General features: G+C 29.2%; 3 protein-coding genes across 3 annotated transcripts; 2 read left to right on the top strand and 1 right to left on the bottom strand.

The window, feature by feature from the left end:
• Positions 1–1,880: 1,880 nt before the first annotated feature.
• On the top strand, positions 1,881–24,025 carry LOC136089012 (prostatic acid phosphatase-like). The gene is made up of 13 exons (XM_065814447.1): positions 1,881–2,155; positions 2,226–2,318; positions 10,466–10,561; positions 11,783–11,869; positions 12,808–12,873; positions 17,146–17,244; positions 17,321–17,407; positions 18,466–18,592; positions 18,669–18,760; positions 20,309–20,412; positions 20,549–20,653; positions 23,511–23,581; positions 23,718–24,025. The coding sequence occupies exons 1-13, from the start codon at positions 2,072–2,074 to the stop codon at positions 23,864–23,866; spliced, it is 1,260 nt and encodes a 419-aa protein (XP_065670519.1). The 5' UTR covers positions 1,881–2,071; the 3' UTR covers positions 23,867–24,025.
• A 27,642-nt stretch (positions 24,026–51,667) lies between these two features.
• On the top strand, positions 51,668–52,792 carry LOC136088352 (uncharacterized). The gene has a single exon (XM_065812050.1). The coding sequence runs from the start codon at positions 51,668–51,670 to the stop codon at positions 52,790–52,792; it is 1,125 nt and encodes a 374-aa protein (XP_065668122.1).
• Positions 52,793–58,966: 6,174 nt separating this feature from the next.
• Positions 58,967–62,006, bottom strand: LOC136089011 (ARL14 effector protein-like). Its single transcript, XM_065814446.1, has 3 exons — positions 61,948–62,006; positions 61,574–61,832; positions 58,967–61,391 (listed from the first exon to the last, which is right to left on the bottom strand). The coding sequence occupies exons 1-3, from the start codon at positions 61,969–61,971 to the stop codon at positions 61,108–61,110; spliced, it is 567 nt and encodes a 188-aa protein (XP_065670518.1). The 5' UTR covers positions 61,972–62,006; the 3' UTR covers positions 58,967–61,107.
• Between the last annotated feature and the right edge of the window lie 461 nt (positions 62,007–62,467).

Raw genomic sequence — 62,467 nt, 5'->3', positions numbered from 1 at the left:
CGCTTAAAACAGTAAAGATTAAAACATTGAAAAATTTTCTTAAACTAATTTTAAAATATATTTACTGCTGACCATTTAATGGTCCGTATTTGTAAACCCCGGAAAAACTTTCATATATACAAATAATTCCTATTTACGATTTAATTTCTAATAAAGTTTTATTAAAAATTTGTTAATGCAACGTTTTACGCAAGAAAATTAAATGTTTTTTTTTTTTAATTTTCGGTGTCAAAAATTTAATGTTACTTTAACAAAATATTTCATAAAAAGTCCATGTATTGAAAATATTAAAACACGTATATCTTTGGAACTAAATAAGCTACAGAAGTGATTGAAACCATTTTAAAAAAGGAATATCTTAAGGAAACTTATGCATTTTAAATTTAAAAAAATTCCATTCGCTATAAAAATTGACTAAACTCCCTAACTTAACATTTGAAGTTTTAATTAGCATCCAAAATATTAAAAATATTAAAAATAAGCTTACTTATAAACATCTTTTTTAAAGCAAGACTTTTTTTATAGCTTTTTATTCACTCACTGACGAGTCCGCATTTTTTGATTTTTTTTTTGTGGAGGCCAAAACTTCACAGCGCTTTTTGAAGCAATTCTTTTGATCGTACAGCCCTGAAATTTTACAAATAATCTTTTGCCGACTAACAATAGCTATATTTGTTACATTTGACTTAATAAGTCTTTTAGATTTACGATGCCCCACCTCCCCGTTGGTGAGATCTGGAACTCCGAAAAAAATATCGGAAACCGAGAGGGCATCAAAAAGTGTTAAGTATCAATAAAAATTTAATTAAAAATTTTACAAATATTCCACTTGTTAATTTCAGACAAATAAAAATGCGTCCAAAAAAAAACAAATACATCAACCGAGAAGCAGACCCAACCAACATTTAAATTAATAAAAAAAAATATGCTCCAAATATTTTTGTTAATTATTATATACAGAATTCAAAATAAATTTTTATTGAATATTAATCATAATCAATAAGTGTAATAATTCAATTTTATCAAGACTAAAAAGTAGAAAATAAAATAAATAAAAAAAACCTTTTAAAAATAGCTTTCTATTTAATCGACTAAAAAGTAGAAAATAACTTTTTTCTGTTTCTGGTACTCGTGGAAATCATGTACTTAGTAATAATCACTTTTGTAAAGCCAATACTGGAAGACATTGAAGGCAATTCATGTACGTATGTAAACAAACAAACTCATCGAAGTAAAGGAATAGAAAGTTTGGTGCCTTTTAAGTCAGATGCTTTCAAAATCAAATTCGTTTTAAATGTACATAAAGCTAAAGGCGCCAAACTTTCTATTCCTTTACTTCGATGAGTTTGTTTGTTTACATACGTACATGAATTGCCGTCAATGTCTTCCAGTATTGGCTTTACAAAAGTGATTATTGCTAAGAACATGATTTCCACGAGTACCAGAAACAGAAAAAAGTTATTTTCTACTTTTTAGTCGATTGAATAGAAAGCTATTTTTAAAAAGTTTTTTTTATTTCTGTTTTAATTTGCCAGAGAAAATACATTATGTTTTGGTTGAAGTTATTAGGGAATAAACATTTAATACTATTTTATGAAGAATAGAATTCAACCTGTCATTTCGAAAAGGGCACAAGTCTATTTATTAAAACTTTTCAAAATCAACAAAAATATGATTTTTATTAAAATAATGTCTAGGTTGCTAAAGAAATTAAACATAGAAGTAGATAAATAAAGAACGTATATATCTTCTGTATTTTTTATTTTTTATAAAAAAAAACATAAACCATCGGAAATTTTTAATTCAAACTTATAAACAAACTCTTAAAAGTTTTGGACTTATGTCCTTTTCGAAATGACAGGTTCAATTTCAATTCCTGTGGATTGCGTACCGAATCCATTACAACAATTACCGGCTTTTACAACGGATTTTTATTTTTATTTTTAAGCGATATTAGCCTTAATTGTTATTGCTAAATGTTATGAGTATTTGTTGTCATAAAAGTTAGTTACAATACTGAAAGAAGTAGATTTTCATATATGCTACAATATCTTTTTCTGAACTTTAAAAGATGGACTTGCTAATATTTGTGGTACTTTTGCTTATGTTACAAGGCTCTGTTAATGCTAACAAAAGTCTTGTAATGGCTCATTTGGTAAATCTAATTTACAATTTAGTAATTGTTTAAAGTCGTTCTTGTACTATTAAACTATAATCTTTGAAAGGTCCATCGTCATGGTGCACGTTCTCCAATTTATTTTTTTCCTAATAATCAGTATGTTAATCAATGGCCTGTTGATCGTGGAATGCTTACAAAGGTAGTTATTTAGTTATTTATTAATCATTATAATTAACAATAATAATAGTAATAATAATAATAATAATAATAATAATAATAATAATAATAATAATAATAATAATAATAATAATAATAATAATAATAATAATAATAACAATAAAAATAATGGTAATAATAAAAATAACAATAGTGTTAATATTAAGACTATTTTTAATATCATTGTTAATATTATTATTATTGTTATAACTTTATTATTACTTTATTAGTAGAAGAAAAAAAAGAAAAAAAAACCAATTATAAAAAATTTAGAAGCCTGCCTAGGGCAACCAATTCATAATTGAGCACAAAGTTAGTTTGAAATTAGTGAACTTCAATATCCATGATAATGTTGCAATATTTTAGAGATTTCCACAATTCTATTGGTGACACATTTTTTTATAACAGATTTACTATACAAATAGATTTTATTGAATAGAGCAGATTTGGCTTTCAACTTGAATATTTTGGTTCCAAGCTCTTAAACTCTTATTCTCTAAAGGTCATTTCAGCTTTATTTTCATTTTCAGAAAGATTAGACTCAAAATATCTAGGATCTTGCGTGTTTGCATGGAAATAAGCATCACTGATAGTCTGAAGAGTTTTTTATCAAGTTTCCAATATTTTTTTTTATGAGTTGATAAAAATGGTAACATGTTTATTCTATGTTAATTTGGTTTGGGTAAAACTAACTCAAGAAACAAAATGTGACCAGCCGTAGATACCAGGTGTAGTAGGAAAGCAAAATACCTTGTTATTCGACGTGGAAACTGCAAATCAGGTATATCCATTTTAAATCCATGGTTTAAACCATTGGTTTAAACCAATCAACCCTGGTGATTTCTAACATGTATAATTAGAATTCACCAACCTTAAAATAGAACATGCCCTCTTGGTGAATTAATGTGGTAGTGGTGTTGTGGTAAAGCGCTCGCTTTATAAGCAAGAGGTTCCGAGTTCGATCCCCACCACGTCCCTGGTAGTACCGCTCTCAACTTGTTTCTCTGCGCAGCGGCCTTGTTCCTCGAGGTTCGTGTTTCGGAGTTATAGAGTTGAGAGAGGGTGATAACCACTATTAAGTAGCCTCCTTATCTGTAGTGGCCTTCTTGGCCTTGAGGAGGTGAATAACAAAAAAAAACAAAAAAAAAACTCATAAATCTACTCTTTGTGAGACCTTACTGTTCGTACGTAAGGTTCTAGAGAATCATTTTGAACTTGAGCGATATCAATGTTATATCTTCCTTTAGCGTTATCAGTTTGATCTTTTAGTCTACCAAAAGCATTATTGACTGATTCATTTGATCTCTGTAAGTCTGGAGTACGGTGACACAGGTCTGAAATGTGACATGGATATACCTGATTTGCAGTTTCCACGTCGAATAACAAGGTATTTTGCTTTCGTACTACACCTTTCTTGTCTGCTTTCCTCCGTGTATTGACACCTGGTATGAAATAAATTGGTTTTTTCTTGAATTACTAAGATGGACTTTCAGTACAATTGGATGATATTGTCTCATTTTACAGCAAGACTGCCAGAGCAATTGAACAATGTGAGTGAGCGACTGTTCTTTTTATTGTTTTGTGTATGCGTTCAACTATACCAGTACCTTGAGCTCGATGTGGTGCTCGATATTCCAAATTAACATAGAAGACAAACTGGCTGTCCAAAGAGAATATTTCTTCAAGCTTTCCGACAACTTCAGTAGCTGTTATTTAGCTGGTGTCAAGTAGTTACTAGTTTATGCTCTTTTGTATATCGTGATGTGTAATTCCGGAAAGTTCTAGAACATTTAATGACGTTAGGAATTTAATAGCTTTAATAGTTTTCACCAATAATAATTGTATATATGTTTTTGCGGTGATTTATGACGGTGTTTGGAAGGATATTTTAGGAAAAGCATAGAGTATATATATTGAGGAAAAAATTTGTAAAAACAGAGTTTTAGTTAGGAGAAAAGATTATTGCTGTTTATTAATTTGTTGATTACGAGAAAAAACTACAAGCTAACCGGGCATGGAACCAAGTATGAGATTATTTGATATGTTTGAAATGTATGATGGCACTTCGGATGCCGCTGTTTGGATTCAACAAACGAAAGTGATTGCTAAAATTCAGAACTTAAAGCTTGAACTAATTTTTCCGATTCTTCTCAGAGAAGCTGCTTATGCAGTATACGATGCTTTAACCGCGGAAGATAAAAAAGATGTAGTGGAAGTCGAGCGTGTGTTATTAGTGGCGTTTTCTGTAGATGCCTATACTGCATATGAACTGTTTACAAAACAAAAATTATGTGACAGAGAAAAAGCTGATGTGTTTTTGGCTGATTTAAGACGGTTAGCCTATCTTGCTAAATTACCAGAGGAGTCTGTGCATTTGGTGTTTGTTGTTGTTTGCCAGAAGTCTTATCATCAAGATTTCGAGCCGTAATGGACCCGATTGATATAATGTTACCCAGAGTGAGAGCTGCTTTGAACTGTGCAAATGTGATTGACAGTGATGCTGTTGGCGCTGTATCTAGACGCCATGCTACAAAAACCGCGTTAGTGTGTTACAACTGCAAAGGTCTGAATCACATTGCAAAGAATTGTTTGCTTGCGAAGAACTTGTCACCGAAGACTGTTAGATGTTTTAAATGTGGTGAGAAAGGACACATTGCATCGAAATGCTGGAAGCTGCAGGGAAACGATTGCAGGAGCGAGGAATCTCTGCTACCTCGCTCCTGAACAACAGTGGAATGAGCGCATTATCTGTTATTCGTTTGAAAGTTAACGGTATGGTTGCGACAGCTTTAGTAGACATAGGGTGTTCGAAGACAATTTTGAATAAAAAATTCCTGCCCAAAAGTCAATGTAGGTACTCAAACTCTCAAAAGGTAGTAACGTTTGAAGGAAAGGTTCATCAGTGCACTGGGTCAGCGGTCGTAATTCTTGAGGTTGATGGCATTAAAGCATGTGATGAAGTTATTTTAGTGGACTTCCAACCGTTTGGAGTTGATATGATGCTCGGAATGAGTTCCATTAAATTACTAGGAGTATCCATTTCTCCTTTGGGAAAAGCGAAGTTCGGATTAAGTTACTAAAGCATCGGCTTTGAACAGGGACAAAGTCAAGAAAATTGAAATAAAAAAGAAAGATCATGAAGCAGTTTTTGATGGTGTTGAATGGAGAATCAAATGGAAATGGAAAGATGGAGAAAGCCCCAACCAATTGCATAATAAAGTGGCACAGTACAGAATTCCATAACACGCTAGAGCAGACTATGAAAACGAACTACAGGATTGGATTGATCGGAAGTGGCTGTTAGAGTATGATGAAAATGAATTGGGGTCGCCCAAAGGGCAGATTCCTTTAATGGCTGTCATTCAGAGAAACAAAGACAACAAAATCCGACCTGTTCTGGACTGGAGAGAAGCTAACAATTTCATTGGCACATTCACTAGAGATGCAGATGTGTGTGTCGAAAAGCTTAGAGAATGGAGAAGAATGGGTAACAAACCAGCAATTATTGATTTACGCAAGGCTTATCTTCAACTAAAAACTGATAAATCTCTTTGGCCCTTCCAAACAGTGTTTCAAAATAAAAGGTATTGTTTGACACGACTTGGTTTCGGATTGAATGTTGCGCCAATGATCATGAAATCCGTTGTGAGTGCCGTCATTGATCAAGACGAATTAGTGAAGAGTGGAACGTCCGCTTATGTATACGACATTTTCGTAGACGAAAGTGTGATGAGTCTTGATTATGTCAAGAGGCACTTTTTAAAATATGGTTTAGAAAGTAAAGAAGGTGAGCAGATTGGTGATAATAGAGTTGGTGTGTTAGGATTGTGTGTGCGTAAGGTTGGTAACAAACTGATGTGGTCCAGAGGGAATCGAGTTGATGCTATCTTGCAAAAGTTAACCAGGAGAGTTGTGTTTTCAATCTGTGGACAGTTAGTAGGACATTTACCTGTGTGTGGTTGGCTGCTAGTGATTTGTAGTCTCTTGAATAGGAAAGCGGTCAGTCTGACGAAGGGTTGGGACGATGAAATTTGTGATGAGAACGTTAAGTGGGTGCTTTAAGAAGTATTTGCTGAGGTGGAACGTTGCGAGCCTGCTTGTCGTGATTGGGCTGTGTGTGGTGATGAGGGAAAAGTGTGGGTTGATGCCAGTTATTTAGCAATTGGTGCTCTTATTCAAGTTGGGGAAACTACTGTGGAGGATGCAACATGGCTGCGAAAAGAAACATCTGATATTCATATAAACATGGCAGAATTAGACGCTGTGATATGTGGAATGAATATGGCTCTGATGTGAAAGCTGAAGAAAGTGACTGTTTTTACCGATTCTGTGACAGTATTTCACTGGGTTTCTGACGCCCTTACAGGAAAATCAAGGTTGAGATCAAAAGCAACAGGTGAAATGCTGATTCGAAGAAGACTGAGTGTGTTACAACAGCTAATTGAAGAATACAATGTTAGCGTTGAGGTGAAACTCATTTCTTCTAAAGATAATTTGGCTGACACACTAACAAGAGTTCGCAGCAGATGGCTCAACAAACTGACTGTGCCAGAGTGTCGGAATAGTTGTATGGGAATCGCAGCTACGAATGCTGAATCTATTTCCGATATACACCAAAGAACTGGGCATTTTGGAGTGAATCGAATGTTAAACTTTGTTCGTAAAACAATTCCAACTGCTACTGAAAACAATGTTCGAAATGTGATAAAAAGTTGCGAACCATGTCAGACAATAGATCCAGCGCCAATACGGTGGGGAAAAGGGAAATTGGATGTTGGAGGAAACTGGGAGAGATTGGCCATCATGGACATCACGCATTATGGCACTGACAAGTTTTTGAGTCTAATTGATTGCAGATCTTCAAAATACGCGTTGTGGCGACAATTATCAAGCTCATATGGAAGTCTTGCCATAGTCCGAATACTCCGTCTTATTTTTTGTGATTGTGGAGCACCGTCTGAAATATTGACTGACAATGAGCCGACATTTAAAACTAAAGAGATAAGGAGTTTTCTTAATAGTTGGGGAGTACAAATTAGATTTAGAGCCTCTTATTATCCTGAAGGAAATGGAATTGTGGAAGGAAACCACCGTACGATCAAGAGAATAGCAGAACGATCGAAAATGTCGATACCGGAAGCACTATATTGGTACAATGCTTCAGCCAATAAAAATGGTGCAAGTCCGATAGACAAAATATACAGCTATACCATTGGTGTGAAAGGATTGGGAAAAGAGAATCTTCCTGCGCAAAATGTCACAAACGAGAGATTTTGAATTGGCGATAAAGTCTGGCTGAAACCACCAAATGCAAGGTGCTATACAAAGTGGCAACCAGCTACGATAACTCGGAATGCGTCGAAACAAATTGTAGAAGTGAACGGCATTCCGCGTCATGTGAAACACAATAGACCTTGAAATGATACTCAGTCCTGCATTATCCCTGATGAAATAGAGATGAATACTGAAACTGGTCAAGAGAACGCTAAAAATCAAGGAGAGCAAGATAAAGATGTATTAGAGACGAACGAGGAAAATGTTGAAGCTGAAGATATTAATATGGTGTGTCACTTGCTGGCCATAGTCATACTGCGTCTTCACTTATGTGAAGCATCTTGGCAACTAATAATAGCATAAATCTGACACAACTGTGTGTGGATAGCCTAAGTGTGAATTTGTTACTTCTTAATTTTATTGTAAAGCAGTACGAGCAACAAGAGCTACCAAAACATCTAACATTGAGAGTTACAACCTCCATGTAATCTATGGTACTTTTAGAACTAGTTTTCAGTCAGTAAGTTAATGTAACTTTTTCCATAATTCTCCTGTTACAAGAGTTAGTTATGTAAATGTCACTGAATCTGAAAACTTTTCCTATGCATTTTGTTGAACAGCAGTGAGATTATGTTAAATTTGGGTGATTATTAGTGATAAAGTATTGGGAAGTTCTTCCTAAAATTAAGCAACCAAAATGCAACAGTTGTAATATAGTCTTAAAAGGAACTATGGATAAATTTCTTTTACAAAATTTAACTTTTTTGGTTATATTGCTCCTTTATTACAAAAAATCTTAATGACATATCAGACAGATGCCTGATGACTGATAATGTCATATCAGACAGATGCCCAATTGAAAATTTGATTTCAACTACTAAAAGTCTAATAGTTTTAATAATCAAACAAAATGTTTTGAGCAGCAATTTTAATGGGAGGCAATTTAGTCATTTTGATTTCGCTAAAGAGGAAAACTTTCTACTGTTAAAATCAATGACAATTGAATTTGCTATAGAACATAAAATTATTGAATTGAGGAGAAAAGATGTGTTATCTCAAGATGGAATCAATAGATCCATGAAAGATTGTCTGCTTATATTTGAATTTATGAAAATTATTTGAAAGAAGATTAAATTAGTCTTCTTTTCTGGAAGCAACTAGTTGAATCAGTCTAGAGTCAATACAATTGGAAAAATAAATCTTCTTTAACAGATAGAAAAAAAAAAAAGAGTAAAGTCTAATTTTTACCTGCTTGCATATCGCTTTTTAAATGAGTATGATCTTGCTTTCCAAGCAATTCTTGAAGAGAGTTTATCTTATTTTTTACCAGCATTTATTAAAGTTGTCATATTATAGTTATTGTTTTTTTTACCTACCTAAAATTACCTAACCTGATTATTTAAGTTTATAATTTATTATTGTAAATTTCGTATTTTATGGTGAAATAAATATAAAAAATAAATTATAGAATATGGAGCCCAGTTAATATGGATTTGTTAAAACTTAAAAGTTTTTTTTGTCTAATTTAATAAGATGTCTTGGCGTACTTTGTAAAAAAAAAAAGGTTTATGTTGCATGAACAGTTAAATTATTGTTGAAATCAAATGATTTGATTTATATTAGAAAAAAATTATATGAATAATTGATTAAAAAATTAAAAATGAAAATATATATGGTTGAATAAAAGTTATATATAAATAATTAATAAAAAAAAGTAACAATTGAGCTTATACTCTGCTTTCGGTGTTAAAAAAGCAAAACCATCAATATTGTGGAATCAGAAATAAATAAAGACGTATTTCATTTTTGTTCTTGAAATTTTAACTTCTAAAGTGATATTATTTAAAAGTGTACAGCATGGCATACCTTTAATGGCTCACCTTGTTTAGTAAATATCAATGCACTCATGGTGGTAAATGCAGCTCAAATTTCTACTATATGTTTAAAATAATATTCAAAATTGAATTAAAATTTATATATAATGGAAATAATTTTAGCGGACAAGAAGCATATTAGCAAATTTAGGAGGCAATTATTCTACAGTTTTTTTTCTAAACACCATCAAATGCTTTTTACGTGTTTCATGAAAAATGTAATTAAAAAGACTTTAATACAAAAAATGTAAAAGTTTTTTGAAGTTAATAAATTTTCATAATTCTTCGAAAATATTTTTTTAAATCTTTTGATTTTTTTACTAAATTAAAAAAAAAAACTAGTCTAATTTGTTACAAAAGCTGTATAATTTGTTACAAAAAAATGGAGAATAGAGCTTACGCTGAATATTATAATTTATGAGTAAATTTTGTAAAATACTTTTTAAAAAACACTTTTATCGCTTCAATGTTTTAGAAATTTGATTAATTTTTGGATAATCTATTACAGACCATTTGAATGGAAAACTCTTTGTTCTAATTGTAACTTCAAAAAAATCATTGTTATATTTTTTCTTCAAATTATTATAGTTTACTTTTCTTTTGTCTGCTTAAATTGCTTCATTAATGCTGTTTTTAGGAGGTAGATTTTTACTTAGGGTATTTAATTTTATTTAACTAAATGATGACATAAGTAAATTAAAAAAAAAAAAAATACATTACAATAAAAAGTAGTTGTTTATAAAAAAAGTTCAAATACATATATATTTTAAATTTTAATGTCCTATAGTCTGCTGTGCAACAAAAAAAGCAAGCAACTAAATTTTTATGCCAAATCTACTTTTGTAAATATATTGATTTGCCAGTTCATAATGCATCTAACAAAAACCATATGACCATTACAAATATGACTAATGGTCCATTAGTCATATTTGTATAGTTCTATATTTAATCATATTAATTTTTTGTTTGTTTTTCTTTACAGATAGGAATGAACATGACATACAGATTAGGAGAATTTTTAAAAAAGCGTTATATAGTTGAGTCTGGTTTTATTAATGAAAGCTATGTGCAAAAAGAGGTAATAATTTATTTTAGAAAAATAAATACAAAACTGTTTCCTATGAGTCTACTAACTTATTTGTCGTTATACCTATTTTTTGTTTTATCTCTTTTTTTTTTATAAGTGCAGATCATGTAGCTAGAAAGGAAAGGAAGAGAAATAATCAATATTCCTTTTGACTTTTGTATACAAACCTCCAATACACAAATAAGTCTTTAGATTACAAAGGACAATCACTTTAACAAATGCTCAAACAAGGTAAAAGATACCTTGTTTGAGCAGCAACCGTGGTAGTATTTCTAAACAAGATTAAAGTTTAAGTTTGGTTGTTAAAGTAGAATTAAACATGTTTACATTTTTTGTACAGCTTAAATATTTAGATATTAAGTAAAAGATTCAGTCAGTTGCCATAAATATAAGAATATCAATATAACTGGTATAGCAATTGAATAATCTTATTAACCACCTAACATTCTGCTAATTTTACTTTTCTCTACATTATCTTTATTTCTAATTAAAAAAAGCTTTGAAATATACAACTTAATCAAAAATAAATCAAACTCATACTAAAGTAAGTGTCACTAAATAGTTCACTAAGAAATATTATTGATAAAATAATGCAACTGTTCATAATTTATGCTGATTATATTAATTATTATAATTTATACTGTTTATATTGATTAATAATCTAAAACTGCTGCTCTTGAGAAATATATTAAAGCAAGCTTTGAAATGTTAATGGATGTTACTTAGACAAAGTTGTTTATGTTGCTTCCGTAGAGAGAGTATTTAAGTGAAATAGATGAAAAAGATGTCAAGTAAATTCTTGAGGCAAAACTATTTTGAGCTGACTATTAAATATGTTTCATGTTTTTAAACTGAGATGTAGTTAGCATGATAAAGTTGACTTTTTTTTATAATTATCAATATTTTCTCCCAGTTTTCAGATGGAAAAAACATGGCTAAACTGCTTTTATTTACACTTAGCATCTACTTTCTAAGTTCAGAGTTACTAGAAAAATGAGGAAGAATGCTAAAGGGTAAGAAAGTGATTAACAGAAAAAATTAAAAAGCTGCATAATATGAAAAAAGAAAAAAAGACAAAGAGAATGAATTACAAAGCACTGATGTAGGTTGAAAAAATATTTGATTTGTCCAAGTGTTTTCAACATATTTATAGTTTCAAATATTTTTACAATTTACTCATAATTTTTTCCATAAACTTGTAACTTCATTTAGGTTTATATCCGAAGCTCAGATGAACCAAGATGTTTACAAAGTGCAGAAACAGAACTAGCAGGTCTTTTCCCACCAATCGGATATCAGGTTATATTTAAACTTTATTGTGATACTATCTTTTGTATAGAATGGGACAAGCAACTCTATATTAGTTAAAAAAAGTAAAAAAAATTTCTTGCATTTTTACATGCTTTGCATAATAAAATAAAACATGTGAATCATTGGCCTCTAAACAAAGTAGATGTTTTGCCAAAAAAGTATTATTTTTTTGTAGGGTGTTGCTCAAAAAACTTTTTTTTGGTAAAACCCTGGGGCACCCCCTAATTATGTTCCTATTGATATACTAATTTAGTCTGCAAAATATCTTTAGAATATTCCATTACTTAGTGATTCATCTGTAGGGCCTTAAAAGATTCCATTGGTCTTTATTTAAAAAAAAAAGTTTTCTAAAGTTTTAACCTGTCACTCAAAAAAAAAAAAGTGAAGTTTCATAAAAGTTTTAAAAATATTAATCATGTTCTATCAAAACAAGTCTAAAGAAATTCATTTAAAAAAGCTGTACGAAATCTAACATTTTTTATAATGTCAATAATCAATGCTTTTTATGCAATAAAATCTAATATAATTTTTTTTTTATAAAATGATTATTATTTTTCAAAAATTTTATATAATTTTGTTTTATTTGAAACCTAACATGACATGAGTTATACTTATTAATAAAAAGACCCTATTAATAAGTAGACCTCTTCTTTTTTTTCTATTGGAAGACCTCCTCTTTTTTCATAGAAAAGCGCAGGGCTAAAATAATAAAAATTAATATTTTGATTGTGTTCTTTTATGGAAAAAGTGGACAATAGAATCTTATAATTAGTCTTTAATAACTTTAATTCTTTATTTATTTCTTTAAGTCTTTTAATAATTTGTTTGATTTAACTGTCTTTTTTTTTTCCAGGTGATTAAATGACTGGAAGCAGTTCTATTTTTTGAAATACATTGATCTCTGTATTATATTTTTTATTGTTTAGGTTTGGAATAAGGATATTAATTGGCAACCTATACCTATTCATTCAGTTCCATTTGACAGTGATCCGGTATGCTTCTTATTTCATTTGTAATCATATAAAATCAAATCAGAGATAAACTTTTATTTTGCAATAGTACCACATTGCTGATTTTAAATATTACTTTATTTTTTATTTAGATTTAATTCATTTACTTAAAATTAAGGACTTAAATCAAAATATTAAATATTAAATATTGTATATTAATATATTTGTCAGATTAGACCTGAAATTAAAACAACTTCCAGAGTTATGTTTTAAGTCAAATAACTATAGCTTCTTATCTTTTACTCATAACAAAGATATTATTATTATTACAAGACATGGTTGTATATGATTAAAAAATCCAAAAGGCTCGGAAATACCTTAAAGGGATCCCAAACCTCCGAGACATGTTGTGTTCATATTAAAGAGAATGATAAAAAAAAATGTTTGGACAAAATATTTTTGATTAAAGGAAGAGAATAAATGCATACCAAAAAAACTAACTTTTTTGTTTTAGTCAAAGCTCACCTTCTTCGTTTTGTTGTAGGCCAAATAGCCTTCATAATATTTGTCCCAATTTACAGACTTGATAATTTATTTAAGCTCATTTTATTCCTAAGAGTTTTAGTATATGATGTCTTTAATCAAAGTGATTTTGAACTAGTTAAATGTAATTTATTTCAACTTTTTATAAGCAATATTCAGTATTCAATTTTTTATTTTATAACTAATTTGTGTCAATGTTATTATAAACAATATTTTTAAACATCATAGAAGTTACATAAATGAAAAACTTGATTGTAAAAAACCAAACCAAAAAATTGCCTTTAAGTATTCAGTAAAATAAGAATACAATTTCAAATAAATTGATTTAATTTTTTTAATAAACTTATTGGTTTTTAATATTTCTATACAGTTGTAATGTTATTATTTTTTTAATACATATTTTATTTCTAACTTTTGGCCGAATCAGGAAAATATTCTTTCGGTTGATTTTTAACTATTATCATGAAGTTTTGAGCTGTATGCTTACAAAATACTTGAAGCATTTTTACAATTTGATTTAACATTTTGTTTGATGATAACTACAAAATATTGGCTTTAAAATATTGTTGACACAATTTGATTACTTTACATCTTTTTGGAAATGCATTACTATCCTTTAGTTCAAGCAAAATCATGATAAAATTAAGATATGGTTGTAAATAGTAATTGTAAATAAAAAATAGTAAATAGTGTAATACCAAGAAGCCATGCAACTCAGCAATCTAAACAGGAAGCAGTCATGCAAGATGGTGTCATATTGCATAATTTCATTGTATGATTGAAATAATGTTGTTGCAGTACAAGGTTTATTAATTCAATATTCTAATGTCAATGAAACATTATATTGAAAACCTTTTGAGGGTTGGCTATACACAACAATAGAAGTTTAAAACAGCCAATCCTGTAATCCCTGATTAAAATCTTAAAGATTTCTTTTTGGTTTAAAATTCCTCAATGAGATTTTATCAATTTATTTTATTAAAGTTTCTCAATGATATTGTATCAATGTATTTTATTAAAGTTCCTCAATGATATTGTATCAATGTATTTTCCTTAATACTTTAAGTAATACAAATGTATTGATAATTTAAGATACTATGTACAGTAGGGTGTCCCAAAAAACAACATTTTTGAAAAATATATGCAGATAACCCCTTAATGTGTTCTATCTAATACAAAAACACTAGATTTAAAATTTTTTTGAATAAAAAATATTTTAAGGGGTCCCTTAAGACCCTCGAATATTTTATGGTTCCCTAATATATTCAAAAAAAAAGTTTTTTTAAAAGTATGTCAACCTGGTACTCAAATGAAGCAAAATTATATAAAAATTTCAAAAATAATATTTAATTTGGAAAAATTTTAACTTATTTATCAAAATTATATATAAATACATATAAAAAATCATAAAAATACATAAAAAATGCATTTTTTTGTTTTTTGTTAAAAAACGTAATTTTTCATGTAATAAAACCAAAAATAACAATTCTATATTTGAAATCTATATTATTTTTGAAATTTTTATATAATTCCGCTTTATTTGAGTACCAGGTTGACATATTTTTGAAAAATTTTTTTTCGAAAATATTAGGGACCCATTAAATATTCGAGGGTCTTGAGGGGCCCTTTAAAATATTTTTTATTCAAAAAAATTTTAAATCTAGTGTTTTTGTATTAGAACACATTAAGGGGGTCTCTGCATATATTTTTCAAAAATGTTGTTTTTTGGGACACCCTAATGTACAGTTATACACTTTCAAAGTTTTCATTTAGATGCAATTAAAATTTTATAAGGAATTTACCTAATTTTTTTTTTTTTGGTGATTTCTGTAGTTCAAAATTCCTATTTTCCAATTTGTATGATGAAATTGCAAAGATAGCTATAAATAGTTTAGTATTTTTAAAATAAAATTTATCTATTACTTTACAGTATTACAAAATACTAGAAATTTGTATTACTTGCTACTTTTAATTTGGAAGTTTCATGAATAAAAAAAATCCAATGTAAGCAGAAAATTTCTGTTGATCAGCCCAGACCCCAACTTCATCTGATAAGCTGATTTAGATTTAATCTTGTTTTAGATTGTTTTCTGAATAGGATGATAAATTGATGATTTTTTTTTGCTTGTGCTTCCTTGGCAGTATTTATGTAACTATAGCTTTAAAAATCAGTTTAATGAATGTAAAGTTAACTGGTTGTAAGATTTGCCAGATTTTGTGGTAACCCCCTTGGAAGTTTTTTTATCAACATCTAGTATTGACATTGCTATATTTTGCCAAGAATAGTGAACCTGTTAATGCTTTTTAAAAGAGCATTTTTTTATGGTTTTAGGTTGATAAGTGACAATGAAGCAAATATTTTATTGTTAGAGGTGCTAAGTACTATATTTATGTTTGGGTCAGGTTTTTCTTATAATTTAAATCATGACAAATACTAAAAATATGAAACAAAAAACTTTTTAGAAGTTAAAAAATCGTTTCTTTTACAAATACACATTATCTTTGAGGTTGGTAGAATTTTACCTCTTGCAAAATTTATTAGATTTACTTTCTCTTTCTGAGCCTACACTACGGATCTCAGTGTTGATACCTATTGTCTTAAGATTCACAAAGACTTGAATAGTCACATGCTTGGAATACACTCACATATCAATTCACCTTTTTGTTGTGAAATCAGTTTTAAATCTTCAGACTGATCTTTTAAGTGCATTTGCTCAGCACCTAATTACTCAATCACCATTTTTGTTATGTTGTTCTTTCTAAGACTGCACTCCTTTTTCCTTTGTTATTTATTTTCTTTTTGATGTTGTTTCTTTTCTTTCTGATGTTGGTTTCAGTCAAGAAAATTGGATCTTGCAGAAAATATTGTAAAACAAGTTTATTTAATTGCCATACTTTTCAAAATATAAACCTGGTCAACAGAAATTTTTTGCTTTTTCCAGATGTAGTTAAGATATTCCCAGAATTATTGTTTTTATTGGGACACCATTTGTAGCTTTTATCCAACCAAGTACCCAAGGCAAAAGGAATTTTTTATTTCATTAATTTAATTCATAGATGAATCTTTGATTCATTTATGAATTAAAATGATTATGATAAATCAAAGAATTCCGATGAATGAAAGAATCTAAAAAGTTTTTTATCAGAATGAAATCCAACAAAAAAACTTTTTCATAATGCTTTAATAAATAATTTGTTTATCTGGAGTTTTACTAGGTTGACATAAAGGTTGTATTATATAACTTTTTATTGATAATAAAAAGTTATATAATAATAAAACTTGTAATCTTGCTAGAACCAATCAATGATATTATTTTTGGAATAATTTAAAAAAGTAAAAATCTATACACAAAAAAAGTGTATACAATCTTGTAAAAATTCTTAAAAGTTAAACAGGAGTAATTTTTCTCAGGAGTAATTTTTTATTTAAAAGCAAATATATGAAATAGATATATTTTTAAAATATTCTACATTAATTATTTAAAGCTGTATTTTAAAAGTAACTTGAAGATTATTTTCCATGGCGTTTCCATGTTTTTTAATTATGTATGTATTATTATTTTATAATGTGTTAATATATTATTGTTTGGCAAGATTTTTTATCCAGATTTTGCAAATCAGAATCTGTTAATTTTATAGATTAACAATTTTCATTTTTATATTTGAATTATTGATTTTAGAGGTTTATAAAATAAGATTTTTTTGTAGCAACAAGGTTCATAGGAGATTCTACCAAGATATTTTCACTTTTTTTTCACTTTTTCACTTCAGGTTTTGCGACCAAATGAGATTAATTGTCCTCGTCTTAAAGAAATATTGCATCAATTGACATTAAAACCTGAATATATTAAAAAGGAACACGATAACCAGGTTATTTTTATTACTAGATTCATGTTCATGAGTAATTCATTTAATTAATTATATAAATTTTTCTTAATTTCTTTAGAATTTTCTTAAAGTTTTAAGTGATTACACTGGAATGAAAGTTGATTTTACAAATATTCGGATGATTGATGATGTCTTTAAATGTGAAGTATTAAGAAATCATTTTAAATGTTTGCTGTAAAAAATAGAGTTTTTGAAAAAGTTTTTATTTAAATTATGGAAATGATTTGCTCTAAAGTATTAAGGCAAAATAAATTCCAAGAACTGTTTTAAAATTTTCTTTTTTCCACTTTTTTTTCTGAATGTGTAAAAAAAAATAAATCAGTAATCAACTAGTCATAATGGAACATAATAAATATTTAACCAAAGCTGTTCAAAAGTTAATTGTGCAAGCAGCTGATAACGAAAAGACTGGGCAACAAATTTTAATGAACACTCCATGATCATCAGCTCGCTATAAATTGAATGTTTTTTGATGATGGAATCATTTCCAAGTGTTGCCAATATCAGGAAGGCTGAAATCAACAACATCTCACTAAGATAATGTTGTAGTGAGATAGTCAAAGGCAAATCCTCACAAGAAAAAGAAGTTTGTTGTGAAGTTGTTGTATCATAGTAAACAGAAATATCTTTCAACAAAACAATGACCAAAAAGGCTGATGATTTGTCTTGAGCTTTGCTTAAGACAAAACAGCTTTTTTGGCCATTGTTTTGTTAAAAAACAATTTTGTTTTTGCAAAAAATCATAGGGCATGACTGAAATTTGCTATTTATTGTTTGTGTTAATTATGTTTAACATTCAGTAGGTTATTACTAAACTAGTCAGAGAATTTCCCATCCAAATGAAAGTTTTACTCTAAGAAAAGCCACCATGATTTCTAAACTTAAACCCAATTGATTGTCTTTAAGAGCACATTGTATCAGGATGTAACAGAAATCATAAAAAATGATAAAAGTTAATCTTTTATTGAATCTTTTAAATTTTGTTTATAATGGATATATATATAGGTTGTCTAATAACTTTTGAGCCAATCATTTTCATTCTTTTAATAAAGTTTTGAGTAATTAAACTTTTAAAGTGATTTTATCTTTTTTGTAAATATGTTATTATTTAACACAGTAATTTCATTTAAAAAAAATCAACTTTATGAAAAAAGCTACGAAAAAGCTGTTCAATTACTTTTAAACACTACTGTATTTCATTAGGCAGCTCAAGGTTTTAGTCCACCAAATTGGTACAAAGATATAGAGATGCAACTTCTTGATATAGGTTCATGGGTGTTTTTGTATCAATATAAAAATGCTGATGACGAGCTAGGAAGATTATTGGGAGGTATCCTATACTAAATTGTAAATTAATTTCTATGTCATACTTGTTCCTGTTTTAAATAAATTTAGTATTTCTTTAGGTACACTTCTGGACTGGATAAATACTAATATGAGAAATTTTAAAACTAAAAGATCTTATGATAAGTTGTACAAGCTTTCAATTTTTTCAGGGGTAAGATTAAATGGTTGCATTTACAAGGGTAAGATTAAATGGTTATATTAGGCCGGGTAAATAAAAAAAAGCAATTGCTCACCAGCAATTGTTTTGAGTAAAAGTAAAAGCTGAAAAGCAAATGCTCATAACAAAAGCAATTGCTTCCGCTTAGGAGTCAATGCTTTATGCCGCTACCAAGAGAAATGTTTGTTTTTATTTTTTCATTTAAAAATGGCTGCTTCTAATATAAATCATTTAGTTATTATTATATAATAATAATAACTAAAATGAAAATAATGATAAAAAATGTGACGATGAAATATATACGCTAGTGCATATATGGTTATTTATATATATAGATATAAATGTATATAAATATATATATATATATATATATATATATATATATATATATATATATATATATATATCTTGAGCAATGCAATAGCAATAATTGTGAACATAGTTTAAAGAAAAACACGATATTTTTTAATCTTTACATGTTTCGTAGTTGACATACTACATTTTCAAAAAATAAATTTACAAATTTAAAACTCTGGATATAAATATAAAAAAAAAAATTTAAAGACATTTCAGAGAAATATTAACAGACAAATAGTATTGTTATAAACCAATAAAAATTATAATACAAATTATTATACCGTAAATAGCAAATAAATAAAAATAAAATTATAAGTAAACCAAAAAAAAAAAAAAAAAAACTAAATAGACAAATTCATATTATAATGAACAGTTTATTTAAAGATGGGTTTTAATGATTAAATCTGAAGCCGTCTTTGTCATCATAAAATAAATCATTTTGTTTAAAATATGCAGTTACTCTTTTAGCGCTTATTTGTTCAAACTTGTTAGTTAATGAGATGCATTAATACTTCGATAACTATTGATATCATGAACTTCACCTTTTTATTTTAAAGCTGAAAAGCAAATGCTCATAACAAAATCAATTGCTAAAAAAATACATGAATAAAGTTTTGCTTTTACTCATAAGCAATTGCTTCTGCCTAAGAGTCAATGCTTTATTCTGCTATCAAGAGAAATTGTTTTTATTTTTTCATTTAAAAATGGCTGCTTTTAGTATAAATCAGATTGATAATAATAATTACTAAAATGAAAATAATAATTGATAAAAGAAAATAATGAAGATAAAATATATACACTATGTATATATCGTCAAGAAATAGTAAAATAAAGTTGTAAAATGATAAAATGAATGTCCAATTATCAAAAAATAAAACAAAAAGCAACTATTATAGGTGCTTGTAAAATTTGAAGCATTTGCTTGTCGTTTTATGAGTTAAAGCTTTTTTATTCATTTTTCTTTTATATGAGTAATTGCTGAGAGTAAAAGCTTTCGCGCAAAAAAAAGCAATTGCTCAAATTTTTTATTTACGTAATTTGAGCAGTTACTCCAAAGTTCAGAGTAAAAGCAATTGTTTATTTTTATTCACCCGGTCTAATCTCAGTGGTTAGAATAAATGGTTATTTTTTCAAAATATGATTGTCATTTATTTGTATAATAAATAAATTAATACATGGCTTCAGCATGATACATCAATACTGGCATTAGCAGCTACATTGGATTTGGAAATAACAGTACCAACATTCGCATCTTGTTTTATGATTGAAATGTACGAAGATAACATCGGGTATCGAATTTTGTTTTTTATGTTGTGTTTTTTCTGCAAATAAAGAAAAAATTATGTATACATATATATATATATATATATATATATATATATATATATATATATATATATATATATATATATAGTTTTTCATTAGAAATTTTTTAGTTGAAATGCATTTTCGAAATGATACATCTGGAAATACCTTTCCCTTCAAACTAAAAGATTGTGATATTTCTTGCCCTCTTGAACAATTTTTGAGGTCAGTATTTTGAACAATTTTTAAGGTTAGTGTTTTGAATAATTTTTGAAGTCAGGGTTTTGAACAAATTTTGAGGTCAGCGTTTGAGATTTATTCGATGTTTGAGATCAGTCCAAGGCGATCTATACTGAAGGTCTATTGGTTACGCAACTATAAGACGTGACTGGGGGTCTATTATTTTCTCGGATTATCAGCAACTCTGCTATAAAATTATATTTTGGAGTCAAAATTTGACTCTTAATGAATTTAATTAGTTTATTGAGAAATACTTAAAATGTAATAAAATGTTAAAATTTTATATTAAAAAAAATTAAAACAAAGAAATTATTTGCATATATTTTAACAACAACAGATACAAATCATTCTTTTCTAAACAAATTTATGATAACTATAAAACTTTTAATGCAGGTTCTTTATTAGATCTTTGTGTATGTTGTGCACAAAAATCGTTTAAAATTAAATTAGCAAGTGTGTTGCAATGTTTCTGATTGATTTCATAATAGTAAAATTCAGAAACCAGCAAAAAGATGTCACTTAATAACTTACGACAAACTTTATCTTTTATCAAATGGAATAAGACAAAGCAAAAAAGAAACCCATTGGCAAACATTGTCTGGTGGAATTTTAAGACCACCACGATCTATAGACTTGGTATACTCACCAAACTTTTCATAATAAAGTAATGTTTGATTAAAAAAATGTTTTCATTATATTCATTTCTACACACATAACTAGCGATCTAAATCGAAGACATTTTGGTAGTATCAGAAATTAATGACTAGTTTTTCTAAATTGTCAAATATTTCACTACCTGCTTCACATAAAACATATGCACAAGAAGCACGCTCTTGGCCTGAACTAAAATCAAATGAATCTATGTCAATATTTAAAGATAACAACAGTGATGTGTGATTTGTATGCAATTTTTTTTTGATTTGTTGAACATTTATAAAGTAGGCACCCTGGAACCTTTTCTTAATTTCCCAAATACTTTTTCTAAGTGGTCACTTGTAAACATACCACGAAGAACATAATCATGACTTGTTGCTAATAAATATTTACATAGCTCCACAATACCATAGCAAGTATGGTGAATTGATTTTGCAGTATCATTAGATAACTGCTTCACTCTTTTGCCATTTTTACAACACATTTCAAGAGCCATATCACCAAACTGAAATAGAGTATTAAGACGGCAATCATCAGGGCTACAAATAGGTGCTTCTAGTGGATTATTGTGTCTTACATCAGCTCCACAACCTTTCGCATTCAAAATTTTCCACCAGGTTATTACTTTATTTATAAATATTGAAGTATCCTTAGAATTTGAAATTATTTGAGAATAGGTCAGCAAGGCATGATATATCTTATCTGAAAAAACTTTAAGGCAAGTAGATACATTTTGCCTTTCAATTGGCTTGGGAGCTATTGCAATTTCATTCAAGTCTGACAATTTGACTAACTTTTCTGATTCTAATTGATATAAGCATTTAAGGTGCTGCCATTTAGCTGTTCTTTGAACACCATTATCACTGTACACTAGTTCCCCAGTTTTTTCCGTAAGCCATAGATTTCTAATGTTTTTCAAAAGATCAACAAAGTCAAACAGTAAATACATCCCATCATCCGTTTTCCAAGGTTTTTCTGGAATAGTATGATATAATTTTAAAAATGCTTGGTTTACACAATTACCAGGACAGATAACAACTTTTACATCGCCAGATGATGATTTTATAAGTTTATGCTGGAGTTTATTTGTTCAAACAGAAAATTTGAACTTAATTTTTAAATTGGAATCATCTTATGCAGAAATTTAGGACCACTTTTGAGACATGCTATCATAATTCCCAACACGGTTTTAGCCAATAATGATGGATCATCTAAAGATTTACCAAACAATGTTCCTCCATGGTAAAGCATCATTTTTTTGACATAAATAATTAATATATAAATATACTTCATCATGAATAATTATAAAATTTTTTTGTTTTTCTTCAATGTTTTTGAAAACTGTGTCTAAGAAACTAGCATCATCAATTTTGCAAACTTTTGATGTTATGCGTGTCAAAGTACTAGCTGATGGCAATTGAAAATCGTTTCTTAGTTTATTGTATAAAGCGCGAGATGTTGTAAAATATTCAAAACTACGTATAATTGTATCTGATTCTTTTTTTTTCTCCAATAAGCTTTGCAGACATAACTGATATTTGTTGCTGAATAATGTTTTTCTTATGATCTATTTCCATGACATTTAAAATGTAGTATTTTCTCAAACTTTGACCAAGAATCAACAATATTTATACGATTTTTACACAAACTTTTTATAAAACAATTTATTCCACAATGAAATGTTTCAAAATGTAAATTCTCAAAAATTTTAACAAGAAACTCCTAACACTCAAAGGAGTTAACAAGTAAGTAAAAATACAGTGTTTTAAAATTATTTACAAAAATTTATAATTTAAAAAACATTAATAATACAAAGTTATTGGAAATGTAAAAGAATAAACAAGATTAAACAAGATTAATTTGAAAAAGTTAAAAATTTTCTGGCAAGTTTTTCAATGTGAGCTTTTCATCTCCGTAATTTTTAAAATATTAAAATAGGCCCCCAGTCACGGCTTACGGTTGCGCGATGAATAGGCCTTCAGTATAGAGCGCCTTGGATCAGTCACAAGAAGTTTAATAAATTATATTAATAAAATATATTTTTGAAAAATTTTAAAAAAAATTTCAAATTTATTTCACACCATTTTAACTTGTTTTAAAAACATTTGGTTAAAGATTTTTAATCTTTATGGCTACGAAAGGGTATAAGTTACAAATTGGTTTTATTATTTATTATAAATCTATTTAGACTTACAAGCCGACGCACAACAACAAAACAAGATTGTTTTCCTCATAAAATATTTTTCTTAACACAACTAGGTAAGTTATTTATTTTTTTAAAGAAAAATATCTTTTACGTTGCTGATTTGTAAATAAATTTAAATTAATTTTAAAAGATATTTTAAATATATTTATATTCTTTATAAATGTTAGTTTAATTAATGGTTTTTTTTAGAATTAAAAATTGGGTTCTTTGTATTTATGATATTGACCTTGTTACTAATGGTAACGCTAATTGTCATAATTATTCGAAGGAGAAAGGTTTTAAATCGGCTAAAGTTTTATAACTCCTCGCTAAAAAATGTGAACTCGGACAACTATTAGCCAGATAAAATGTTGAACTCGGACAATTAGCCCAATAATCCGCAAGAAAGATTTTTTTAATATGTATATGTACCCTAATGTAATTTCAATATTTATATTTATTGTTAACTTTTAACTGTTTTTTAACTTATCAAACTTTGTTATTTATCAATTTATAAATTTTGTGTTATTATTTATCAATTAAATGATGTTAGTTCCAATAAAGCCTTTCATAAAACACTCCTTGACACGAGGCTGTGCTTGTTAAAATGTAACACGGTCGTTTAGAAGTGGAAAGTTATTATACGCAAGCGCAATACCTATTACAAACGTTTATTTGTTTAAAGATAGCTGCGGTCTTCAGCTACAAAGAATATTTTAAACTAGCAACAATATGATTATAAGTTGATGTAAAATGCAACATTTGTATATTTTTAATAGAATTAAAATTATAGAAGTAACTGATTTTTTAAAAAGAAAATAATGAAAAATAACACATATACATTAAAAAAAAAATGGTTCTCTTCGACGAAAATTTAGTTGCTAAAAGTGTAATTTGTTTATATTTTTGAAACTTTTTAAAAAAAAATCTGAGCATAGAAATTTATTGAATTTTGGTTTTTAATTTATGTATATTTTATTTTGATTTGGATTTTTTCATGTAAATTTGTAAATGACAAGTTATGCGTGCGTGTGTGTGTGAGTATAGATATGCATATGATGAATTCCATCACGACGGAATTACCGATTTGAGCTTATTTTCCACATTTATATTATAAAAATAAACTGTAATGTGCATATTGTTATTCTACGGAATCACCAAGTTATGTCCATAAATTGGTGATTCCGTCACGCATATTATTATATTAATATTATATGATTATAATGTATTTATAGTTTTTTGGTATAAGAAGTATTTCAGACCAATGTGTGACAAACACATATATCATATAGAATAACAATATGCACATTACAGTTTTTTTTTATAATATAAATGTGGAAAATAAGCTCAAATCGGTGATTCCGTCGTGATGGAATTCATCATATATGCATAAATATGTGTGTATATATTGATAGGGGGGGGGGGGGGTCCAAAATTCTTTATTTTTTGTTTAACCAGGAATTCTTTATTAATTTTTTTAGAAAAGTTTGAAAAGTAATTCAGTTTTTTCTATTTGCCCTTCTACTTCTATTTAAACAATTTTAAAGATACAAAAAAAAAATTTTTTAAAAAATTTTAAAAAAATTTTAAAAAAAATTTTAAAAAAAAATTTTAAAGATACAAAAAAAAACATTTAAAAGAAAAATTTTTGCAGCGGTTATTTTGCGTATAAAGTTACGCAACTTTATGTTAAAATTTATGCAATTTAAATTTTGATTGGATAAATTTGAATTGAAAAAAAAATGTAGTAAAACTTTTTTTGTTAAAACGTAAAGTTTATAAATACTTAAAAAACAGCTTTTGTTTTACTTTGCAAGAGAATACTTTGCTTCTATTATTAACTAAACTTAGATATCAATTAAAATGAAAAAAATTGTAGCAAGACGTAATAACAAAATTTTAAATCAAAATAAACAAACTCCTTTTGAAATTCTCCCTGTAGTTGATAAATTTTATCAAGTTGCCTTTACTCAGACATCTTCTTTCACTTGTCTTTATCGAAGTCAACAATAAATTATCTTTTGAAAGTGCTTGTCGAAGAGTTGCAAAGTTAGTAGAAACTCATTGGGCAGAGCGTAATATCTACACAGTATCATATCAGGCCATTTTAAAACGTCTGCAAAGTGAAATCAATGAATATCGCTACTTAAAAGGTGTTGACAAAAACAAGTAAGGTGAAAAAAAATTTTCTGCTTCCACAACGTCGTGAAAAGTTAGAAGTTTTTCGGTATTTCAATGAATGCTGAAGACTACTCGTATCTAGAAAACATGCGCGGTAACAGGAATTTTACATGCCAAAATGCTGACAAAACTTTCCATCAAAAAGTTATTAATGACAAAAGAAAAATGGAGAAAAAGATAAGAAATGAAACAGCAGTTTATCAGACAATGTACGTCGATAATGATGTTAGCGAGTTAAGTGAATTTGAAGACGAAGATGAATTTCTTGAAAGAGAATAAACAAAAAATGAATATAAGTTCTTTGAAAAAGACACTGAACCAATTCAAAAAAAGAGAGTTATGTTTGTCGATGTAAGTGAACCAAAACTGGCATACATGACGAGATCAAAACCAAAATTGATATTTGAAGATAGTTCTCACAATACTTATGTTCCACCTAATGTGCGACAATCAAAAAACTTAGTCTTAAGTGATATCTACCATGCATGTGCAGAGTTAGATGGAGAAGGATTCTCGATGAGGGAAATGCAAATTGCACTGAAAGTAATCGGCAATCAAATTTTTAAACAAATTTTAAAACAAAATGGAAAATCCCAGATGAAACTGACCGTATATCTAAGTACGATAAAAATGATTGTGAAGCTATTGAGTACACATTTATTGATTCAAACACACTCCCAACACGCAGTGACATACGTAAAAAACTAAAACAGATCCACGCGTATTCTCTCGGCTTGATTGCAGACAGAGTTGTTCAAGCTAAAAATAGTGGCGATATAATAACTCACGCAACTGACTCTACTACTCGAAAGCATGTTGGGACTTTTGCGCCTTTTGGTTTACATATTAACCGAGAATATTATTTTCCTTTGCCTACATTAGCAATTGCTTCAGAAACTACAGAAAATATTGCAGATGGAATAAAAACAACATTCGAAATGTTACAGGAAGCCTCAAAATACACCTCAGAAGAACTATACCAGAAGGTAGATGTTCATATGACTGACAGTACTGTTCATAATATAGGAGTATCTAAAATCACAGCTGATATACTCGATAGAGAAAATCCTGCTTGTCAACTGTTTTGCACTTCACATACAGCTTTAGGTTTTGACAGAGCTATTGAAAAAGTTCTAAACCAAATTGAAAATGAAATGAATATGGATAACCTTTTCAAAGGCTTTCTGTTAGATATATCTATTAACAAAAGTACGGAAACGTTATCCTTAACCTTTCTATCATGGGTACTAAACTTGTTTGGTTCAAGTTTTATTCAAAAACCATGGAATTATCATAAAGAATTTAAAACTTTTATGCAGCGTAAAAACAAAGATATTTTTTCTTTGAATTTAAAGATGTTCGATTTGAATGTCTTTCGAAATGTTCTTCTATGGTTTGCTATCACTGGGACGACTTTAAGGAGTTTTTAGACCAACATGAATATATCACAAATAAACTTGCTTGTTTAGTCCGAGATTCTATAAATTTTGATTACATTATAGTTACTTTAGTCGTGGTAGCAGCTTTTGGAATGCAAGTTATTTTACCATTTTTTTGTATTACTAAAGGTAAAGCCACGTATTCTAAATTGCAAATATTCTTTAGCAAGATGTATGCAAGCTTATCTAATGATGTCATAAATGAACAATTCTTTGAATTTAAGGAGCCATGTGTTCAAGGAGTATCAAAGAGGCTTTTTGAAAATCTCAATAAAGAAGATTATGGCTTAGAAGTTGTTGATGTAGTTCGAAAATACGCATCAAAGAACTTTGATGATTACATTATTCTTGCAAATATAGTTCGGCAAAGTTTAGCTATAGTTCTTCAACACCAAAGAGGAAAACATTATGGGTTTGGAGAAAGAAATAATGATCGATTACCTGATGAGTATTATGTTTTTAATCAAGTCGTTAGAGTAGATAAAACAGTTACAAATAATATTGAACTTGAGCGTCAGTGTGGAACTCATAGCAATCGACTTCGAAAAAAACCGTCACTTTCAACAGTTTCACGTGGTAATGTTCTTAAGATATTCAAACCATTTAAGAAATGAAGATTCAAATAATTAAAAACTATTTTGGAAAATGGTTTTTTTAGAACTATTTTTTGAAAATGGGTCCTATTGTTAGAAAAATTGAAAGTATAGAATACAGTTGGAACTAGCGACAGATTCAACTGAGACAAAGCGGCTTAACTAAAAAAGAACAACAAGCTTTACATCAGGCGTTCAGGAGAAATTCTATTTTAACTTGTTTAAAACTACAAGGCGACCCATTTACGAGTGGATCAGATGTCTGTGAATATATTGAAAAAGAGCAAGATCTGATAAAATGCCAAAGACGATTGAAGAATAAAGCAATTTATTTTAGAGATACAAGTAGGTCATTGCCACGGAAATCAATTCTATTTAAAATCATGATTTTTGATAAAAATACAAAAAAGCGCCGTCTTATGTCTATAGAAGAATATGCTACTAATTTGAAGGTTCTACTTGGAAAGTCATCACAGCAATCCACAATCACCTACGATGACTTCCACAAAGTTTTTTCGCACTTTCAATAGAGGTCGAAACAAATTATTAATAATATTAGACTATCTTGATGATGTGCAATGTCTAATTTTTTGTGTTATTTATAATTAGACATAGTGATTAAATGTTTTATTAATAAAATGAAAAAAAAATTTACCATGTGTTTTACATCGCTTATATTTGAAAATAAATGATTTCATTTAAATTAACAGTAAATTGTTTTGTCAAAATAATCACTTTTATTAAAATTGAAGTAGAAGGCTAAATATTGATAATGAAGTAAAACATTGTGAAATTCGAAATCAGCATAAAAAATTAATTAAAAAAAAGTGGTTAAACTACAAAAAATCTGAAAAAAAACAATTTTGGACCCCCCTAATATTATTGTATATATTATATATAATATCATATACAATATATATAATATTATCTATAAACATTTAATATGTATATATTATATGTATATTAGGGATGCAACAACATTTTTGATACTGTTTTTAATGAATAACTCAAAATATATTTAAAAAGCAAATTCTAGTTTGCATCATAAATACTTGGTAGGTACTCAAAAAGAACACTCAAAACAATACTTTAATTTCTTGTCGCCCATTTAAAAAATAGTTTTAATAGCTTAAATTAGTAGCAAAGTATCATATTTCATATAATTTGGCAACACAAAGATTTTACCAGCTTTAAAAACAACAGTTATTTTTATTTAAATCATAAATGCACGCTAAGGCTGGAAACGAAAATTTTTTTTATAGAAGAATCGATCTGGGTCAATACGTTATCATGTCGAAACTGATTGATACAATATATTGAATTAGCAAAATATTTGTTGCATCCCAAACATATATATATATATATATATATATATATATATATATATATATATATATATATATATATATATATATATATATATATATATATATATATATATATATATATATATATATATATATATATATATATATATATATATATATATATATATATATATATATATATATATATATATATACAGTATTGGACAAAACATTTGCAACCAACATCGAATAATGCTAAAAAGTGTTCCTAATTTTACATGTCTTAAAAACGAAACGAACTATACTACCACAGCAAACAGTTCAGGAGTCTGGAGTCATAGCATGCCATGACATGAGCAATCAGCTGACAGGTGACAGCACACAGGCAGAATTTCGTTGACAGAATTTCGTTTTGTTCGCTGCAAAATTTCATTTTGCAGCGGACAAAACGAGTGCAACTTTTTTGGTTTGTTTCATTTTCTTAAGTCTGGTCCGTGTCAACGTCACGGAAGTTTTTTAATAATTAAAGGAAGTATCCAGAAGTTTCCAGAAGCATGCAGAAGCTTCCAGAACCATCCAGAAGTTTCCAGAAGCATCGAAAAGAAGCATCTAGAATCTTCCAGAACAGGTTCACACAGGTTCATTTATAAGAGACATGTAATTCAGTCAGTATATAGAAGTCAATCAGTCAGAATTATCAAGACAGTTTATCGAAGTGAGTTTTATCAAAGTGTTTTATCGAAGAACATCAATACAAGAAATGAAATACAACAAGTGTTTCATTACATCAATACAGTCCACATCCAACCAAGACGTTGTGTTTCACAGAGCATTATTGTATCATCACAAGGTAAATGTAACACGGTAAGCATTGAGAAGCGTGATTATTTATTTTTATTAATTTTATGACTTCAAGTGCAAAAATGGCTCCCGACAGTCTTGGATTGGAACTAAAAAAGAAAATTATTGGCGATTACGTAAGTGGAATATCACAAAAAAGTATTTGTGATAAACATCGCGTGAAAAAATGGACCGTATCAAGACTATGTTCCAAATATCGTTCTACAGGGAAGTTGGAAGCAGATAACAAAGGTGGAAGGCCGCGTTCCACCACTTCTAGAGAGGATTCTATGATCGTCAGATCCGTCAAAAAGGACCCCTCGATATTATCAGTTGAGATACAAAAGCAATTAGAGCTGCCTGTATCAGACCGAACAATCAGACGACGTGCTGTTGAAGCCGGATTGTTTTCTCGACGCCCTGCAAAGAAACCACTGATTTCACTAAAAAACCAGAAGAAAAGACTCCTGTTTGCTACATCTCATATTGACTGGAATGTGCAGAAATGGCGAACTGTCCTGTTCAGTGATGAATCGAAGTTCAACATCATTGGGAGCGATGGCATTTGCCGTGTACGTCGACCGGCCGGAAAACGCCTCGATTTTTATTTTATTTTCGTCATTTTACACATTTTACAATGTTATCTATAAAATTTAAACAAATATATATAATTACAAACTGACTGGGGCAAGTAGAAGTCAAAATGACTTATCATCAAGCCCCTTTGTGAAATACAAAAAAATACAATTAAATTTTACATCTTCCAATATTATAGAGTGAAATTAATAAGTTTAAAAAAAAATAAAAATTTGGTTAGAAATTTTAGAAGGTTAAAAAAGAACTTAAAGTTAAAAAAAGAAGAAATTTAAGAAAAAGTTAAAATATAAAATAACAAGTAAAAAATTACAAATCTGTACATATTCGTATACATATTAAAGACAATAAACAAAAAAAAAAAAAAAAAATTCGCTTCATATGCATATACATATTCGATACAATATTAAAATTAAATAAAGTACATAAAAAATTAAAAATACAAAATTATTTCAATTTTTTTAAAAAAAATGAGAGAATGTGCGTAATGTTTAAATTTAGTAAGTGTCTTTTTATAGTTTTTTTAAATGTAGCAATAGATTTTATTTTTTTCATATTTTCGTCAAGAACCGAATTCCACAAGCGTGGTCAAAAAATCTGACTTTTCGGCATATAGTCAAAAAGTCAGATTTTTTGAGTGATGTTAGTGGGATGTAGTAATTACTCATTGAATGTCTTGTTTCATATTTATGATTAATTCGAGTGAAACTTTTAAAAAAATTTTTTGGAATCATTTCATTTTGAAGTTTAAACATAAATAACAAGTTATGGTATATATTTAGTTTGTATACATTTAGAGCATTTATTTCCTTGAGTAACGGCAGGCACTTTCGTATCTACTTGCGCCTAAAACTGCGCCATAAGACCGTGAAGCATGGCGGAGGTAATGTAATGGTCTGGGGGTATTTTTCTTCTAACGGTCTAGGTCCAATACATCGAAACGATGGAATATCGGACCGTTTCATGTATAAAAATATCCTGAAAGATGTTATGTTACCTCATGCTGAATGGAATATACCAATAAAATGGGTTTTTCAGCAAGACAACGATCCGAAACACACTGCAAAAGCAGTCAAGCAGTGGTTTCAAGACAACCACCTATCGGTGATGGAATGGCCGCCTCAATCTCCGGATCTCAACCCTATCGAGAACCTGTGGGAGATCGTCAACCGCAGAATTAATCGTGAAGGTGTTCGTAATACGGATCAACTGTTTGAACAAATCCAAAAGGCCTGGGCAGCGATTCCACAAAGTTTCATTGATCACCTGATCGAATCTATGCCTCGAAGATGCAAGGCTGTGATCGACAACAAAGGATTCGCCACGAAATATTGATAGCGAAATACAGCTTGGTCAAGATTTTGTCGAGTTGCACTTGTTTTGTCCAGAAGGAAATCAACTTTTTTTAATACTTTTGATTAATTTAATACTTTTCGTGTACAAATAATGAACTTTGTGATGAATAAAACTTGAAGAACTTTGTCTCTAAACAGTTACATAGTTATTTCTCTAAATTGAAAAAATGAAGCACTTTTATATAAAGAAACTAAATTAGCATTATTTGGTTGCACTCGTTTTGTCCGATACTGTATATATATATATATATATATATATATATATATATATATATATATATATATATATATATATATATATATATATAAATGTATATATATATATACATACAGTGGTTTTCATAAATTTAGATGCACTCATATTTGAGAATAGAAATTTTTAGTTTTTTAACGATAAAACAATATCGAAAAAAGATTTTGGTCTAGTTTTTTTTCTATTTATTAGATATATACATACAGAATGCAAAATTTAAAAATAATTAACAGAAAAAATACAAATACTAAGTAATAATTAGGTACAACTACATGGTATTAAAAAAATAAGACAAATAAAAATATTCATGAATTTTGACGCATGATACATGAGGAGGCGTATTTTATTAACCAACCAATATTTTGTGTATCTGCCTTTTGGTTTAATACAAATAAGAACTCTTCTAGGCATATACTCAACAAGATTTTTGCACATCGCTTTTGGGACCCAATACCAGGTCTCCTTAAGGACGTCATTCAGCTGGTCAAGTGTGGAAATTTGAACCTTTGCCAATTCACGGTCAATCCAAGCCCAAATGTTTTCAATAGGGTTAAAATCAGGTGAATATGGAGGCCACGGTATTGTCTTGATATTATTATCGTTGAACCACTCTTTTGTATAGTATGCAGTATGTGGAGTAGCGCCATCTTGTTGAAGTTTCCATGTTTTATCATTGAGCATTAGCAGGTCAATTCATAGAATTAGGTTGTTTTCCAGTACCTCTACGCATATTCTGGAGTTGATTCTTCCGGTGTATGTTTGGCACATACCAACACCTTTGTAATTGAAGCATGGCCAGATTCCTACTGATCCTCCTCCACTTTGTACAATTGGTCTAATGTACCTGGCGCCATTCTTTTGACTGTTATGTTAGATTTGCGATTGATAAGCTCAAAGTTACTCTCATAACTCCACATAATGTTTTTCCATTGTTCTATTGTCCAATACCTTCTTTGACGACACCATTTTAGTCTCCTTTTTTATCATATGGGCGCAGGAGCGGTTTCTTCAAAGCAGAGTAGACTCCAATCTTGTATTTGATATGTACTTGGCGGACTGTGCTTTGAGAAATAGATGTATTTCGCGTTGTATTGAATTCTGTGGTCAACTCTTTGTAACTAATTCTTAGATTAGCTCTGACAGCTCTAAAAAGGGCACTATTGTCCTTTCTGGTGGTTGACAAGGGTCTACCGGGCCTCGTTTTCTCGCTGGCACCACCAGTGTGAAGAAGTTTTGCTTCGTTGTCTGAACGCATTTCTCAGAAACTCCAACTAACCTAGCGATTTCTCTATTACTTTTGGTTTATTCATTGATGTGAGCAATAATTTGCCACCTTTCACCTTGAGTGATACGTCTTTTGCCCATTTTTTGCGTCTTTTTAGTGCAAAACTAACTTAACTTTTGTTTATTTATTCAATAATGATTAACTAATTCCAATTAAGTCATATTTATATAAGGTTTTTTGACAAAATCAATTAATTTAGCCCTATTATTGAGAAATATGGGAGAAAAACTACTAATTAACTATCAATTAACAAGATATAAGACTTTTTTGATTGTGTGTCTAAATTTATGAATAAAATAAAATCAAGCTTATCAATTAACTTTTTTGTGTTAATTGGTATAGAATGAGTAATAAACATTCTGTAAAAAAAAATTAAGGTACTCTATAATAGAGTTTCACTTCCTCTATTATATTATATATCAAACATAGCGGTAGCACTTTTATTTTTATTCTAAGTATTTTCTTACATATATGTAAAAAAAAATGTTTGAGACAAAATTTATCAAAAACACTGTATATATATATATATATATATATATATATATATATATATATATATATATATATATATATATATATATATATATATATATATATATATATATATATATATACTATATATATATATATATATATATATAGTATTATATATATATATATATATATATATATATATATATACTATATATATATATATATATATATATAGTATTATATATATATATATATATATATATATATATATATATATATATATATATATATATATATATATATATATATATATATATGCTACATATGTAATGCTACTCATTTCCTTTATTATATGTATATATATATATATATATATATATATATATATATATATATATATATATATATATATATATATATATATATATATATATATATATATATATATATATATATATATATATATATATATATACATAACGAAAGGTTAGATCTAAAATTTCTTTTAAACTTTAAAACAAAAATGAATCCTGATATTAGTAAACAGTAAAAAAAAGATTAAAGGTATATTTACCTAAAAAAGTAAATATAAAAAAATTTATACGCTCAAAATTTTTTTTTCAGCTCAAAAAGCTCCAAAAATTGTAAACAAAACACAAAAAAGTCGCTTTTGCTAAAAGTATATTTTATTCACAATGAGAGGTTTTTTATTTTATTTGAAACATTTTTCCATGTAACTTTAAGTTATTTTTATAATAATTTCAACTTAATTATTAGTTAGACGCGCATTTAATTACTGAAAATTAGACAAATGAACTGTTGTCAACGAATGGTTTTTGAAGTGCTGTAACCGTAGCCATTTTTAAAATTCTGTAAAATTTTAATTTCACTTCGCTTGCGTATAATAACTTTCCACTTTTTTGATAAGTCAAAAGACCGTGGTAAATAAACCTGCGTTTTTTTTTCAATGGCGGTAATTAAATCAAATAACAACAAGATTAAAAAAAAAAATTTTTTTCGATATTTATTAATATAAATAATGAAGACGAAAACAATAATTTGAATAATTATAACATTAATAATGTTAATAATAAAAATTATAAGAATAAAAACAAGAAGGTTATGGTTGTACTATATCCTTCTTGTATTAACTTTATCTCGTGTTGACACCTTATCATATTTTTTAGTATTGACATGCTGAAAATTAGCACCAGTATAGTTTTTAAGACGAGGAATCAGAATATGATCGCGTCAGGTTTTTGAGTTATATCACTTTTACATTTTTGGTAATAAGACATGTTCTAGCTAGTTTTTATATTGCTTAATATTGCTGTACACTTGTTGTGCGGTGTACTTTACTTTTAAATATTATGTTTTTTTTTATTTTAGACTGATCGTGTAATATTTTTAAAACAATTTGAAGAAAGTTAAAATTGGGTTGCTTGAATCATTCAGACTGTTTCTGTTATATCTGCGAAAAAGAAAACTGAAGGTTGGATTTTGCCTATTATCACTACTTCGGCGTCAAAGTATGTGATCAAAACAGAACCTGAGCGCCACATATTTGCTGCAGTGTTTGTTATGTAGGGCTCACCCAGTGGTTAAATGGCAAAATAAAGTCTATGCTGTTTGCGGTACCAATGGTATGGCGAGAGCCAAGAGATCATCATTCGAACTGCAACTCCTGCATGAAAAATATTGCTGGATACTCCAAGAAAAACAAATCAGCAATTTATTATCCAAATTGTGACTCTTGACTTTGAAACCTGTTCCACACCATGAACAAAATCCAGTTCCCAATCTTCTAGTATGCCTAGATTGCGAAAGCAACGACAATGATGAAGAAAGTCACAGGGAGTATGAGAGTGATACCTCATCTTAATGGCCAAGCTGAATTGAACAATTTAGTGAAGGATCTGGGGTTAACGAAGAAGAAGGCAGAACAGCTTGGATCTTGTTTACAAAAATGGAGTTTGTTACAAAGCGAAACAACAATTTCACATTTTCGTAATAGGCATGTACAGCTTGCTAAATTTTATGACTAGAATGACAGTATCTGTTATTGTACTGACATTAACGGTTTAATGAAAGAACTGGACAGTGAGTATACTCCAGGAGACTGGCGTCTGTTTATAGACTTAAGTAAAGTTAGTCTTAAAGCAATTCTCCTACACAATGGGAATGTGATGTCATCTATTCCATTAGCACACGCAGTCGGATTACATGAGACATATTCTCATGTAATCCGACTTCTCATGTAATCCGATTTTATGAAGTTGCTTCTCAACGTTATCAAGTATAGAGATCATAACTGGTGCTTCTGTGGGGATCTAAAAGTAGTGTTCCTTTTTCATGGATTGCAGCTGGGATACACAAAGTACATGTGTTTTCTATGTCTATGGAACAGTCGTGACGACGAAAATCATCATACAGTTAAATACTGGACAGTAAGAACTAATCATGTACCTCAGGGGCGGGTTTAGGGTTAAGCTTGTTAGGCGCGTTGACTAACATCTTTTTAATTAAAAAAAAAATACATTCTTCAATTTTATTTTGTGATTTTTTGTATGTAAATTAGCGATATATAAGGAATTACTATAAGTATAAAGTCCTTATCTTGCTCGTTTTTCAGAATTTAAGAAATATTTGGAAAGTGGATTCTAATTTTGTTATCGGTAGCGTAATTTTGGACCATATTAGGCGCGCCTAACCTGGCCCGTTTATTTGGCTGACGAGATTTCAAAATCGTATAAATTCTTATAAAATATTTTCCCTTTAATCCTCCGGTAACGTAACTTCAGGTCAAGTTAGGCAAAACATTTTTGTGCCTAACTTGGCCCGTTTATTTGGCAAACGAGAGTCCAAAAAATTATTAAGTTTATTTAACTAGTGGTTTTTTTCATCGTTCGGTAGCGTAACTTCAGGCCAAGTAAGGCGCAAGTTAGCCATTAATTGATTGTTTGTTTCTGCTGATTGCAGATTTTAAAAGAAACTTTCAACTGACTAAATTAGAACATTTTCTTAGCATTTTTTTGCATTTCTTTACAGTCTATAAGAAAATTAATTGAGAACGGTTGTATTGAAAATTTACGAACTGTTTATTCCGAATTGTCGTTAAAGATTAATTTCCTTCACAAACCAGATCTTTATGACTTATTGACTGCTCAAAAGTCAATAAAGAGAAATATTTCTGTCGAGTGCGACATTCCGCAGAACTCAAGGAAAATTATGGCGTTGAAGTAAACAGTTCTCTATTTATTTCAAAAAGTAAAAGAAAAAATAATAGCAAAAATCCATTCTTTTTATCAACTACAACAATAGTAATAATAATAATGATAAAACAATAACAATAATAATAATAATGATAAAAACAATAATAATGATAATAACAATAATAATAACATTAAAATAAAAATAATAATAATAATAATAAATTTGACTTAAAATTGCTTTAAGAAAGTTAGCATAAACAAACCATTTTTTTAATTTATCTTTTGCTTTGGTCTAATTGATTTTCTTTTTTTTTTATCAAACATATAAATACTTGAATAAAGTTTTATTTTACATTAGGCTTGCTGTTGGATCTTTTCTATTGTGTATTAAAAAGCTTTATTCATTTTTTTACAGATCTGAATCTACTGGTAATTGTCTATTTAGTTCGTTTTCTATTTGTCTGAGTGGTGATAATAGTTTGGTAATGGATTTAAGAATTCTGACAGCAATTAATTTATATTTAAATCTCTCATTTTACAGTAATCATCTATTGTTTGTCAGCTTGTGCTTAAAGTATCCAAATGAGTTTTCATCAATAGATAATTTGTTAGCAGTGTCTGTGTCCGCACATTCTGTAGACTCAGGAAAACTAAAAGATGATCTTGTTAAGGAAGAAGCATTACATATATGTCAAAAATTCGTATGGTCTGGTTTTCTTTGCGTACTTGCTCTTTTAACTGTGTGTTTTAAACAAGTTCAGTGTTACTTCAAAACAATTGGTTCTCTCCTAAAATATAACTTTATGTTTAATCTTAAAATTGAACCTCGTATTTTATCTGCAGCCTCAGATGTTCTGAATTTATTGTTTTATTTTAAAGGATCAAATCCCCCACTTCCATATAAACACAATCTTTATGTACCTCTAGTTTTTGTTCCAGATGAGAAATGCTTGAAGAGTAAATTATAGGTAAAAATAGGTAATTGTAAAAATAGGTAATTGTGCTAAACAATTAACAATTACTATGTTTACAGATACAATATACAAATACAACATCAAGTTTATAAGACCCTCTCACAGAAATAGTGTCTTTGATTCCTTTATAGATTCAAAATCGTGTTCTTCCAATACTTTGCTACCTTTAAATGAAAATGATTATTAAATTTAAAAAAAAAAGTTTTTATCTGCCAAAATTTTAAAACTAGAGTCTAATACAAATAAGTTGTGACCTAAGTTTTCTAGTGAATATGATATTGCATGCTTTCGTTCAAAGGCATCTACTTTAAATGATTTGCAATTAAAAAACTTGATTAGAAATGTTTTTGTGCCTGATGAGCGTTATTGTTTTCCAAAAACAAATAGACGATATTTCCAACTTATCTGGTTAAAGCAATTTTCATGGCTTAGTTATTCACCATCTGAAGATGGAGCATATTGTTTGAGTTGTGTTTTGTTTGGGTTTAAATACTTTTCGAAATCTAGTAGATATAAAACTTGTTTTCTCAGCCTGTAAAGCACCGGCCAGATGCTGTGAGTGCTTTTAAAAGACATTATCATAGGAAAAAAGGAAAGATTAATGAACATCACTTAGCTGTAGTCTTCATTATAACACCTGGACCATATTTTCAGCAGTTTCAAATACAATGAATGGAAATATTCAAAATATTGATATTTTGATCAATAAAGAATATGAAAAGGAGGTTGCTTTAAATCTGGACAAATTGCGTTCAATTGTTGACTCAATCATTTTCTTAGGCCGTCTCAATATAGCTTTTAGAGGTCATCGTGACGATTCCTAACATCATCCTACTGTTGGAAAATACTCTTTAGTAAATAGAATAGGAAATTTTGTTGAGCTTTTAAACTACAGGATCAAAGGTGGGGATAAAGTTTTTGAGCATCATCTTAACAGCTGAGCAAAGAATGCATATTATATTTCTAATTCATCACATAATGAATTAATAAATTGTTGTGGTAAATATATCCAGAATATTTAAATTTTCAATATAAAAAAAATCTATTTTTTTCAATAATTACTGATGAAGCATCTGATTGCTCCAATCAGGAACAAATGTTTTTAATTATTAGATTTATAGATAGTTCTTTTGATGTTAGAGAAGAATTTATGGGTTTTTTGCATTTCGAATATGGTTTATCAGGAGAAGCTCTTTGCAAAACTATTTTATCATGTCTTAAAGATTATTCTCTTGACATTTCCAATTGTCGAGGTCAGGGGTATGATAGCGCAGGATCTGTTGCTGGTCATGTTAAAGGTCTTCAAAGAGAATTAAAAATCACAATGACAAAGCAATGTATATTCACCATTTTAGTCTAAATCTTAGAGTAGCAAGTCAGAAATATGATTCTGCAACAAAGAAAAAATTAATTGATGTTCGTCGCACAAGATGGGTTGAACGCATAACTGGATTGGATGATTTTGAAAGTTTGTTTGTACCTATTGTTTTTTGTCTTGAAGGAATGAGGATGAACTTAGAAAAAAAGTGCGATAAAGAAACTTCCTCACAAGCTTCAATTTATTTCAACTTCAGATTATTTCAAGAAATCGTTAACCATATCACTTATCAATCACCTCCTATTTGAAGTTAATAACAGATGTATTGATAATACTTTGGTTGCTTATGATGATTTGGTTATTATTCCAGATAAAATGATGTCTTATGTTTCTAAGAAGATTGGCTGGAAAGTTAAGTTTCAATCTTTTGTAAATTTGTAGTTAACAGATTTGCCATGTGCAATTTCTTTAAGCGCAGAACTTGATTAGCGAGAAAGCTATTGGGTTCAAGAAAAAGTTTGCTTACCAGATAATATTTCAAGTACTTTAAAAAGTCTTCCTAACAATCAATTTGCAAATTTAAGAGTTTGTCTTCGCTTTCTAGGAACATTGCCCGTAACCTCTTCTGCGTGTGAAAGATCATTTTTAGCTATGAGACAATTAAAAAACTACATACAAAGTACTATGAGAATGAACAGTCTTGCTTTATTGCATATTGACCAAGAGATAGAACCTAATGTTGAAAAAGTTATAGACTTATTTGCACTTAAAAATCATAGATTAAATTTTACAGATAAAAACTGTTAACCATTTTATTTTTTTATTATTATTCATTTTCTTTAACAAGTTTTTTTTTATTTGTTAATTTGTAAGTTAACTTTTAATATTTTATGTTTAATGCTTTTTAAGTTGTTTTAAATTTTTAATTAAAATTACTCTATATATAATTAGTTTATGTAATACTTAGTGTCTGAGCCATATTAGTAAGAAAATCTTTTTTTTTTGAAATACAATACAGTTACCTTTTTTCTGAACAAAGTGTGTTGTTAAAATTCCAGCGGTCAGTCCTTCCTCAATTTTAAACAAGCAATGAACAGGGTTGATTATATAATAAATATAAGACTAAGAATAAATATAAATATTACAAGTAGTTGTTCTTCCAACATATCAGTTCAATTAAATTAATTTGATTGAAAAAAAAATGAAATGTTAGTATTACTTTTTTTAAATATTTTTTTAGTTTAAAATGAATTTTTTCTTATTTTAGATTTTATAAAACACATGATGTGAAACAAATTAGAATTATGAAAGTAAAATCATTTTAATTAGATTTTTTAATATAAAATAATATTTAAATATTTAAATATACTATTTTTTTTCTCTTTAGTAACCTTAACACCTTCAATCGGTAAATAGTATTTTATCAGTTTTTATATTTAAAAATATATATGATTTTACTTTTTGATGTACTATATTTTTTATATTTTAATTAAGAGCATTACAAATTTAAATATTTATTTTATTAAATATACCTTTTTTCTATTTTTTTAGTTCTACCTTTTTAAACGTTCTACTCAGCGTCATTATTTTAGTTTACCTTGCTTAACTGTTAAAATATTTTAATTTTGTAAACTTTCATGACTTAAAGTTTACTTTATTGATCATTATCCAGCAGTTTAGGGAAAAAAATGACTTCAATACAGTTAAGGTAAGTGACAACTGTTCACCGGCCGCATCGCAAGTTTGTTTACATTGTTTACCGATGTTTACGATTAATATTCATGTTATTACTATATTATGTTACTACTATATTGTATATTATTATGATATTACTATATTATGTTACTACTATATTATATATTATTATGATATTATTATATTGTATCTTTCATGTTAATAATAATAATTTTTGTTATATAAATGGTAATAATGTTGTGTGTATATTTAGATTTTAAGTATTTTTAGCATTGTTTTGGAAACAATGTAGGAAGAGTGGGGCACCATGACACACTTTTAGTTTTTGCTTCGTAACAATTTTTTTAATTCACTTTTTTTTTTTGGCGATAGGTTTAATTTGTGGAAAAAATTTATTTCGACAAAATAAATTCTATAAATTACCATATATATACTTGTGAGACTAGTTAAAGTAAAATTAGAAATTTGTTTCAAGGTACCGGTATTAACGTTTGAGGTATTAACGATCAGTTAAAAACTGTGATAAGAAAGTAGCTAAAAGTATAAACATTTTTTGTTGTGTTTTGTCATAAATTAATTATACTGTGTATTAAATTTGAAATAATATGGTAGTGTTTTTTAATTAGTGGGTTGAATTTTTTTCCTCTAATTGATCTAAATTAGTGTGACCCTGTGCTTCTTTTTTGAATTCATAAAAAGGGTGCCTGAAATAATTAGTGCTTTAAACTTTGCTAAATAGCGAGAATGAGTTTTAGTTGATGGAACTAGAGATAGTAGCTCCTTTGAGCAGTGATCATGATAATATTTGTAGAAAAGAAAAAGAGATTTTTTTACGACAACTTTACGACGATGGGAGAGAGTCTAAAGCATGGCAGATTGATCAGGTCCAATGGTCCGTGTCCGTTTTAGCGTCCGTTAAAGAGTTTGTAAACAAGTGGTGTCTTTTAAAAATTTTTGAACCGTTTAAATTTGTCCCCTCGACAAACGAGGGGGCAAATTTAATTTACCCCCTCGCTTGAAGGGGGCTCCCTCCCCCCCTGCTTCGCCTCTCTATACCTAGAAGCGCTAACATTTCTTGACTAACTTCTTTAAAAAGCTAAACCCGCGCATGTACCTGGCAGATACAATATACGACATAAGTCTCTTATTGATCCTACCAAAATACTCCTTCCTCCACTTCACATAAAGCTTGGACTTTTCAAGAATTTGTGAAGACTCAGTTCAAGGATTAGGGTGGCTTCGCTTATCTTCAAAAGAAGTTTAAGACTATTCTTACAACAGTAAAAATAAGTGTGGGTGTGTTCACCGGACCTCAAATTCGTGAAGTTATTCGAGATCCCACCTTAAAGAAAATTTTGTCTTGTGCATGCATTTGTGGTGGTAGTTTCTAACTTTTTGGAAACCACAGGTCTGAGAACTATTAAGAGTTGGTTGAAAGAGTACTAACTAAATACAAGCATATGGGATGCAGAATGTCCTTAAAAATTCACTTTTAGCATCTCAGTTTCTTTCCACCCAATTTTGTCGCAGTCAGTGACGAACAGGGTGAACGATTTCACCAAGAAATAGCAACGATGGAAAACAGATATCAAGAGAGGTATGACAGCAACATAATGAGAAATTTTTGTTGGTTTTTACAGCGAGGGTGTGACACTAATTACAAAAGAAAAGCAACATCATCTAATTATTTTTGATTTCAAAATGCATTGTATGACGATGAAGTTATTTGTACATATGATACTGTATAGTTGCTTTTGCTCTTCTATTTACACAAAATTTTAGTTATTGTATTGAAATTTAGAAGCATTGATATTATATTTCTAATGACCATAAAGTGTTAAAATGATAAATCAAGATGTCAATATAACTTTAAAACCTGACGTGATACACAGTTTTCAATGGCATATTTAGACAGTTCAAACAGGTCAAAATGGTCTTAATACACTTAATAGATCTCAGGTAGCAAAAATGTTGTTCCCTAGTGTAATCAAACGAATTATAATGAAAAGTATATTCGGATGTTATTTATTAAAAATTACTTGCTTTGAAAACTTCCATTATATAAAAAAAACCATTATCATTAGTCAAAATGAAAAATTCATCATAAATTTAATATATTAAGGCTAAAAATTTAAATAAATACAAGTTTTAAATAAGAAACTATTCTATAAAAAACCAGACCTTCTGATTAATTTATATATTGCTCATAAAAGAAAACTGGTATGATTGAGTTAATATAAAGAATGGATTAGACTATCTGTGTCTATCTGAGTCCTATTCTTAAAGATAATCGTTTTTTATCATAATTAGAATATGGGGCTTAGGAACTCAACAACAATTATCTCTACTTGGTCAGTGTAAAGAAGTGTTAGGTAAATGAGGATGCATGAATTTTACAAGGGCGTCTTCATTTTTTTCATCAACTTCAAGTACCAAACCAACCATATCGTATTTGCAGATATAATATTTTCCAGCAATGACTTCTTGATGATATTGCATTGAACCAGTAAGGTTAAATACTAGATTAAATTCCTCCTGCTCAAAGACTCTTTTGACATTTATTCTTGTTGCATCCTGCGGAATAAATTGGTGAAGACCTCTTGCGCCAGGTTAAGTCTTGCATTATTCAATCAAAGAGTCAAAGATTTACGGACTGAAAAGATATCTTTTAAAAAAATAAGAAGTGGATGATAAATATGTTATATTTTGGAAAAATTGATCATTTCTTCGGCGTTCTGAATTTGTAAGTCAATTGGACGTTGACGACTAGCACTTTAAACAAGTCCTTTAACTGCTCCACCAATGCCATCACCATTCTTTTTAACACCAATGGTAGCTTTTCATGTGATGTTGCAAAGAAATTTCATTCACATTGCATCCTAAAATTTTCAACATGGTGGCATAAATTTAAAAAATATTTGCAATTTTCGTAATGGCCAGCACAATCATCAGAAAAATAGTGGACTTTTGTGGTACTTGGAGACATTTCTTGTACAAATTGGACAGTTCTTTTTACTATATAATAAAGGAATCCAACATCATGTCTTAAGTCATCAGATATAAGACATAAATGCGTTGGTTGACTTTTAGTAGCACCCTAATCATTTTTGTTTTAAATAAATACAGTATGTAGTGTGCATCGCTGTTAGATCCAGTGGTAGCTCAAGATTTTGTCTTGTATGGCAAACTTAAATTTTTCTGCAAAATCAACCAAAACAGTAATTTTATTTATTGGTATAGATGACTTTAATACATTCAAATATTTACCTTGTGCATTAGCAATATAAAAGTGAGATGTTATACTATCAAGTTTTTCATTAAAACTTTCAATGATTTCGCCTACTGTAGATGAGTAACTTAGAAGTTTTGCTCTATCTGTTGTACTCCACTGTTTATATCTAATTGTTTCATCTTTATCAACTTTGTCATTCTTTTCAAATGATCCTTTTTTTTTCCAATATATTTGAAGTTATATACTTGATAATACTCTGAGTTCCAGGGCAACAATTACAAACAATCTTCTTTACAAGTTCATGGTAATTCTTCTCAAGTTAAACTGCGCAAAGCATAAGCTTTAGGTTTTGGTGTATTGTACATATACAAACAGGGTTGGTTATTTTTAAAGTTAAAGTCAAAATGGTGTATTTATGCTGGTCTTAATGACCAGCATAAATACACCATTTTGACTTTAACTGAGCAAATTTGAAAAATCCTATTTTGGACTAAGAATGCTCTAGTTTGAACTCAAATTTTAATTTGTTTTCTTGCTTTAGTTATGATTGACTTTGATATATTAAATACTTCAACTGCTTTCTTTAAAAACCATGAATCTGGAACCAATGTCAAAATATGAATCTTTTCTCTTCTGTTAGTAGTTTTCAGCATTTCTTACATTGAAAGCATCAATTTATCTAGATCTTCAGCTTTCTTCAACATTGGGCTCTTCAGTAACATATTTCAGGTCTGTTGCGTTAACATTTAGGATAACTGATATCTTTTTTGACATAACATCAGCAGCTAGCAATAATTTTCTTTCCACTAGAGAAATTTTAGCATGTTGTAAGACCCCATGAAATTTTACATCTAATTTATCAAAACTGGTGTTTATAAGTTCTTTTTCTTGTGCAACTTCTATACTTTCATCAAAAAATGTTTGTTCCAGAAAATTATCTTCACCATTATAGTCATGTAAGGCAGACCAATCATCTATTTTTTTACAATTTCTTTTTGACTTGAAGGACACATTTTAAAACCAGGTGTTGTTTCAATACCAATTGAACACATTTTTTTTGCCAGTTAAATGTAGATTTCTCGCAAACCACCTAAAATTGTTAAATTAAATATATTATCAATAAAAAAAATTTGCCAAAATTAGGAAATGATAATTTAGATAATTTAATAATTTTAGAAATAAAATTAAAAAAATAAAATTTTGAAAACTAGTTAAAAGTGTACTAGATGTATTTTTTTGTAAAAAGACAGCACAATAAGTTAAGAACAAGTAAATTTACTTTTTATATTATTTTTACGCTGTAAATATTATACTTTTATACTAGTTTTAAAATGTAAACAGATTTTATTTTAACGTTTAATATTGATAACCCAGATCTCCTTAATAATCAATTTCTATCTCTCTTTGATTTTCAAGATAAATTTTTCAACCCAGTTGATTTAGTGTACATCATTTTATGACATAGATGATTTGATAAAATACCAACTGTACGCAAAATCTTGTTCATTTTATTTTTTCAATTTGTATTTAGCTATAATTAAACACAAAATACACAGACATATATAGATTTATTTAAATTGAAGAAAACTTTTAACATTAGTATTTTTAAATATCATATTAAATATAGGTATTTTTTAATTTTGATTATAACAAGTTTTTTATTTTAATGATTAACTACAGAGAAAGAAGCTAATAAAATATCAGATATTAAGTCTTAGCGTTTTAATATCGAGTGTTTTTTCTGATTTAGTAAAAGATGGCCTGACATAATATGTCATAGATAAGAAAGCAAAAGTTGATTTAAAAAAGAAATATTTATTCGAATTAAAGATTCTATCAATAATAGGTTTAAGAGTTTTGTATAATTTTCGATGACTAATCAAAATGTCTATTAATTTAAAAAGAATTCATGAATATATACCTATAATACTTTTTATTTCACATAATACTACTATATTTTTACAACAAGTTTCAAAAAACCCATCTCTCAATTTCGCACCGAAACACTCTTTAAAATACCTATTTTAATAAAAGCAAAAAAAAATAATACTACCATGGTTACCAGGCTTATATTCTGCCTTTGTTAAAAATTCAAAAATAGCTATAGGTCAATTACAATCCCCATATTGATATAGTTCTAAATATTTTTATTGAAAACAAATATTATAATCTGATTACTCGTCTTAAAAGCTATACTGGTGCTAATTTTCAGTTTAATCACATGTTTAGTTAAACAGCAACTTGTAAAACCAAAACAATAGTAAAATCAAAATAGCCGCCAAACAAAAAACACTGAAAAAACACTATAAAAATAGCTGAATTTAAAGTAACAATATCTCCAAAACCCATTTGATATCAGCGTTAAAAATTTGCAAGGTAGTTTATGTTATAAAGATGACCAGTTTTACAAAGTATGAAGAAAATCTGAGATGGTGGGTCACATGCTTGTCCTACTTTCTCATGAAATACCTAAGAAGTTAATTTTAATGTATCTATACCACATTCTAAGTAAAATAAAATAGGTGATAACCATTCTGAAAGAAAAATGCTTTACACTAGAGGATCATTTAAACAGTTATAAAAACATTTCAATAAAATGTAGCTGAACAATAAAAGTACCTTCATTTTGAAAACTTATTTACATATTTATTAGCTAAATATAATTTTCTATAATTTAACGTAGACAAAGTTAAAAAATTCCTTTCTCTGAGCTCAAGTATAGTGTGTATACATATCAAAAACATAACAGTGATTTTTAATTTTTAATTTTATTCTTTAACCTAGGTAGCAAAGTTACTTCAGCATTTTATATATTTGTTCATGAGTTCAAAATTAATTACTAAAGATATTTTTTTATTATAAAGATATTACCACTTTTTTTTCAGCAAAAAAGTTGCGTTTGTGTGTGTGTTTTTATTTTCAGTAATATTTAAATCAGATGAGTTTTCTGATGAGTTTTTCTCTTGCTCTCTGGTTGCTAAAGTAAACAATAAATAATCTTTCACGTAATTATAACTTTAAGGGTAAACAGATTATACCCTTAAGAGGTCGACAGATTCTATCTGTTGACCCCTTCTTCATCTATTAGGCAGACATAGATGTATTTATAACACATTGTTACCAGTTCATGATGTTGAATGCTAGATTTCCTTAACTAATTTTATGTGTTTTGCTTGTGTCTCTGTCTTTATGACTAGGCAAATTATTCTATCTCCTAATGAGGGTTCAGCTCTAAAACTTAGTTCTATGGTTTTTAGGCCGGCTGGTAGTAAGGTTTCCTAAACTCTGTGGTAGCTATCAGAGAGACTGATTCCATTAAAATTCTAAAAAATCAGAGTACTAATTTGTACTCTGACTTTTTATAGCTGTTGATGGAATAAGCCTCTCTGAGAGCTACCACAAAGCTTGGGAAACCTTACTACCAACCGGCCTCAAAACCATAGAACTGAGTTTTAGAGCTGAACTGTTATAACAGTGCTATATATATATAACTGTTATAACAGTGCTATATTGCGCATTAATGGTGTCCCTATTTGTACTTTTGGTGCGCAGTGTCAAGGCCACATTTGGAGCCATTGTTACAGCTTAGGGTTGATTAACAGTAATGAAGCAATTGCTTGGACTGTTAGATAATGTAATGAGTACTATCTGTGCTTTGAATCAAGTTATTTAACCAATTTAAAAAATGACTAAAGTATCAAAAACTATAAAACACAAAACACCATCGTCATCACCAAGTTCTCTAAATCTATCATTCACTAATATTCGTGGTTATCGAAGTATTTTTTCTGCTGCTGAGTATTTTCTCTCGCAATGTTTACCAGACCTAGTCGCTCTTTGTGAGACTAATTTGAGTTCAGCTGTCTCATCTTGTGATCATAGTGTTGATTATCTTGCTTTAATTCGTAAAGACTCCAATAGTCACATGCTTGGCCCGGACATTTAAATTCGTAAAAAATTTGAATCCACAGACTATTCTTTTATGTGCTTGCGTTTAGCCTCACTTGACTGCACACAAGACAGCAATCTTTTTGATATTATTTCTGATCAAATTGACCCAGCTCTTTCTCTTTATCCTTTAACCAATAACGTTGTTGTTGGTGACTTTATTGTTCATCACATTGAATGGCTTAGTTCTATTGTCAGTTAATCTGCAGATGCTCAGGCTCACAACTTTTGTCTTTCACAATCTCTAACACAGATAGTCTACTTTTCGACTAGTTTTCTTGACAATCCGAATCATTTACCCTCTCTACTCGACTCGTGTTTTGTTTCTGATCCTAGTCAGTGCTCAGTTTCTCATTCACCCTTAGGTGCTTCTGATCACGGTTTGATCTCTCTAAAACTATTACCTCATTCTTTTTCATTACCTGAATCCCCCTATCATCGTACCTCTTACAACTACCTTAAAGCTGACTGAGACTCATTCCGTGAGTTTCTTTGTGATAGCTCTTGGGTAGATATTTTTTGTCTTCCTGCTGACATATGTCCATCTTATGTAATTTCTTGGATTCAAGCATGAAACTTTTATTCTCTCTTGACAATTCCAAGTCAAGTCTCACTCCTCTCCATGGTTTTCCTCTCATTGTGCTGTTACAATATCTAATTGTGACCATTACTTCCATATCTACTGCCGAAACAATTCTCTAGAAAATATACGTATGTTTAACATTGCCAGAGACCATGGTAAAAAAGTTTTTTCTAATGGCAAAGCCCGTTTTTCTCAGGTCACAAAATCTTGTATTTTATTTCAAAAATTAGGCTCCAGAGACTTCTGGAGAATCTTTAACAGTATTTATAATAAAGGGAAATCTGTTACTCTTCCTCTCTTGCATGGTTTAGACTTTGTTATCACACCCAAAGAGTAAGCTGAATTATTTGCTAAGAACTTTTCGTTAATCTTATTTTTTGATTCCACTAATCACATCCTACCTGATATAGCCGACAAACTGGTAGATCTATTGTATTGACATTTGTATCAACCGTATTGTATCCCGCTTCTGTATCTAAATGATTTCCTACTTAAGCTTTTCTACAGTTTGTGTTCCGAACAACAAACCTGTTATAGTCTTGCAGAAGTGAAACCGGAGCTGTTGTCTATACTTTCAAAACTATGTTAATGAACGGTAATGTACTCGATAAATTAACTACCGTTCGTCTTCTAGGAGTAACTCTCATTCCCTATCTTCCTCGGAAACCAAATAATAAATCCATAGAAAAGTTAGCATCTGCTAAAGTTGCATGTCTTAACCGTGCTCGCCACTTTCTTAATCCGGATTTTATTCTTTATCTCCAAAAATCTCAAATCCGTCCTTGTATGGAATAACGTTGCCATATCTGGAGGGGATCTTTTAATGATGCTCTTCTTTTTTTAGACAAGGTGCAAAAACGCCTTATAAACATTGTTGGACCTGCTCTTGCACCCAACCTTCAACCATTGTCACATCATTGTAAAGTTGCTTCTCTTTCTCTTCTATAAATACTATAATGGGCGCTGCTCTAAAGAGCTAGCGACTCTTGTGCCATCTACTAAAACTCATATTCGTGTTTCAATTAATTCTCATTCTTTTATTATCAATGTTCCTAAGTGCTCCAAAAATTCTTATTCATCTAGTTTTTTTCCTCAAACCCCAATTTTTTAGAATTTTTCATTCTCTAAAGTTGTCTGTTAATCGTTATCTTGCTTTTCAAACTTCATCTTTTCTCTTTCAATAACTTTTAACTCTAACAGTGGTTGCTTGCAGCCTTTTTGGAAGTATAGATATTTTATAACTTTGGACATACAAGTGGATAGCATGTTGTAATATTACTATTACTTACTTTTCTTAAACACAAAGTAGGATTAGGTTTAGCTTGTTGGCTGACCAGTGGAATCAGGCCTGGATTAACCATTAGGCAAACAAGGCATTTGCCTTTTTACACCAAGCGTTTGGGGGCACCACAAGTCCTTAAGAAAAATTTCTTTTAAACAAACTTAAGTCCAGAAACAACTGAAAGTAGAACAAGTGCTATGAAAATGAAGAAATATATTATAATAAAAATTCATATTCAAGATTGGTAAAATCTTGAATGCTTAAAAATTAAGCTATGAATGAGCCGGGTTTTTTATTTAGCTTTTTTTTAAACTAATTATTTTTTTCGCGCTTTAATGGCTCTTTTTTTTGCGCTTTAACGACTTCACTTGAGGATATTTTTTTATTAACAACGTGAAACTATTATTAAAGCTGTTTTATAATTTGTTTTATCATTTTTATTGATTTTGATATTAAGGAATTATTTATAGGAGCTTACACCTTAAGTTTGTTGTTTTTTAGCCTTATTTTGCATAATTTTTTAATTTTTATGTAAACTACATTTTCGTTTTATATCATTTAATCATTTTTATTTACATCTTTTTGCATACTTTTTTCAATTTCAGATCCCAAAATGAAACGTGTTCAGTTAAGTGATGCACAAAAGAGAAAACAAGCTAAAGAAAAAGAGCACACTATTTCTGTTGTGAAAGCTACGAGCAGAAAATTAACAAGTTATTTAGTTTTAGATCAGCAACAGGCAAAAAAGGATTTTACTGACACTATCAGCCCTCTTGATAAGTCTACTATAGGCTGTTCTGCAAATCCAGACACTGCAATAGAGCTTGATAATGAAATTTGTTGTAAGTGTAATTCTCTTCAATCTGTTGAAGATGATGATAAAGATGTAGATAATAAAGATAAAAATGATAAAATTAATCAAGCAATAGATCCAGGACTGTGGATTGACTTTTCCGCTTATGATGTGGCTTACTGGGTTGACTGTGGGCCTACTAACTGTCAGCATCATTTTGTTCCCTTTGATAAATCTTGCCGTATTTATGCTGGAGGAAAAATAACAAGACATTGTTCCCAAAAACTTTTCTATGGCACAAAAGCGAATGGCGAGCAGTACAGGAGAGAGTGGTTATTGTATTCACCATCCACGGGATCTGTGTACTGCTTTGTTTGTAAACTTTTTGCATCTACAGGTTCCACCAATTTTGCTGATAAAAATGAGTTCAGTGACTGGAAAAATAACATTTATGTTGATAATCACGAACAAAGCGCTACTCATAAAAACTGCATGTTAGTATACCTAACTCGTCGACAAGGCTCCGGTGTACACAAAAGCTAGAAGAGCAAATAAATGAAGAGTATAGTTACTGGGAACATGTTTTGAGTAGAGCAATAGCGGTTATTTGCACTATGGTCTGGCTTTCAGAGGAACAAATGAAAAATTTGGATCTTTACAAAATGGAAATTATTTAGGGCTGCTAGAGTTGGTCAGTTAGTTTGATCCATTTTTAGCATCACACATTGCGAAATATGAAAATTCTGGAAAGGGAAATCCTTCTTATTTATCTAAAACTATATGTGAAGAACTGATTGAAATTATGTCCAAAAAAGTCCGTGAAGTAATTGTAGATGAAGTAAAGGCTTCCGGTTATTTCAGCTTGTCAGTAGGCTCAACACCCGATATTTCATATATAGATCAGTTAAGCGTTGTTCTTCGATATGTAGCAGATGGAGAGCCCATTGAACGCTTTTTGACTTTCTTGGAGTTGCAAAATCACACTGGTGAAGGTATGGCGAAGCAAGTGCTGCAGTACTTACGTAAATTTTGCAATATTGATTTTTCGAAATGCAGAGGTCAATCCTACGATAATGCAGCTAATATGTCCGGGTGCTACATAGTAATGCAAAAAAAAATTATAGAGGAAAATAAGTTTGCTATATGCATACCCTGTGCTGTCCATTCACTAAATCTTGTAGGCAGAAGTGCCGTTGACTCCTGTTTAGAAGCAGTAAACTTCTTCAATACAGTGCAACTGAACTATACTTTTTTCTCAGCTTCAACCAACAGATGGAAGATTCTGAAAGAATGCCTTGTGAATGAAACGCTGGTAAAGTCTCTTTCCGATACCAGATGGGATGCACATGCTATTGCAACTGACGCTATCCTAAAGTCTTATCCTCAGATTTTAAAAGCATTAGAGAAACACCAGAAGAGAAGCAGAAAACATTGCAAAGAAGATGCAAGAATTAGAATTTGCTTTCGTGTTTTTTTTTGGAAAGAGATATTACAGCATTTTCACAGGGTTAGTCAGGCTCTCCAAAAAGAGCATGTGAGCTTAAAAACGTGTGCTGATTTGTATTTTTTACTAGCAGATCACTTGCATAAATCTAGGAATGAATTTGAAAGATTTGAAAAAGCTGCAAAAATAATGACACCAGGTGTAGATTATAAGTCAACTTTGACCCGTAATCGTAAACGAAAGACAGTGTTCAATGATGGTGATACCCCTGAAGTATCTCTGAATGCCAGAAACAAATTTCTTATATCTGCATTCTACGCCATTGTTGACAAACTTGAGACAGAAATGAGTAGACGAAGACAAGTATATAATGATGTAGCAGTTCGCTTTTCTTGTTTGGTCTATGGATCATTATCACAAACATCTCAGTGTTGTGTAGAACTAATAAATGCTTATCCCAAAGATCTGAATAATAGTTTATAAACTGAACTACAACAATTTCATTCATATATTCAACACAAGTTTCCAGCTGCATTAGAATCGGAAAACAACACGTTCAATCATGGAGAATTATACCAAGTAATAGTTAGAGACAATATTGAGTGTGCCCTTCCAAATGTTGAAATCGCCTTCCGCATATTTTTAACATTAATGGTTACTAACTGTTCAACTGAGCGTTCTTTTTCTCAATTGAAACGTACAAAAAATCCAAGTAGATCAACAATGAAACAAAAAAGGCGCGATCCTTGTCTCTGCTTGTGATTGAGGCAGATAAGTTGCGCAAAATTAACTTTGACGATATACTCAAAGACTTTGGTAGATCTAGTAAAAAAAACTTTAAAATGTAAATGACAATATCTTTTTGATTTTTTCATTTAATAAAAAATACAGTTTGTCTATTATTATTTCAAAATTTTTTCGCTATTAATTTTAATACAGAAATACTTTATTGTAGGTTTTATATGAGCGATAGTAGTACAAACTACAAACATATTTGTTAACAACTGTTTTCTTTGCATAATATTGAACATACCAGCGGTCACAGTCAACGAAAAATCAGGGGCCCCCGGCAGAAGGAGGCACCGATGTGGGTTTGTGCCTTGGGCACTAAAAAGGCCTAATCCGGCCCTGAGTAGAACCATTTCACCGGAATCATTTCACTAAATGAATCACTATGTTATGTTTTTGTACAATTAAATATTTTTTATATGCTTTGTAAACAGATGGAAAAATTTTTTTTTTTTTTTAGTTTGATGACTTTTATGTGAATAACGTTACACTTACACTATAAATTGGAATGGAATAATCTAAAACAAAATCAACTAATAGATTTTTTTAATCGAGTTTTAGATATAAAATATTAAATTTTAATGTTTTAAAGTTTACTTGTTTAATTTAAACAAGTTTAAACATTTCATTAAAAAAAAATTATTTATAAAATAGACCTTAGAAATTAATTTAAGAAATTAAAACTTATTCTAGATTTACAAAAATAGGTTTAATAACAAAGTAAATTTTTATAACGCAGTAAACATTTAGTTATTGCAAGTACAGTAAAATTGTTGCAGTTTATAACTTATTGCAGTAATCATTCCTATACATATATAATGTATTACTTTTCATTATTATACATATATATTATATATCATGATATGTGATAATATATTATATTATCATATACCATGATGTATAGTAATAATACATGTATAATAATGATTACTGCAACAAGTAAAGAGCAACAACAACTTATACAGCAGGAAGCAGTATTATAATTTTAAGTAAAGCTTGCAAGGCGTCTACTGCTTAGTGTGCTAAAATGCATTTACAAAACTGAACAAACTTAAAAAACTTTACTTTATCGTAAGTTGATATGTAAGTTGATAACTATTTTACAAATTAATAAATAATGTTAACTTTTGAACAAGTGTTTAACTCTTTTAATAATTATAATGTATACTAAATGAAGAAAACGAGCGTTTTATTTCAATAAACACACTTGACAAAATATTCTGTGATCAATGCAAATGGAATGTTCCGTCAATTTAGTTAAATGGGCTGGCCTAAATGGGATCCATTTAGAACCCGTGTCATGTAACGCATGCCCAGGTTAAAAACCACGTCGTGCCCATTTGGATATGTTGGCTGGGTGTGAATGAAATTTTACAGAACAAACTAAATAAAAAAGCGTTTAGCATTACCACAGATGAATGGACATCCAGTAAAAACCGCCGGTATATAAACGTTATCATTCATAGAAATGACAACAATAATTGAAATCTTGGATTAATTATTGGATTCACGGATCTGCACCTGCTGAGGTATGAGCAGAACTAATTTAAAAGAAGTCAAATATTGTCTGCATAACATTAGACGTAGCTGCCGTTAATAGTACAAAAACATAACATAGTGATTCATTTAGTGAAATGATTCCGGTGAAATGGTTCCACTCAGGGCCGGATTAGGCCTTTTTAGATCGGTAAAGTTACCTAACAAAAGCCATCAGTTATATATCATACATCGCGCTTATAATCGGCAATAATAAAATTACTTTATAATATTAGTACAACATAAGTACAAAATATTAATGAATGTGATGCTAATGTAATACTTAATGTTGATTTTGATTCAGATTATCCGGAAATTGAACTTGAAAACTTTGAGTTAATCCATGAAGCGACTGAGACTACCCATCTTATTCTACAAAACGCAAAAGTAAACTCTTTAGTTACAAAAATTAAGAAAGTTGTAAGAATTTTCAGAAAATCACCAACCAAGAATGATAAGCTACTGCAAAAATACTTTTGAGAAACTGTGGGAAAAGAACTTGTTCTAAATTTAGATTGTAAAACTAGATGGAGTAGTTTATTAAAATTGCTGGAAAGATTTTTAAAACTAAAAGATACTGTTCTAAAAATTCTGATAGATTCAAAAATGGACATAAACTTTAAGGAAAGCGAAATATAATTACTTTCAAATATAAATATAATACCAAGTTTGTACCATATTAAGTTAACCGTTGAAACCACTGAAAAGGTAAATTTTATATGTAGCTGATCTAACATTAAAATTTATGCTAGATAGGTTCAGTAACCAAAACACTTTTTAACCATTGAGAGAAAAGAAATATTTTTTTAGACGTTTTACGGCCTTTTACCGCACTTTTGACCATTTTAGATGATTTTGTCCGTACTAAGGATAAGGGATCGTCCGTAAACTACGTAACGCAAACTCTCACAGTTTTCCTTCGCAGTGTCTTAATTTAAATATAAAATCAAAATAGCCCATTAAGTTTAATAAAAATTGCCGCGTAAAAGAGCCTTATATCTCCTACTTCTGTTTTTAAAATATATTTTGCGTTGCGTAATTTATGGACGATCCCTAAAGAGAAACTCCGTAACCTTAAATTACGAAATATTTTAGTATACTTCAACAACTTATTTAAATATTTCACTTTATCGGGAGGAGAAATTATGTATTCATTATATATACACGCATAAAATTTCGAGTTAGAGATTTTTATATATTTGTATTTGCTTTATTAGAACTAAAAAACTGCATGCATTTAAAGAAGTGCTTTCAAATAACGTATTTATTAAAGATACTTCTGAAAGTTAGTTTCCAATATCATTAGGATTTATGATTTAAGAACTTATCTTGTGTATTGAATATTTTTAAGTTTATTTTGTTACATTGTTATTTTACGTATTGAATATTTTAAAGCTCATTTGTGTTCGTTTATATAATACATAAAAGTAACACTAAACAGTATTTCAATTTATAAAAAAATGTTATGAAATTTGTGTAAATGAATAAAATAAAAGAGCCAAATTATAAATTTAATCTAAATTTTAATTTTGACAGTACATTAAGTTTACAGTATATTATTTATGGGAGATACTATATAGAAATATATTAGAGTATATATAGAGTACGTTATTTATATGAGATATTATACAGAAATGCTTTAATAAACACAGTTATTTTAAAATAAACACAGTTATTTTAAACAATAAATCTAAACTGCTATCTCTTTATCGTCTGCAGAAGCATGTTGCTTGTCTTATCAATGATAAAGATTGATTTGCTCATGCCAAATCATTATTATTTCAAATGAAAAATCCTAATATTTATCAGCTGAATATTTTAAATATATTTTGTTTTATGTACTAATGTAAAACCAACGCATCCTTGTTTTTTTTCATAATCTATATAGCTTAAAAGATAAAATAAATATAACTTAAGAAATGATAATCTAATTCGGCAACCTTTCTCTCTAACTAATTTTGGAAAGTCATGTATTTCATTTCGAGGAGCTTTTCTTTGGAACAGAATAGTTTTTGAAAATTTTTGATTTATCCCATGAATAGAATTATCTTTCATTCAAGAAAAGTTCCGCGTTCTTATTTTATATGTAACAAAATTTGTAATTTTTTATTTATATGCATTCTTCTTTCATTTATAATATTGTAATAGTTATTATATAGAAAAAAAAGAACAAAAAAAAAAAAAAAAAATTATTTATCTTTTTAAGACATATTTTTATATTTTTAAATTCTTCTGAAAATGAATATGAAGCTTATTACATAAGTTAATATATAATAGTATATCTGATCCACATCTTTCGTGTTTATGAAAACAGTACTTTTTAAAATGTTTTTGAATTTATATATAAAAGTATCACGAATTTCTTTATACCAATTTTATTTATATATTCTTACGTAATTTATGTTCTCGCTAATTATTACTACGACATTGTTTTGTTTTTTTATTTTATATTTCATGTTAATTAGGGGTCGTCCATAAAGTACGTACGCTCATAAGGGAGAGGGGGGAGGTCTTCAAAAAGCGTACAAAAGCGTATGGGGGGGGGGGGGGAGGGTTCAATTTAAAAGTACGAACTTCGATTTTCTAATTTATCACAATTAACCAGCTAATCAGTAGAAAAGTTACATTCTGACTAAAGACTCTAGTTTGCCAACATAAAAAGATGTATGGTATATGGAGTAGAGGGTATAGTTTCCCTTATGCACACACATGTATGGGCGCCCTCAGAATTTTTTGATGTTCCAGATAGGACACTTTCACACATCGTGCAAACTTCTAACTTAAGTTTATTTATACCTATGCCAAATGAGAAGGCCTTGCAAAATATCAGGATGGTGGAAGCCTGTGAACAAAGAGTCCTAAAACTCTTGCCCTCCCCTGCCCATACATGAGGGCACTAAAAAGGTCATAACTTTTGTAGTTTACAATGTTTTTCTACAAAAATTAAATCTGTCGATAAATATAAAATAAGTTTTAGATGCTAAAGTTGAAAATTTTGCTACATATTTCCCTAACGTTTGGGCAGGGAAGGGGGGAGGCAAACGTTTTAGGGCTTTTTGTTCCCAGGCCTCCGCCATCCTAAATTTTTGCAAGGCCACCTCATTTGGTATATAAACAAACTTAAATTTGGAGTTTGCACGTTGTGTGAAGGTGTTCTATCTGGAACATCAAAAAATCCTGCGGGGGCCCATGCACACATGCCACCCCTTATATACTGGCCCTCAGTAAGGCCTATTTTTTGAGTCGACAAAAAACAGGTTTTAGCAGGGCCGTGGTTGATGGGTCGGAATCCCCCCCAAAAACGTGTCATTAGCGTCTCATAATCTTCCAGATTTGACCGCTAGGTTTTGCTAAATTATAAAGCTTCTTAAATTAGCAAAAGAGCACAAAATTTGCTGTTTCTCCCTCCCCTTTCCAATTAAGGGGTATAGGTAGACAACCCTCGGCACTGGGTTTCAAATTTCAAAATTTTTGGCGTACGTACTTTATGGACGACCCCTTACTTAATATTCACGAGCGGTTTTCGATAAGACTTCAGGTCTTATCAGGTTTTTTGCGAGTCTCCGCGTTCTTTTTTTGTTTTTATTTTTATACCTGTATATTCTGTTATATTTTATTTTATTGTATAACGATTTTTATCTTACCTATCTTATTATATAAATTTATTGAATATTTAAGAAAAGAACAAAAAAAGAAGTATACATGTCATATATACATAGTACAAAACACCTAAGTTTTTTTTGTTCTTCTTTTTTTTTTGTTTACATTTTTGTAGTTGTTTACAAAAACAAACAAACAAGGCTTCTGAAAAAAGATTATAATGATTTTATCGTCAGAACCTGGGCAATTCCACATCAAATCACCCAGTCCATTGAACCATGTGTCTTCCTTTTGTGTTATATTTTGACACATTATTCCTAATTATATAAAAAATATTGCATACAAAATTTCAGCTAAAAAAGTTTAGCGGTTGACAAGATATTGCAATTTTAATACTGACCTGGTTTCCCAAAATGACCCGGTTTTCATAACACTTTGAAAAAACATTTTCCTTAAATTAATAAGAAATAAAAATGGCAAAAACATGAAAATGAACATATATAATGTTTTTTTGATGCTGAATTCAATAAATGTACTTAAAATGCTCAAATATAAGAAGAACATGCATAAAAATTAATAAAACAACTAGTTTCTATAAACCAACTTTATGGCCCAATATCTCAAAACACTCCTATCAAAAAAAATTTTTTTTTGCTGTTAATATTTTCAGCTGTTTATAATCTTACTAGGCACAAAAAATCTAACTGGAAAAACAACTAAAACATACGGAACTTTAATTTCAAAGATGTATTACTTTTTCAAGAAATTCCCAAAACATATTTGTAAATAAAATAAAGTTAATCGTAATTTAAAAAGTTACTTAAATATACAAGATTTGTAAAGGTATCAAAGATGAAAGTTATTTTGACTGTGTTTGTAATAGTTTACAATGTTGCTCCCATTTTACTTGTACTTCCTCTATTTCAGCATTTTCAAACACATAGTTTCTACCAGAACTAGAGCAAGCTTGTGGAACAGATAGTTTTTTTAATATGTTGATGTTTGGAATAAAACAGTAGTCGTCTCTTTCAGGCCAGTTAAAACAGATCGATGGACCATTTGGATGAAGAAACTTAACTTTAGCATCAACTTCTTCTAAGTTGGTTTTAGTTATAATGCCGATCCACCACTTATCATCACAGACTACAGCGACATAACAACCTAAAGTGACAGTATCAAGTTGAGATATGTCTTGTTTCTTTTTAAGATTGTGGATTATTGTATAATTAGTCTCTGTACTACACCTCTTTGCCCCAACCTTGTTATCTCCAAGATGTATAAATTGATGAAAGCTACGAGTACCAGGTAGAGTTGTTACACCAGTGTACCTTTCTTTTTGCTCTTCACGTTGCAATTGTAAGTCCAATCCCTTTATGTAAATGAAGTTAACAACTTTGATTTTATCAATACAAAATTCATACATAGCTTCTGATGTGAGAACTTGGTTTCTGTACGGTCGTTTTAAACTTTCTTATGCTGTTAATCTTTTTACAGTACCACCAATCCCATCGCATGGTGGCTTTCCGTGGGACGTGGCAAAAAAGTTCCATTCAATTTTAAGGCAAAATTCGCTCTCTAGTTGACATAGATTGTAAAAGCTTTTACAATTTTTGTACTGTCCTGCGCAACCATCAGTGAATAAATGTAATTTGGACAGATTGGAAAATTTTATTTTTAATATTGGTATGATTAGTTGGAATATTTTGTACACATAAGTTACATCATGTATAATGTCATCTGATATAAAACAGTAAGAAATATGTTTCAGTTCACCTTTATCGTCTTTATAGTATATGACTAATGGATGTAAAGAACATTGTTGGGTGTTCCAATGATAGCTCTGTATTTCATCTTGGACAACAAAAGCATAATTTTCAGCAAAGTCGCCAATAATGATAATGTTTGATTGATCCGTATATTGTTTCAGTTGGTTAAAGTACTGTGATTGAGAGTGAGCAATAAAAGAATGAGCTTGTAGCTTTTCAAAACAAGATGCTAATAGTTCAACAAACGTTGGAACATCAGCTGTTAAACTTAATAGTGTTGCACGGTCAGTAGTTTGCCATTGCTTGTAGTGTCTCAAAATCATCTCAAAATCATCTTCGTATTCTCCAAAAATCTCATACAAATATTTGGTGAGGGGTTCTTTACCAGGACAATCATCACACTGTGCAAGCATGCATTCTTTGTTTTCTACTGAGCAAACGGTTTTTGAAAGTAAGTCCTTATACTTTAGTCCAATATTTAAAGCATCTACTTGCAATATGGCATTTTGGTGATAAGAACAAACACAAACAGAATGTGTACCACTTGCACCTGGCAAAATGCACCACTTTGGTCTAAGTGAAGCAAATTTTGAGTAACTTATTTGTATTTCTGGATTGTTTTCTTTGTATAATAAATATAGTTCCTTTAAATTACACAAAGCAGTTTTTTTTGTTTATGGACGTTCTTTTGAATGCTAACATAATCTTTTTTTCCAGGCATAGTTCTACATAAATGACTTGAATCATAAAAAAGTTTAACAGAATCTTCTATTTCTTTTTGTAAGACTTTCCCTTTATACAAAGGTGAGCCAACAATCCTTTTTTATTAAAAAGTTGTGTAGCCTTTTTTGCTTGGTATTCTGTAACTGCAAAGTTATTTTGTACTTCTAATATTGACCAACTTGGGGGTGCCAGTGTTAGAAGTTGAACAATAGTTCTTTTGTCAGAACATAGAATTTTTTCTTTTATCAAGCTCATAATTTCATCAAAGTTTTTAGCCTTCTTTTTAATGTCATTTGGTTCATAACACAGTTTTGAGGGAACATTGAATTGACTTTCAGTTTTTCTAGTAAGGTTACTTACCATTTTGTTGATGCGCGCAACTTTTCACTTTCCTTCTGAGAGTATATGTTTTGATGACTTTGAATGAGATTTTAGAGGAGATATATTAAAATTTTCAAGTTCTTCATTGATCTCCTGTCTTTTTGATTTGAATGATGATATTAGAAAATCTTCATCTTGTTTACCCTGATTTTGCTTCTCTTCTTTAAGATCTGCTTTTTTGGCAATCTTTTGCTTACAGGGTTTGCAAAGTTTCTTCCCAGGAGCAATATTTAAGCTACTTCTCATCATGTCTTGTGACTCATTTATCGTAACTACTCTAAGATTTTCTAAAAGTAATTGAATTGTATATATAACTGCATATAGCTTTATGTATTTTGTATATAGTATAATTGTATGTATAGTTGTATATAGCTTATCTGCACAATTGTTTAAAACATTGTTTATGTTTTGGAAAACACAAATTAAAAAAATATATATATTAAAATACTTAAATTCCACTTTTACTTACTTGTAGTTTTCTTTGTATGTTTTTTGAATGGATCACAGCATGCTTTCTGCCATATAGGATACATTTTCAAATAGTTTGTAGCATGTTTTTCGCATAATGTTGTTAAGTTTGATAGTTCAATGTTACAGCGTAATGATATAGCTATTTTTTCTTCGTTGCTTAAAGTTCCAATAACATCTTGTTGGCGTTTGCATGCATCTGATGTCATTAACCCAATAGAACACATCTTATAATAAACTACTTTGTATAAATGTATTTCCTAAAAAAAAGAGAATTCTCCTACTTAATTAAAAGAATTCTCCTACTTAAATAAAAGAATTTTCCTACTTAATTTTTAGTAAAAAAAAAAAAATTAATATAGAAATAATTCAAACCTTTTCAGAATCCCACTGTTGCATAATTTTTTACACTGATAGATATTGTTAATTTTCTTTATAGATATATTTATATATATATGTACAATTTATATATATATCAAATTGTTATTTGTTAAAATTTAAATAAAATTTACGAATGCTGTTTTTTAACTGAAATTTTTATAAACTAGTTATTATAAACTTTTACAAAAGTTGTCAAAATTTTAAAAACAAATGCACATCCATATCACACTAATTCAGTTTTTATATAAAACAAAACAGGATGTTTTTTTCAGTTGATAAGTTCAAATAACTAAGTTATCATATAATTAAGACTTCCTTAAATATAACAAAATTGTTTTGTTTTTTTAAGGAGTCTTTTAACTAAATATAATATTTTACAGAATTCTATTTGAAAGTTTTTTAAAATAGCTTATTGAAAATTTGATACATCTTTGAAATTAAAGTTCCGTATGTTTCAGTCGTTTTTCCAGTTAGATTTCTTGTGCCTAGTAAGATTATAAACAGCTGAAAATAT

Source organism: Hydra vulgaris, chromosome 12, assembly GCF_038396675.1.
Source record: "Hydra vulgaris chromosome 12, alternate assembly HydraT2T_AEP".
Classification (NCBI taxonomy): domain Eukaryota; kingdom Metazoa; phylum Cnidaria; class Hydrozoa; order Anthoathecata; family Hydridae; genus Hydra; species Hydra vulgaris.
This window is presented reverse-complemented; position numbering and strand designations above follow the sequence as displayed.

Coding starts and splice junctions, on each gene's coding strand:
- LOC136089011 (XM_065814446.1), bottom strand. CDS start 61,971: ATGCAACAGTGGGATTCTGAAAAG. Junction 61,833..61,947: donor AACAGTGGGATTCTGAAAAG/GTTTGAATTATT, acceptor TCTTTTTTTTAG/GAAATACATTTATACAAAGT. Junction 61,392..61,573: donor ACATACAAAGAAAACTACAA/GTAAGTAAAAGT, acceptor AATTACTTTTAG/AAAATCTTAGAGTAGTTACG.
- LOC136089012 (XM_065814447.1), top strand. CDS start 2,072: ATGGACTTGCTAATATTTGTGGTACTTTTGCTTATGTTACAAGGCTCT. Junction 2,319..10,465: donor ATCGTGGAATGCTTACAAAG/GTAGTTATTTAG, acceptor TTTTCTTTACAG/ATAGGAATGAACATGACATA. Junction 18,593..18,668: donor GCTAGGAAGATTATTGGGAG/GTATCCTATACT, acceptor GTATTTCTTTAG/GTACACTTCTGGACTGGATA.
- LOC136088352 (XM_065812050.1), top strand. CDS start 51,668: ATGTCCAAAAAAGTCCGTGAAGTAATTGTAGATGAAGTAAAGGCTTCC.